The sequence below is a fragment of the Adiantum capillus-veneris genome, chromosome 5 (genome assembly GCF_014529385.1).
Source record: "Adiantum capillus-veneris isolate H3 chromosome 5, ASM1452938v2, whole genome shotgun sequence".
Taxonomy (NCBI): Eukaryota; Viridiplantae; Streptophyta; class Polypodiopsida; order Polypodiales; family Pteridaceae; genus Adiantum; species Adiantum capillus-veneris.
In genome coordinates, this window is record NC_140935.1 from 30,132,993 (window position 1) to 30,205,081 (window position 72,089).

A 72,089-nucleotide genomic window follows, 5' to 3' on the forward strand; every position below is an offset into this window, starting at 1 on the left:
TTTGTTTTCTTGTTCACAAGCGCAATCAGACCAGCCTGCTTGGCAAAGAGCAAGAGAGTTTATCTAAAAGACCACAAGCATAGACCTTTCAAACATCCCATTGTAAATTATTCGTGGGAACAAAATTAGCAATGCAAAGTGAACAACAGTGCAAAGTGACAGCACATGACGTTTGGAGACTAGATCCAGAAGCAATTTTCAAACACCTCCATTAAGGCTGGCGTGCTCAATCGAAAGCTGCCACTGTTCAGCTTATAAAGATTGTACACATGCAATGCCCTAGTTCATTATGGGATGGCACAAACCCTCATTAATCAGACGGTGGTTGCGACCTCAGTAACGTGCGGATTAAAAAGATTGTAACCATGCAAGGCCCTAGTTCATTATGGGATGGTACAAAAGCTCATTAATCAGACGGTGCAGACTACTCATCTCTTACACTCTCATGCTATGCTAAACTTCAGTACTTCAAAAACCTTGAGACACCAACGACTTGATGAACCCTCCCTTTGAGGTCATGAGAGGTATTTTGTGCTCATCAAAAGAACCCTGTGCTCTAATATGAGGGTTGTCCATACACACACTGCAACAAAATCAAATTTATGCAACTTAAAGCGTTCAATATCATCTTCACATCTCTCTATCTGAGCAACGCTATGCCCTAGGATTGTTGGAGACATTTGGTTTGAGCGAGTGCAGACCGATGTTTGCAAACCGCCCTTACAGAGTTTAATAACCTTTATTTTTAAAGTCAAGGTACCCCTGCGCAAAATGCATATCCATGTAGCACCTGGAGAAGATCACACTCAATATGTACTTATATTTTAGGTGCGATGGTGTTATGTAATTCAGGTACAGTCTTTAGGAACATTACGCTCCAATTATCCATCTGCAGCTGCTTCATTGGTTATACATAGTGATAAGAATCCCAACAGATATACAATGACCAAAGACAGCCAGTCTTGTAAGAAAGGCAAGCAGTTACTGCAAGGCTCCTATTTGCATCCTGAATCGTACGCAACGGATCCCAGTAATTCCGGACCATTTAAGTGAGGGTTATTATCAAAGCTGCACAATAAATGCGCCCATTAGCTAGTAGCACAAATGTTGATAAGGGAAGGGCTTCCATACTTTGGCCCCCTCCTTTGACTGGTCTCACCAATACACACTAACTACGCTACCTGCATACCTATCAGACAAGCAAGCCCAAAAGAGATACCTCTTTAAAGGAAGATGCTCAAATGCTCCTGCTGTTGGTATTGTTCCACAAAGATCATTGCTTGACAAATCACTGAGCACAAAGACATCCTGACATGTTACAAAACCTCAAAACAGTAATTTCAAATACTTGTGCTTCGAAGCACTTACACTACTTTCAGACTAGCTGTGCCAACAAGCGACCGAGGAATCCGCCCTGTCAATTTGTTGTTGTTTAAGCGCCTGAATACACGAGCACAGTAATTTATAATTTTAGGCAGTTCATTCCCAACCGCCTCAACTTGGCAGCGGGTAATGTGAAAGCAAGAAAACAGTCTTACAGCAGGTAGATTTGCATGCACACACACGTGAGTGCATGCATGAGGCACATGTGCGCTTGTTGGAATTTTCTTGTTAAAGAGGGACTTACAGAAAAACCAAGGACTTCAGCTTGCCCAATGAACTGGGTATTTCCCCAGTCAAGCTGTTATTATAGAGATCTAGACTGACCAGATTCTTTAAATTGCCTAGCTCTTCTGGCAGCTCCCCGCTGATTTTGTTTTTGTAGAGCTCCCTGGACAGACAGGGGGTGCAGTATTAAGGCATAAATATACTACAATCCTTGAGACTTCTTGAGCACTGGAGGAAGTAATGGTAAGAAAATATACAAATACTGCAGATGTTCAAGAATTCCAAGCTCTGGAACCAGGCGACCAGAGAGATTTGAATTGCCCAAATCACTGCAGAAAGAGAAAGACACTCTTTAAGATCTTGTTTCGACCAGCCACTTCAAAATTACTCCCTACAAGTTTTTAGTCGTCGTACCCTGAATCATCCTTGGATACACCTGGATACACCCCCGATATAACTCTCTCTAAGTTTTCCACTTAGACACCATGATGGACATAACACTTCCCCTTACGAGTTGTTTTCGTCCTTTAAAAACAAAATTGGACAGGCCCAACATTTAATTGGGAAAACTTGTAAGTGCTTGCTTGCTCCTAACTTGAACTCTCTTCTGAACAATCTTTCCTCTACATCCATCTTGAGACAGAACAAATTAACATCACTCCGTATATACTTAAGTTTGCTTACCTAAAAGACTACACACACTTTGCTGTTGATAGCTATGAAGCTTAGGAAATCGACCCATCTTCATGGTTTCCAAGTTCCAACTGTTTAGGAACTTAAGACAAAAGTTGTTTCCCATTCCACCAACTCTATCTTGTGCCAAAGATTCGCACTTCATTTCTATGCATAAAGGGAATGGCATCTTAACAATTGAAACACTTTATGTAAATAGTCCAAATGAAGCACGTTATGTAAATAGTCCAGATATTCTTCAACCCGATTTGCGACAAATGAGGATATCATCCACTTTTTCACAGCTTCATAAAGGTGGTTGGTGCTTTGGAAAGACGAAAAAACATTACCAAAAATTCACAACGTGTCCAACTACCGTCCTATGAATATCCTCAGCCTTAATTTAAGTCTCATGATATCCTGGCCCCTTCAACTGATCAAATAGATCCCTCTATTTTAAGCATAGAGAACTTGTTCTTCACCGTTACTCTATAAGCGACACAAAGTTGCATAGAGCACTCTTTTTCCTTGACTATTGGAACCAATAATGCCCATGACAATCTAGGGGCTAAGCTGACGAAGATAACCGAAGAGATCCGCCATTCTGGCATATAAAACTTATTCTTTATTGTTATTTTATTCAACCCACGGTCAATTGTAGGTTTTCATAAACCCCTTTTCTTAGTATTATTTTATTTCCCTTTCTACCTAACGGTGTTGCAATGTATTGAGCTTGTAAGGTGGTTTGGAATTGCGTCAGGTGCACATGACTCTTATGTGCCACGTGGACATGCTACTTCTACATCTCTAGAGCCAAGGTTTGTCTACAGAGCCCAAGGAATTAAGTTCCAACAACCTTGTGAGCCCATTCTTAGGACTTACATGTCCGGGCAAGTCCATCATATAGTCTTTCCAAGTTTTGGAACCCTCTTGTTTGCACATGTATTTGATGGTTGTAGTAACACTTAGGTGGGCAACCCTCACCACATCGGTGCATGCTCTAATGCGCTCAACACATCCAACTCGGTGAAAGCCCCATCTATGAAGAAGCCTCAAGTTCAAAAGGAATGTCCCAATGTGTTGGTAGTGCTGCTTCAATGCCATGCCTCATAGGGAGACCTCCCCCCATGAAACCTGTCAGTCTGTTGTCAAAAAAGGCAGCAGAAGATGCAATGAAAACAAGATCTAGCTCGACCCCAATAGTATTCTCTGACAATAAAGAACACCTCCAATGCCACATGCATGAACAAGGCAATTGTGGAAAAGAAATATCACTGAGGTAGAAAGAGACAGGACATCTGAGAATGAGAGAGAGAGAGAGAGAGAGAGAGAGAGAGAGAGGCTCTCCATGCTGATAACAAACTGCTCATACAATTGACCAAGGGTGGTCCGGCATAGAACTCACATGCCTCAATGGCTAGACACGAGGCACATACAACTGCTACTGCCATCTGCTCCTACACACAAGACCACAGGCACAGCCTCAACCCTAGCCTCACAAACCTGCGAAAGCAAGGCTCTCGTGGAACTTCTCCTAGCAAAACGACTGATCCAGAGGGAGAAGAAACTGGATCAAGGCTGCCCATGGTGTGGCTGCCCCCTAGAGATCATAGATCTCCTCCCATAAGCCTCCACCAAAATGAAGGTCCTCCGCATCTACATGATCATAGCGCCTGCATGAACATGTCCTAAGAAGAAAAAACGCGAGGGATATACCCTGCTGCCCATCAAATCTGTTGGTGGTGATGCCATGCTGCAAGTGAAGAAAAACGTTGGGGCTGCATGAGAAACACACTAAGGAAATCTGTAAAGCGCTACCACATGCTCCCCCCTGCCCATTGATCACCCCTAGGACTGCCCACTAGGGAAACCCCGCAGCACAAGGCATATGCACACTCCCCCCCCTATACCCCTGCCCACATCTACATAACCCCTGGACTCCAAGTCGGCTGCAGCCAGCCATCACGACAAAGAAAAATAGGATAATATGGCAAAAAGGGGCAACAAGGCAACAAAACCCTACTAGGGCCATGGGGAAAAAAGCGGGCAAGGCTGGGATAAATACTCTCAACCTACAAGAGGCTATTGGCCATGGAAAGAACCAAAACAAGCTAAACATGGCTAGATGAATCCCGACATGAGATAACTACCTCAGTCCGGCCGGGCACAGCCACCAAACAACCTTCACTCCCTATCACCTATCCCTGGGAGATATCGGGACCGACTAGACGAATCTAGAGAAATGCCATAACTCTAACACCCCCACTCAACTCCAGGAAAGGAAGACGGCCCAAGGGGCTAGAGTGAGCAATCATCTGTAACAATAAAATGAGGGTTTTGTGGACAAGGTATTGCTGCTGACCACTCCAAGAGAAAGCATCAAAACTCACGATAAAGGCATAAACTATTGGTACGTGGACCATTTCTTAAGTGTTCCACCCTCAAGGCAAGAGTCGAAAACCTACACCTCTAGTCACTACCACATGTCGGAATCTCCAAGCTGCCACACGAAGTCCAAAGAATGCGGACAACCAAGGCTAATTGTCCGATGACAAAGAACCAAAGAACTACACCAACAACCACATGTCATGAGTGAATTGCAAATAGTATCTAAAGGAACTCCATCGGAACTGAGAGTGAAAATTGCTACTAATCTTTATTTGTATGGAGCACATCCCGAGAGAATCAACCAACTCTCAAAGTGAATTGGAAACATACATCCAACAGAAAGAAACGCACATCAAGCTTGAGTTTGCGGCTAATACGGCAAGATCAAGAGAGCCTACACCCAAGCTCTGCAAGAGAAGAACAAGGTGCTATAGAAAGCCACCACATAGACTATCAATCTTGTTTACTATGTCTAGGAACCACTAGAACTAGAAGGAAGTATTCCCTAAAACCAACTCCCAAGCTGACTCCACGTCCCCCTCTAAAGTTTGATGGGAGAACATTCGGATCCCAAAGAACAGTATCAAATGCCTTTTCAATGTCGACCTGCATGACCAAGACATCCTGTCGAGTATATTTTGCATATTCCATTCCAATGATGACATTCGCAAGGTTATCAGTAATTTGACGTCGTGGAATGAAGTCGTATTGAGATTGATGCAAGCCTTCATACAGAAAGCACTTAAGACGGTTAACAAGCATTTTTGCCATTAATTTATATACCACAGGCATGAGTGTAATAGGCCACCAATGAGAGAATTCTTCACACAATGCATGCTTAGATATCAGCTTGAGCAAACCTTCTTTCCAAGAGGAGGGCAATTCTTGTTTTGCCCAAGTTGTATTTATCATGAACAACAGATGCAACTTCAAATAATCCTAGAAAGACAAGAAAAATTCCACAAAGAGACCATCCCAACCAAGAGCTCTCCATCGACCCAAATCAAGCAAGCTGGCATACAATTTGGACTCAATGAAAACAGCTTCCAAGTCTTGAGCCTGCCGCATCGAGAGAATGGGAGTAACATGCGGTAGAAACATGTGACGCGCTTGGCGAGCCTCTCTCGTGGGAGAAGGGGCCTCAAAAATCTTGCCATAATGAGAGTTTAGGGCTAGTGCTAGCTCTCGAAAAGTGGAGGTCCACTCCCTTGAGGATAATTTAACTCTCCATACAGCTTGAGACTACCTGGAGTGATGCAAATGCTGGAAGAATTGTTTAGAAGCACATTCTTTATCTGCAAAGGCCTATTGACAAGCTCGAGGCTGCCATTTGGCCAATTTCCTCTCATCATTGTGTCGTAACATAATGCGAGCAGAAAGCAACTCAGTCACTTGAGTGGCAGTAAGAGAAGAATGATTAGCCAAGTGCATATCTGCTACAAGCATCCTTTGCCTAATTAACATGTTCCCTAAATTGTGACAAATACTCCCTACCATAATCCTGGATAACACATTGAACACGCATAACAAAGCAGAACCAAGCTATGTCCATATCAACATACATCTGGGAGATCAAAGGTGGGATGATATCCACAATCATAGCGCGAAAAGGCTCATGCTTGAGATAAGCATTATTGATATGCAAAAGTCTCTTCTTGGGTAGGCGGTCATTGATATCAAAAGAGTCAAAACGAAGTTTCAAGCATACGAGAAAGTGATCCGAGAGACACATAGCATAATCCTCATCTCGCATACAAAGTCATCATACTGTTGCATGTGAAAAAGATACCAACGATCCAGTCGAGCGCGATACATTGTCACATGCACATCTAACCCTATGTGTACGTGGACAAGCTACTTCATGACGGGGGTTAAGTTCAGTTAGCTTAGGAAGTGTTCTGGCACTTTTGTGAGTCTGTTCGCAAACCGTGCATGTCCAGGCACTTAAGAGTAGACGCATATCCTCTGGTTGCACACAGCATTATCATCAGCAGTACCATCAGATTCCATAAGTAGGAAACTGGGTAGGGCAATTTGACCAAGCATGTATATAAGAAAAGCTGGCGCTAGCATTATCTGGCAGAAGAGGCAGCAGGGACCGACTGTCCAACAGAGCACCTTCTCAACAAGACCCGGCAAGACAGCTAGCGTTTCTTCATCAGATCAAGCCTAGCGTTTTGCTACAAGATTCAGCCCTTGCGTTTTGCAATTGCAGATCAGCCCTGGCGTTAGCAAATCCCAACATTCGGCTAGCGTTTTTGGATCAACACGACAGCCAACGTTTGCAGATTTAGCTCGCTATTCGCAGATTTCAGAATCTGCGTTTTCAGCGCATCGTCGTCGCGTCGTCAACACCGACATAGCGTCAAAATTCAGCAGAAGATTTGCAGATTTCAGCCCTTGGCGTTTTCAGATTTCGGCCCGTCTCGTCGACGTCCTCATCGTCGTCGACATCGTCGGAAAGTCCATTTCATTGTAGAGATTTGTGCAATCAATAGTAGACCGCTCTCGCCATAGAGAGTGGGGCCTTCGGAGGAGGGTTTGACAACATTCTGGTGTCGTACTCTTCTCTCTCTATCTCTCAGTCTCAGCACCTTCATTCACAGTGTTTGCCACTTTGTTTGTGATCATTTGCACTCTCTCACTAAAGGAACGGAAGGCTCTCCCTTCCGTAATTAAAAGGAACCCTTGAGCACAGTTCGAAGCACTCATCTTGAGCAAATTTCAACATTCACATCCGCTGCACCTTACATTGGTATTAGAGCTTTGGCAATGTTTTGTATCACTCAAGGAAAGAACCACATTATTTTTTTTGCTTGTTGCGGTCGCACATAACCCAAATCCACTTGGGCGTGTCGATTCCTAATCGTGTTTTGAAGAGTGACAGGAAACCCAAGAAAGAAGGGCTTGTCCAACCTCCCCTTGTTTCTCTTTTCACTCATTGAGAGCGGACCGTGCACTTAGCGGCCGACCAATCGACGTGAGGTGGGAAAAAGCAACCTTGGTGTGAGCGCAAGGCCGCGAAGGGGTCGGGTAAGAGAAGATCCTTCTCTAACAGAGATTGCAAGCAAAAGAAGAACCTCAAGAACCTCATGACTCAAGATCCTCAAGATCCTCAAGAACCTCAAGAATCAAGAACCACAAGAACCCAAGTTTCTCATGAACTTAAGAACCCAAGACTTCAATGTATGGTCATCACCCGAAGCGGAATGGATACTTCGTATGGAGGTGGTGAGCATGAAGGTGTCGAAGAAGAATTTTCCTCACCAGGAAGTTTTTCCGACGCCCCCCCCCCCCCCCCCCCCCCCCGTAACAAACTTGGACACTCCAAGTCAAGAATCAACCGCGACAGCACCAAATAACCACTTCAAAACAATTCACAGATCACAATAGATTTGCACTGGCCCGGCGGAGTTCCGTGCCTAGAGATATTGGCCCCAAAGACTGGCGCCCCTTTCGGTATTTCTTTTTGTATTAATCAATCATCAAAGTACAAGAGAGCGGTTAGGGTTTCACTCTCAGACTCTGCGTCCAGATGCTCTGAGAAGTGAGGCCCTCACCACTAATTTAAAGGTTACAAAGAATGCCCAAAAGCAGAGCCCCAAAAGCTTTTAAAATCAAAAGCATCAGTTCTCTCTCTCTCTCTTAGAGAGTCTTTTCTCTTTTTTTAATAAAAAAAAGCAAAAGCAAAATTCGCGTCGCTCATCGTTTTCCAAAAAAAAAAAAAAATTTTTTTTTTTAATAATCCGCCTCCGCGATTTCCGGAATTTAGGGTTTTTGGCAAAAATTAGGGTTTGCAGGAATTTTAGGGTTTCTGGCAGAAATTAGGGTTTTTGCTGTCCGCCACGTCATCACTTTGTGACACCCCCCCTTCCCCATCTACGCCAAGGATTGCACCAAATCCTATGGAGGCTTTGGTCAAGACGATGATGGACATGATGTTACAACAAGACGTGCAACGCGCTGCCTTGGAGCGCGAGCGCCAAGAAAGACAGACATCCTTGGATTGCCAACATGAACAAGCACGCTTGGCGGCCAAGGAACGAATAGCAGAATTGGATCGCAAGCGCGAAGAAAGAAAAGCAGAAAGAAAGGCTAGCTTGGAGCACGAGCGTGAGCGCGAGCAAGCACGCTTGGCAGCCGACGAGAAAAGGGTAGCCTTAGAGCGTGAGCGTGAGCGTGAGCAAGCGCGCTTGGCGATCGAAGAAAGAAAGGTAGCTATTGAGCTGGAGCGTGAGCAATCACGCGAAGCCCAACGAGTAGCAGCCGAAGACAGACGAGCGGCTTTGGAGTTAGAGCGCGAGGCACAGAGAGACCAACGCATGCAAGAGTTGGTCGTACAGTACTCACCTCAAAACCCGAGCCGACCAAAGATGTTGGTAGTTCATCAAGTAGCAAAGACTCGAACTCCGACAACCCCGTCACAGAGAAGATCACGTTCAATAAGTATGACGGTAAGATGGATGCTAGTGTTATTCATTCGTGGTTGCATCAATTTAATGCTTATTTTGCAACAACTAAGAAGACAAGAAATAGCAAGGTTTTAACGGCAGCCATGTACATTGCCAGTGATGCCATTAATTGGTACCACGCATGGCAAGAGGCATAGTTGGCCGCGCACCTAGAGGCAGCCGACGAAAACGCACCCCTTTCCTTCAATTGGGCCGACTTCCAAGACAAGCTCAAGACGCGGTTTATGCCACCCCATTACCTAGCACGATTGAAGGACGATTGACGCAATCTCAAGAAAAATGGTATGCCAGTTATGTCTTTCTCTAATCGTGTTTTGCAGCTCGGCACCCAATTACGCAAATCGGATGTTGAACGCAAGGAGGCATTCCTTTATGGATTGGACGAGTATATCAAGTATGATGTCGAGGTACTTGATCCAATCGATCTCAACAAGGCGGTAGCGATTGCTCTCGCACAGGAGATGAAGCACAATAAGGGAAAGCCGAAGGTGAACAAGACTTCTCAAAGTACCACTCAAACTTCTCAGAACCCTCAAAACGGTAAGAATGGTAACACTTCTAACCAATCTTCCTCTAGTCTCTCAAAAAAGAACACTCCAAATGAACCTAAGGGTAAAGCTAACACAATTGCTAAACCTAAGCTCACTCCATATGAAAAGGCAAAACAAGGAATTTTAGGAGGATACGTCACGTCGGAAAAACAAAGCATTTATTCTAAGGAAGGTCGATGTTATCATTGTCACATCAAGGGTCACATAAAAAGAACATGTCCTAAGCTTAACTCTAATGATTTTAAAGAACCCACATCCTTTGTCAATGCAATCAATGAGAACACGAGTGTGACCCAAGTTTCTCATAATCCTCCCATTGATGAGTCTCTCATTAAGTGTTACGGTCATGTGAAGGGTCAACATTTTGTCATATTGTTTGACCCAGGCAATATGCATGATGTGATTAGTGACTCCCTTGTCGAAAGAGCCTGCTTGGAGGTTAGCAAGACATCTCCTTTCGAGGTGTCGGGCTTCGCTCCCGGTATAGACTCTCTCATCATGCAAGAGTGCCTTGATGTTTTGTTCATTGTTTAACAAGCGTCCTTCCGCAGAAAATTTGTAGTCTCTCCTCTTTCAGGATGTAATATGCTTTTAGGCATTCGATGGTTTCCTGAGCATAATCCTCTCATTGATTGGGCGGAAAATACTCACTTTCAATGCTAAGTGGGAGCAAGTTGTTCATTCTTCATCTCTCATTTCTAATGTGCAAGCGAAGATTGAAAAGAATCAGGAGAAGGAGAGATGTCACATGCACATCTAACCCTATGTGTATGTGGACAAGCTATTTCATGACAGGTGTTCAGTTCAATTAGCTTAGGAAGTGTTTTGGCACTTTTGTGAGTCTGTTCGCAGACCATGCATGTCGAGGCACTTAGAGTAGATGCATTTCGGATAAATAGGATTTATCACTTATAATTGAAGCCAGAGGATATAGAGAGAAATAGATAGAGTGAGAAGATCGACACAATACTTGGGACCAAAAGATGGGCTGATCCCCCCCCCCCCCCCCCCCCCCCCTCATGTAATAGTATCTTTATTACTGAGGAGAAGTCTATACAAGCACTTGAACCGAACGTATTACCAAGTTTGTTCTAGAATAAGACTTAATGGTTCCTAGAAGCCTCAACTTCCTATTCCTAGGGCAAAACCCTATTCCAAGGAACTTCCGTTCCTTATTCCAAATCCTCAAGAATCAAGGTTCTTGCCTCTGGATCTCACCTTCCAGACTCAGGGCATGGCATCCCTGCAACTCTCTTTTCCAACTATGTTTCCAGAGTCCTCTTCCCGCAGAACAACTCTGCTTTCCTGAACACGAAGTCCTTACTTGGGAATCCCAACTTCCGGATCACAACTTGAGAGACTACCTCTCTCCAATCCGTGGATCTACTTCCCAAACTTGGGTACGAAACCCTTGGGCTGATTTGGCTCTGATTCCTCAAAGCGCTTTCTCCTGCAAAGGCTCATCCCTTCCTCTGCTCCTACTCCCTCACTAAGAGGAAGTACACTTGCAAACAAATACTTAGAGATCATAACACGAATATCGTTACCTTCAAAGTCTCGATGCTCGAAACGCAACTCGGTTCTCGAAAAGTAATTCCCCAGAAGAGATCTCTACGTAGAAAATCCTCTCTTCCAATCCTACACACAAAAGAGGTGTGTTCTCGGGTTCCTTCTCGTAAATCAGCCATGTCTACGACGTTTATGGGTTGAAAACAGAGGAAAACAGCAACTTGTCGCGATGGAAACACGCTCCGTAGGCACTTCTTCACACTGGGTCTTGGCGACATCTGGTACACTTGGAGTAGCCATGGGCATCACCGGCAACATCTTCTTTGCGGATGAAATCTGCAGCAGCATCTTCTTCTTGCAACAACTGATCTTCTCCTCTGAGTGAGAGCCTATGATGCTTTTATAGCTCCTAGCCAAGGCTCAAATAGCTGCTTGCGTTTTTTTTTTTCTTTTTTTGCACTGTTCTGCTTGAAAAAGAGAGAGAGAAAACACTCGTTGATCTGTTGCCTTATTTATCAGATGGCTGTTGGAATTAGGGTTACAGAGAAACACACACAGCTTAGAGAAGACAAAGGAAGCTCAAGGCACACAATAGAGAGTGTGCTACTCAGTGTGCAATGGAAACATAGATAGCCCTAGAGTGATGGGCGTATATACAATGCACGGGGGAAAAAACCTCCTAAAGAGGGAAAAATGCCCCGGCGGTCCTAATGTGTTCACACACATCGCTACCACATGTATATGGTAACAAATCCCCCCTGGAGTGATGCGGTGAACGAGAGCTGGCACATGAGTAAAGGGAAGTGCCATGCCCTCAGGACATGATCAGTCCACAAAGGGGAGTAAGCCCAAAGCTTTGCGGAAAGCTTTCAGCTTCTCACGAGACAATGCCTTTGTGAAAAGATCTGCAAGGTTGTCATGTGTTGGCACATAAGCCAAGCTGATCTCTCCTGCTGAGAGTCTCTCCTTGACATAGTGGTAATGTACCTCAATGTGCTTTGTGCGAGCATGAAAAACTGGGTTCCTCTCAACTGTCAATGCGTTCTGACTGTCAGTGTAGATAGTGTTGGCAGTCTCTTGTTCAACAACCAAATCAGCCATAAGGCGTCTGAGCCATACACACTCAATCGTAGCTGTGAAGACTGCCTTACTCAGCCTCACAACTCGAAGTGGCCACAGTAGGTTGCTTCTTGCTCAACCATGATATACATGAACTACCAAGCATAAAACAAAAACCACTTGTGGACACTCGCGTGTCAAAACAACCAGCCCAATCTGAGTCCGAAAAAGCATGTAAGTCTGGCGGCAATGATCCCCCCTTGGGATAAAACAAGCCAAGATGTAAAGTGCCACTAAGGTAGCGAAAAATCCTCTTGACAGCCTGCCAATGTTTAGACCCTGGGCTATGCATAAATCTGCTGACCTATGAGACTGCTGACCTGTGAGACTGCAAACTGAATATCTGGCCTCGTGTTGCATACATAAATGAGGGAGCCAACAGCAGTTTCGTAAAGAGTGACATCAGTAGGATCGCCAGCATCATGTAGACTCAACTGTAAACCTGTTTCCATGGGAGTGGCAATAGGTTTGCAATCCTCAAGTCCAAACTTACATAGCAATGTCTCTATGTAACTTTTCTGACACAAGGCAATACCGCCATCACATTGCTTAAACTGTATACCCAAGTAATGATGCAACAGTCCCAAATCTTTCATCTTGAAAGTAGCATTCCATCCGCCTTAAATTCAGCAATATGTCTCTCATTTGGTTCAGTGATCAGCAAATCATCGACAGAAAAGAACCACAATGAGAAGTACATGACCCTTACGCTTTACATACAATGTGCTTTCTGTTGGACTGTTACAAAAGCCTCGTTTAACCAAATGAGTGTGAGCTTTCTCATACCAAGCACGAGGAGATTGCATCAACACATACAAAGCCTTCTTACATTTGCACACTTTGTCCTCTTGTCCTTTTATGACAAAACCGCGAGGTTGCGTTACATAAACTTCCTCAAATATGTCACCATTCAAGAAAGCAGTAACAATGTCTGATTGATGTACATCCCAACCAAAATGAGCTGCCAATGCACATAGAAAACGCACAGTAGTCATATGACAAGTGGGAGAAAAAGTCTCTTCATAATCTATGCCTTTTTGTTGTGCATAACCCTTTGCAACAAGTCGAGCCTTATGGTGATCAATCTCACCATCCGGCTTGCGTTTCAACTTGTAAACCCACTTCGTACCAATGGCCTTTTTGCCAGGAGGCAAATCACATAAAGTCCATGTGTCATTTTCTATAAGTGCATCATATTCTGATTGCATGGCAGCCATCCAATATTCTGAATTCTGTGCTTCATCAAAAGACAAAGGCTCATCAACATCATGTAAGCTAGACACAGCCAAAGCATAACAATCTGATGCATAAGATGCATGGCGAGAGCCTGAACGAGTACGAATAGACAAAGGTGCATCCAATTTACTGTCACGCAAAGTGTGCACCAGCCATTTTGGCATACCTCTAGCCTACTCATTTTCAACCGTTTCCTCATCAAGTACATTGTGTACATCTGCATCAGTAATAGCTGATCTGTAACATTTTCAGAAACCCCCAAAGGCTGTACATTTGCCTCATTGGAACTTACATTCCTATTTCCACCACTGAAAAGAGGCAACAAAGTGTCATAAATGTCATGTGAGCTTACATTACTGTCTCTAGTACATGACAGCAAGGGTTGAACAGAATCTTCCACAAACACTACATCTCGTGAAACCAGAATACGTTTTGTTTGCAAATGATACAACCTGTAACCTTTGCTTTCAGCACTATAACCCACAAAAATCATTTGTCAGCCTTATCATCCAATTTTCTGCGCTGTGTTTGTGGCATCAAAGCATATGCCAAACAACCAAAAACACGCATGTGCTCAATAGAAGGCTTTCTATCATGCCATGCTTCATATGGAGTAATAGACTGCAAAGCTTTCGTAGGACACTTGTTAAGTACATACGTGGCATACATGATGGCCTCAAGCCAAAAAGAAAAGCTTGACTTTTGACCATACATCGTATCATTTCTGTCAGAGACCTATTTTTCCTCTCAGCAACACCATTTTGCTGAGGTGTATAAGGCACTGTACATTGGTGTTTTATCCCACGACTAGCCAGAAATGCATTAAATTCATGAGACATATACTCCCCCCCTCGATCGGAACGGAGGGTGCCCATAGTACATTTCGATACATTTTATGCCATAGCCAGAAATTGTTTGAAGCACATAAAAACTTCGAACTTCGCTTTAAGCGGAAATACCCATGCATGCCTGGAGTAATCATCAAAAAATAAAAGTCACGAAGTACAGGTAATTACCCAAGGACGGAGTTTGCATGGGCCCACAAACATCACTATGCACAAGCTGCAACCTGCATGTGGCCCGAACTGAACCATCCTTTGGAAACTTAGAACGCTGCATCTTACCCAAAATACAGCCTTCACAAACATGTTTGGCAGGTGCTTCAAGAGGCGGCAAAGAAGCAACCATATCAGATTTCTGCAAACGTAGCAAACTGGCAAAATTCAAATGACCAAAACGTATATGTCAAAGTTTTGCATCTGAAATAGCCCTTGAATCTGCAACAGCATTTGCAAAATTTTGTCCACACTTGTCATACAAAGTGAGCTTATACAACCCACGGCACAAAAGGCCAGATGCAACAATTTCATCACCAAAACTGATATCATGAACTGTACATCTGTGATCCACAAATTTGACTACACGACCAAGTATAGCAAGTGCGGATACAGACAAGAGATTCTTCTTGATCCCAGGTACATAAAGTGCATCAACAAGTGTGAAGGAATTGCCATTTGCAGCAGTAAGCACAATCTTTCCAACTCACTGAACCGGATAAGAGGCATTGTTGGCACAAGTGACTGAATTCCCATAAGGGACAGACTCGAGAGAGGTAAACAATTCACAATGTGAGGTAATGTGCTTTGTAGCACCACTGTCGAAATACCACACATGTGAATCTGCAGCAACTGACAAGCATGCATCATGGACAGCAGGATTGTAAGTGCACTCTGCGCTAAAAGCCCATTTTGCATCAACTTCAGCAACACAGTCTCCTTTCACAGAAGACTCAACAATGGCTGCATTTATAGTGGAACTAGCATTTGCAATGGAACCACCCTCTTTCTTCTTAGCCTCTTTGGCCTTCAACTTAGGACACGACTTTATCAAGTGATCATTAGCTTTACAATAATGGCAATGCATCTTCTTTTTGCCCTTATCACCAGAATTGCCAGACGAAGTGCTGCCAGCAGAAGCATTGGAAACAGAAGTTTTGCCACTCGCATCAGAACCATAAGAAGTGGCTGCATTGCTGTTACCACTCTTTCTTTGAGAAGCAAAAAAGCTTGTTCAACTGCACGTTGTCTAGTCCTATTTTTTCTGGAAAGTGACTCTTTCAACAGCAATGTGCATAATGCATCAAACTTGACAACTTTTGGATTTCCTTGGGTCATAAGTCTCCAACTACTAGCAAAAGTCTGGTAGGAATCTGGTAAGGCATCAAGAACAGTCTGCACAAGGGAACTGTCTAAATGACTTCACCTGCAGAAATAAGTTGCTCATTGATATCCTTGACACTAGCAAGGAAAGTGTCCATATCATCTTCCTCATGCATAATCTTTGACTCCAGCTCTTTACGCAGCAAAGCAATTTTAGCCTCATTGCGGCTTGCATAAAGACCTGCTAGAATATCCCAAGCTTGTTTTGCAGATTTTGCTGAACGGATGTGAAGAACAATGGTGCGCTTCACAGACAACGCAATCAATGCATCAGCATGCGCATCCTTAACATCCCAACAAGCTTGTTCTGCCGTAGGCAAAACAACTCTAACAGCAGCAATCCTTGCAGCAAGACCTGCAACATCCTCAACATCGCCTACATCCTTAGAACCAGGACGTACATCAATGCCCTGCACAATATTCCAGACGCCCTTTGACACAAGAACGTGTTGCATCATATAAGCCCACATAGGGTAATTGTCCACATCCTTGCAGCAAGACCTCCAACATCCTCAACATCGCCTACATCCTTAGAACCAGGACGTACATCAATGCCCTGCACAATATTCCAGACGCCCTTTGACACAAGAACGTGTTGCATCATATAAGCCCACATAGGGTAATTGTCCCCATCCAACCTGTCCTTAGTAGCAAACATCTTGAACACATCTGTGTTGTTGTTGTCAGCCATGGTAAATGTTGCACCTGATGTGAAAACTGCCCGAAAATAGGAGAAACGGAACGGGAACAACACGTGCTATATAGCACAAACCGTAGAAGACTATAAGGCACCTGTTATGCAAAAATTGGCACTAACAGAAATTCTGCACAAAATGACGAAATTGCCTATGCAGACCTGCCTGTAGTGGAAACGGAGGCTGAAATGAACCCGAATCAAAAATCTGAGCAGACTGAGCTCTACGAGTCAACCCGAAATATTTGTCGACCTGCGAACGCTCGCCAAACCTCACTGTAATCAGAGAAAGTGAGCAGGCGTGTGCTGGAGCAACTGGCGACTAAGCCCGGGAGGACGTAACCTGCTCTGATACTAATTGTTGGAATTAGGGTTGCAGAGAAACGCACACAACTTGGAGAAGACGAAGGAAGCTCGAGGCACACAATAGAGAGTGTGTTACTTAGAGTGCAATGGAAAGATAGATAGCCCTAGAGTGATGGGCGTATATACAATGCACGGGGGAAAAAACCTCCTAAAGAGGGAAAAAATGCCCCGGCGGTCCTGATGTGTTCACACACATCGCTACCACATGTATATGGTAACAATGGTTGCCTACTTATTAAGTGGGAGGCCGCTGTATTTTAAAAATAGTCTGAATTTGCCCAAAAACTCAATAAAACCTTATAAGTTAAAAACAATGCTTTCACAGCACTTCCCAGGCGTCCCTGGATGCAATCACATACACAGTTGCAATGCAGACGTAGACCTCCTCACGGGAAAGCATTTGCTTTCCCGAAAGGCAATCCCGCTATCTCAAAAAGCATTTGTTTTTCCTCAAAGTTTTCTCTGAACCAATCTTCATTCAAGTGCTTGCTTTTCCTTGTGCACAATTCTAACACAGTTCGGAACTTCCTTCTGACTATGGATATCCCCTTTTCGATGCACCCGTCACCCACCTTGTGACGCATCAGGAATATCCATCACCTAGTCCTTTCCTACCGAACTTACGGTACAATCTCCTTAACGATGCTCTATGTCACCCATCCTATGACGCATCAGAGATGTTTGTTCCCGAATGGTCGGATACTTCTTTTCGATGCTCCCTGTCACCCATTCGATGTGACGTATTAGAAGTACCCATTCTTGGTGGCCTTACAGATATTCCCTTTCACAGTGCTCACCTCATTACTCTGAATCACGCACTAGGAATATTCTATGCTCGGATGTCTCCAGTGAGAAAAACCCTCTCACTTAAAATTCCAATAATTCATTTAGAATTATTTTTCTTGGTGTTCCAAGCGAGAAAACCCTCACTTATAAATCCAATAATTCATTTATAATTATTTTTATGTCAGATAAAGCCAATTTAGCAACATATCCTCTGGTTGCACACACCATGATCATCAGCACTACCATCAGATTCCATAAGGAGCATTTTACAGTGCAGAAAACCTATTTTCCCTATTTTAGTCATTTTTAACTTATTATTAATAAGAGACTTTGTTGGGAAACCGGGTAGGGTATTTGACCAAGCATGTATATAAGAAAAGCTAGCGCTAGCATTATCTGGCAGAAGAGGCAGCAAGGACCGAGTGTCCAACAGAGCACCTCTAAGCAAGACTTCCCGGCAAGACAGCTAGCGTTTCTTCATCAGATCAAGCCTAGCGTTTTGCTACAAGATTCAGCCCTGGCGTTTTGTACTTACATTAGCCCTAGCGTTAGCAAATCCCAGCCATTCAGCCTAGCGTTTTTGGATCAGCAGGACAACCAATGTTTGCAAATTCAGCCCGCTATTCGCACATTTCAGCATCTGCCTTTTCAGCAGATCGTCATCCGTCGTCGACGTCGACATAGAGTGAGAATTCGGCAGATACAAGATTTGCCCTTAGCGTTTTCAGATTTCAGCCCGTCTCATCGCCATTCTCATCGTCGGCAAGTCCGTTGCATTGTAGAGATTTGTGCGATCAATGGTAAGCCGTTCTCGCCATAGAGAGTGGGGCCTTCGGAGGAGGGTTTGACAACATTTTGGTGTCATATTCTTCTCTCTATCTCTCAATCTCAACACCTTCATTCACAGTGTTTGCCACTTTGTTTGTGATCATTTGCACTCTCTCACTAAAGGAACGAAAGGCTCTTCCTTTCGTAATTAAAAGGAACCCTTGAGCACAGTTCAGAGCACTCATCTTGAGCAAAGTTCAACATTCACATCCACTGCACCTTACATACATAGATTGAGCATTATGTTGAAAAGTGAATCCTGGATCAGTCGCATGCAAAAACGGCCACAAATCAAGCCCATTACATGTTGACATAAATTGGTCCCATGATTGCCATTCCATATGAAGCATGTGAGAATGGCCACTATTATCCGCAAGGTTTGGTGCATTATTAAAATCCCCGTAGAGAAAGACATATTGGAACGCCAACAATAAGAGGAGATAGCACTCCACAACCGTGCCCTATCTACAGAAACTGTGTATGCATATAATCCTCCAAATTCGAAAACTTCCCCATTAACAATACATTGAATGACCATCCATCTCCCAGCATTGAAAACCAAGGTCGGAAAGAGTTCATGTCGAACAAGTATAAGCACTCCAAAATGGCCAGCTGATCCTGCATAAGCTATCCAGTAGCCCGCAAAGTAAGAAGTCTATCTTGCAAATTGATACTAGTTATGCTCTTGAAGAACCACAATGTCCGCTTTACATGTATGTACATAGTGCCAGGTAAGCCGCCATTGTCACGTGACACATCCAACCCTATGTGTCCGTGGACAAGCTACAGCATTACCAGGGTTCAGTTCAGTCAAGTCAGTCTAGAATAGGAAGTGATCTGGCACTTTTGTGAGTTTGTTCGCAGACAGTGCATGTCCAGACACTTAGAGTAGATGCAAATCCTCTGGTTGCACACAACATGATCATCAGATTTCCATCAAAACCCATCAGGAGCATTTTTACAGTGCATAGACTTATTTTCCCTATTTTTGACATTTTTCGCTTATTATTTTTAAGTGACTTTTGTTAAAAAGTAGGTAGGGCAATGTTAGGTGCAGCGGAATGATTGTTTGCGCTTTGCTCAAGATGAGTGCTCTGAACTGTGCTCAAGGTCCCTTTTGTTCTTATGGAAGGGAGAGCCTTTCGTTCTTAATGAGAGAATGCTATGATCACAAACAAAGTGAATGGACATTGTGCGTGCAAGTGTATGAGACTGAGAGATAGAGAGAGAAGAGAGATACGACACCAAAGACGTTGTAAAACCCTCCTCCAAAGGCCCCACTCTTGTCGGCGAGAGTAGTCTACTTATGATTGCACAAAGTGGTACAATGACGATGCAATGAACTGATGCAATCTGGGACTATGCCGGTGACGACGATGGTGATGACGATGACGACTTTAGGGAAGAAATCTGTGGTCTTCTATCTGCTGAATTTCGAGGCTGTTTCGGTGGCTGAAAATGACTGTTTTGGCCGCGTTTTCGAGGGCTGAAAATGGAGATCTTCTGCAATGCTTCTAGGGCTGAATCTGCTACTGTGGGGAATGCTGAAAACGCTGCAGCAAAGGCTTCAATTCCGGCTGAAAATGGAAACGCTGAGGGCTGCCTGTAGCGTTAGTAAAACGCTGAAGATCTGGTACTGCTGGCGATGATGCAAAGATGAAAACGCTAGGAATCTGGTACTGCTTGACAGTGTTCGAGAAAATTCATTTTACTAAACATACAAAATTCCCTTTCTTGAATTTTCCAAGAGGAAATTTTAGAAAATTAGGGTTATTTTTCGGTTTTTCCATTAATTTTCTCTATTTTGGGACGGAGTTTCTCCTTTTCACCTTGCCTTCAACCGGCATTTTTGAAATTGAAAACGGCACGATATTAAGCTGAGACACATTTTTCCCGAACATTGCTGCTTGAGGACGATCTGGAAACGCTAGGCTGTAGGATACTGTGGCGACCAAGCAATGCTGATAAACGCCAAGCAATGGGAGTGTCTAGCGATGGTGAAGACCCAAACTGAAAACGCTATGCTCATGGAGAGGAAAACGCCAGGCTTGGGGGGTACTGCGGGTTCTTGCCGAGAAGGTGTCTGTTGAGCATGTGCTCATGCTGCCTCTTCTGCCAGAAAGTGCTAACTTGGGTTTGCTTATATATTAACTTAGCAAAATTGCCCTACCTACTTTTGTTGGAAAGTCACTTAAAAATAATAAGTGAAAAATGTCAAAAATAGGAAAAATAGGCTAAATGCACTGGAAAATTCCCCTAACTGATTCTAATGGATTCTGATGGGAATTCTGATGATCATGCTATGTGCAACCACAAGATATGCATCTATGCTAAGTGACTGTGCATGCACGTCTACGAATAGACTCACAAAAGTGCCAGATCACTGCTAATCTAGACTTGAATGGACTGACTGAACCCTGAACATGCTGAAGCTTGTCCACGGACAGATAGGGTTGGATGTGTCACGTGACATCCTCTCCTTTTCAAAGTGAGGTACTCGTACCGAACTGTATGGCATCAAGGGAGATCGCCAACAGCATCCGGAATCCTCGAAGGGACTCTTCGCCGGCCCACTCTAATGTGTGGGTCGTGCGGTACTTGAACTTCATAAAGGTCTGCAAAGTCATCTTCTTTGGGCAACGCCGAAAGCAAGACAAAATCTTCTGTGGCTCCTTCAATGCTTCAACTTTGTCTAGAGTCATGCTGCCTTCTTCTTCAAGAATCTCCTTGGCTGAAAATTCCTAAAACCATTTTCAACACAAAACCATGAACATATCCATTCCATGTAAAGTGCGTGGAAAACATCTCGTCTTCGCTAAAGACTGTGCATGCAATGTAGATGAACATAGAGACGGAGTGACAAACCGTTCATCAAACACATGCAAACAATGAAATCGAATCTTTTCTGTTTGATCGAAATCAATCAACTGTAGCAAACCACAATGGAAATGCCCATGCTTGGTGCTCATAGTATCATGTGCTCGTTCGAAAACTGTGTCATGCCAAGGAAGAGACGTGGAATGTGACACATACAGACTTTTCAACTTTTCATGAAAAATCCGCATACATTCGTGCTCATCCATGAGAGAAACGTGCTCAACATACAATATGTCATGCCTAGAAAAAGGGATCACATAACGATGCTGACTAAAATACAGGAAACGATCACGAATGAAACATTCGAACAATGCGTGCGTATCAATCACGCGAACACATAATACTTCCTGTGAGCGTTCTTTGGACCTAAGCTCGAGAGCCAAGGTCGATCCTTCGTGATTGATCAAATCTGCAACGAGGTTAGCTTCGCTAGAGATAGAGAAAGCAGCCACTAACACATCATTCTGGTGAACAATCACAGCTTCTTCATGCAACTCATCATGCTTGTGAGAAATCACATCTTGATCATGCAAATCATCATGCTTGTCAGCATGCTCATCATTATCATTCAAATCATCATGCTGATCACAATCATGCAAATCCTATGTGTCATGCTTTGAAGAAAAAGAGACAGAGTCTCCGTCGCATGAATCTGTTCAATCTTGTCATGCATATTAGCAATGAGAGATGGAGAATGAACAATGTCCTCTCCATCAATGACAATAGGAGAATCACTGTCGGCATTGAGAGTTATAGTGTTAGCCGCAAATTAGATGAGAGCGTCATTATCACGAAACCAACGAATGTCCAAAATCATATCACATCTTGAGAGAGGAGAAACAATAAATCTTCTAGTGAAGGTAGTTTGTTGAATTGCAAACAACACATCAAGGCACTCCTCCGTGATGAGAGCGTCCATACCGGGACGGAAGCCAGAGACCTCGATAAGAGATCTCGGACTAACTTTGAGGTGGGCTCTCTCAACAAGAGAGGAACTGATCACATCATGCATACTACCTGGGTCAAACAATATGACAAAACGCTGCCCCGACGTACAACCATAACGTTTAATGAGAGAATCATCAACGAGAGGGTCCTGAGAAACTTGGGGCATACTCATGTTATCATTAATTGCATTGACAAAGAAAGTGGGTGCTCTAAATTCTTTAGATTCATTCGATTCAAGTTTAGGACATGTTCTTTTTATGTGACTCTTAATGTGACAATGAAAACAACGACCTTCCTTAGAATAAGTGCTTTGCTCTACCGACGTGATGTATCCTCCTACAATTCCTTGTGCTACCTTTTCATATGGAGTAAGCTTAGGTTTAGCAATTGTGTTAGCCTTACCCTTAGATTCATTGGAAGAATTCTTTTCTGAGAGATTGTTGGAAGATTGGTAAGAAGAGTTACCATTCTTACCGTTCTGAGAGTTCTGAGAAGTCTGCGAGGTACTTGTGGAAGCCTTGTTCTCCTTAGGCTTTCCCTTGTTGTGCTTCATCTCCTGTGCGAGAGCAATCGCTACCGCCTTGTTAAGATCGATTGGATCGAGTACCTCGTCATCGTACTTGATATACTCGTCCAATCCAAAGAGAAAAGCCTCTTTGCGCTCATCATTCGATTTTCGTAATTGAGTGGCTAGCTGCAAAACACGATTAGAAAAAGACAACCGGCATACCATTTTGCTTGAGAGCGCACCAGTCGTCCTTCAATCGTGCAAGGTACTGAGGTGGCATAAACCGCGCCTTGAGCTTGTCTTGGAAATCAGCCCAACTGAAGGAAAAGGGCGTGAATCCATCGGCTTCCTCTAGGTGCGCAGCTAGCTGTGCCTCTTGCCATGCGTGGTACCAATTGATGGCATCACCGGCAAGGTACATAACTGCCGTCAAAACTTTATTTCCTGTCTTCTTAATTGTCGCAAAATAAGCATTAAATTGATGCAACCAAGAATGAATAACCGTAGCATCCATCTTACCGTCATACTTACTGAAAGTCAACTTCTCTGTGACTGGATGGTTGGAATCCGCATCGTGGCTTGCACCACTTGAGAAACTCCCACGATCTTTGGGTGGTTCGGTCTTTGAGGCAAGTACTTGTCGAATCAATTCTTGAGTGCGTAGCTCTCGTTGAGCCTCACGCTCAATCTCCAAGGCCGCGCTTCCGCTACCTCTTCCGCCTTTCTTTGTTGTTTTCTTTCTTTGCGTGCATCGCGTTCGGGTTCTAAAGCAAGCCGATTTGCTTCTTACTCGCGGTCCTTAGCAAGGCGATTTGCTTCTTGCTCGCGATCTCTAGCAAGGCAATTTGCTTCTTATTTGTCCATCATGGGCATAATATACTTGACCATTGCCTCCATAGGGTTTGGTACACTTGGTGGCGTAGATGGCAAAGGAGGAGGGTCGAAAAAGTCTCCTAGTGGGGAAAATTCTTCGTCGCCTCTCTCATGCTCATCACCTGTATGCGAAGTATCCATTCCGCTTCGCGTGACGACCATGCACTATGATCTTTGGTTCTTAAGTTCACGAGGAACTTGGGTTCTTGGGATCTTGGGGATGTTGAGGTTCTTGAGGTTTTCTTTTGCTTGCAAATCGCGTTTGAGAAGGATCTTCTCTTCACCCGAGTTCTACTCTTTTCCGCAGGCGCACCCCTTGGCGGCCTTGCGCTCACACCAAGGTTGCTTTTTCCCACCTCACGTCGATTGGCCGGCCGCTAAGTGCACGGTCCGCTCTCAATGAGTGAAAAGAGACACAAGGGGAGATTGGACAAGCCCTTCTTTCTTGGGATTCTTGTCACTCTTCAAAAAAACACGATTAGGAATCGACACGCCCAAGCAAACTTGGGTTCGTGCGACCTCAACAAGCAAAAAAAAATTCTTGTGGTTCTTTCCTTGAGATGAGTGCTCCGAACTGTGCTCAAGGTCCCTTTTGTTCTTATGCAAGGGAGAGCCTTCCGTTCTTAATGAGACAATGCTATGATCACAAACAAAGTGAATGGACACTGTGCGTGCAAGTGTATGAGACTGAGAGATAGAGAGAGAAGAGAGATACGACACCAGAGACGACGTAAAACCCTCCTCCGAAGGCCCCACTCTCGTCAGCGAGAGTGGTCTACTTATGATTTCACAAAGTGGTACAATGACGATGCAATGGATTGATGCAATCTGGGACTATGGCGGTGACGACGACGGTGATGGCGACGACTACTTTAGGGCTGAAATCTGTGGTCTTCTATCTGCTGAATTTCGAGGCTGTTTTGGTGGCTGAAAATGACTGTCTTGGCTGCGTTTTCGAGGGCTGAAAATGGAGATCTTCTGCAATGCTTCTAGGGCTGAATCTGCTACTGTGGGGAATGTTGAAAACGCTGCAGCAAAGGATTCAATTCCGGCTGAAAATGGAAACGTTGACGGCTGCTTGTAGCGTTAGTAAAAACGTTGAAGATCTGGTACTACTGGCGATGATGCAAAGCTGAAAACGCTAGGGATCTCGTACTGCTTGAGGACGATCTGGAAACGCTAGGCTGTAGGATACTGTGGCGACCAAGCAATGCTGGAAAACGCCAAGCAATAGGAGTGTCTGGCGATGGTGAAGACCCAAACTGAAAACGCTAGGCTCATGGAGAGGAAAACGCCAGGCTTGGGGGGTACTGCGGGTTCTTGCCAAGAAGGTGCCTGTTGAGCATGTGCTCCTGCTGCCTCTTCTACCAAAGAGTGCTAACTGGGGTTTGCTTCTATATGAACTTAGCAAAATTGCCCTCCCTACTTTTGTTGGAAAGTCACTTTAAAATAATAAGTGAAAAATATCAAAAATAGGAAAAATAGGCTAACTGCACTAGAAAATTCCCCTAACTGATTCTAATGGATTCTGATGGGAATTCTGATGATCATGCTGTGTGCAACCACAGGATATGCATCTATGCTAAGTAATTGGGCATGCACGGTCTACAAATAGACTCACAAAAGTGCCAGATCATTGCTAATCTAGACTTGACTCGACTGACTGAACCCTGATCATGCTGAAGCTTGTCCACGAACACATAGGGTTGGATGTGTCACGTGACAGGCAATTTTGCTAAGTTTGTATATAAGCAAACCTAGCCCTAGCACTTTCAACAGAAGAGGCAGCAGGAACCCAATATTCAACCGGCACCTTCCCCGCAAGACCTCCCCCAACACACAGCCTGGCGTTTTTGGTGCTTCCCAAATCAGCCAATGTTTTTCAGAATTCAGCCATCAGCCATTAGCGTCTACGAACCACCCGAACCCGCAGCAGATCCTCGCATCGAGACCTCAGATCTGCCAACTTTTCAAGCCTGATCTGCTGGCGTTTTTACATCAGCAGCCACAGCGTTTTCAGCCTTGCTGTCCAGTGTTTGCAGTAGAGCAAATCAACGTTTTTGCAACAAACGAAATCAGCGTTCTTGTAGCAGATCAAATCAGCGTTTTCAGCCTTGCTATCCAGCGTTTTTAGCAGGTGAAACCAGCGTTTTCAGCACGTCATCGTCGCATCGTCGTCATCGACATCGTCACCGACATAGAGTCACAATTCAGCAGATAAAGATTTGCAGATTTCAGCCATTAGCATTTTCAGATTTCAGCCCGTCTCGTCGTCGTCCTCATCGTCTTAGACAACGTCAGCAAGTCCAAGCATTGTAGAGATTTGTGCAATCATAAGTGGACCGCTCTCGCCACAGAGGATGGGGCCTTCGGAGGAGGGTTTGACAACTTTCGGTGTCGTATTCTTTTCTCTCTATCTCTCAGTCTCAGCACCTTCATTCACAGTGTTCATCCACTTTGTTTGTGTCCATTGCACTCTCTCACTAAAGGAACGGAAGGCTCTCCCTTCCGTAAGTAAAAGGAAGCCTTGAGCACAGTTCGGAGCACTCATCTTGAGCAAAGTTCAACATTCATTCCGCTGCAACTTACATTGGTATCAAAGCTTTGTCAGTGTTCTGTATCACTCAAGGATAGAACCACAAGAACCATAGAATTTTTTTTGCTTGTTGCGGTCGCACATAACCCAAGTCCTCTTGAGCGTGTCGATTCCTAATCGTGTTTTTGAAGAGTGACAGGAAACCCAAGAAAGAAGGGCTTGTCCAACCTCCCCTTGTGCCTCTTTTCACTATTGAGAGCGGAACGTACACTTAGCGGCCGGCCAATTGACGTGAGGCGGGAAAAAGCAACCTTGGTGTGAGCGCAAGGCCGCCAAGGGCTGTAACCGCAGAAAAGAGCAGAACTCGGGTGAAGAGAAGATCCTTCTCTAACACAGATTGCAAGCGAAAGAAGAACCTCAAGAACTCAAGACCCCCAAGAACCAAGAACCCAAGATCCACAAGAACCCAAGTTCCTCGATGTTAGGTGCAACGGAATGAATGCTCCGAACTGTGCTCAAGGTTCCTTTTGTTCTTATGGAAGGTAGAGCCTTCCGTTCTTAGTGAGAGAATGCTATGATCACAAACAAAGTGAATGGACACTGTGCGTGCAAGTGTATGAGACTGAGAGAAAGAGAGAAGAGAGATACGACACCAGAGTTGTTGTAAAACCCTCTTCCGAAGGCCCCACTCTCGTCGCGAGAGTGGTCTACTTATGATTGCACAAAGTGGTACAATGACTTCCGTTCTTAGTGAGAGAATGCTATGATCACAAACGAAGTGAATGGACACTGTGCGTGCAAGTGTATGAGACTGAGAGAAAGAGAGAAGAGAGATACGACACCAGAGTTGTTGTAAAACCCTCTTCCGAAGGCCCCACTCTTGTCGCGAGAGTGGTCTACTTATGATTGCACAAAGTGGCACAACGACGATGCATGGAAACTAATGCAACTTGGGACTATGCCGGTGACGACGACGGGGATGACGACGACAACTCTAGGGCTGAAATCTGCGGTCTTCTATCTGCTGTCCATAGAAACGCTATGGCTGAAAATCTGGGACTGTTTTGGGTGGCTGAAAACTGTTGTTTTGGCTGCGTTTTTGAGGCCTGAAAATGACGATACTCTGCAAGTCTCTAGGGCTGAATCTGTTGCTGTATTAAATGCTGAAAACGCTGAACCATCTGCTGCAAAAAGGGCTGAAAATGGAAAACGCTGATCTGCCTCGTAGCGTTAATGAAAAACGCTGGGTTTCTGGGGACTGCTGGCGATGATAGCAAGGCTGAAAACGCCAGGGGCTAGGGGGATTGTTGGTGATACCAAAATGCTAGGCTTGATGTTGGCGATGACGGCAAAGCTGAAAACGCCAAGTGCTTATGGGTGCTGCGGGGTTCTTGCTGAGAAGATATACCTTCCTAAGTTCAGAATAGTCTGAACTCACGAATTATAGGAGGGAATAAAGCACTTATAAAACTATAAAAGCAAGGGACACAAGAAAAGAAAAGAAAAAAACAAAAACAAACAAACAAACTAACTAAATCACTTTGTTTGCTACGAAACAAAACTAGATAAAACAAAACATTATTAACTTAAAAATGTTTTAGAAAAGGCATGTGTAAAATAAGTTGACGCAACGTATTTCGCTTAAAACAAGTACTCAACTTTAAGCAAAAAAAAAAAGGATAAGACATCTTAAAAACTTAATGCTAGAAATCAAACTTCACACAACTTCTTCTAAAGAAACACATTCTTAAGTCCTCAGGTAAGCTAAATACGAAATCGAAAATGGATACTACTACAAACCTACGAAGAGCAAAGAACCAAACTTGACAATATGTGATCTCAACTTCGTTGCTTGTCCAAACAAGAAGAGTAAGATTATCACCTTTATCATGCATCGCTTGGACAACAGCTATGACATCCCTACTTCACGTCGTCAGTGCCCAAGAGTAGGTGATGCCTGTTGAGCGGGGAGCTCCTTCTGCCTCTTCTACCATTGAGTGCTAACTTGGGTTTGCTTATATACAAACTTAGCAAAATTGTCCTTCCTACTTATGTTGGGAAGTCACTTAAATTAATAAGTGAAAAATATCAAAAATAGGAAAAATAGGCTAAAATCACTGGAAAATTCCCCTATCTGATTCTAATGGATTCTGATGGGAATGAGGTGTGCAACCAGAGGATATGCATCTATACCAAGTGACTGGGCATACACGGTCTACAAATAGACTCACACAAGTACCAGATCACTTCTAAATCTAGACTTGACTGGATTGACTAAACCCTGATCATGTTGTAGCTTGTCCACGGACACATAGGGTTGGATGTGTCACGTGACATCCCCTCCTTTTCAAAGTGAGGTACTGGTACCGAATTGTATGGCTTCGAGGGAGATCGCCAATAGCATCCGGAATCATATGAGGGACTCTTCGCCGGCCCACTCTGATGTGTGGGTTGTGCGGTTCTTGAACTTCATAAAGGTCTGCAGCGCTTGCTTCTTTGGGCCGCGCCGAAAGCGACAGTCTTGTGTGGCTCCTTCGATTCGTCATCTTCGTCTAGAGTCGTGCTTCTTCCATCTTCAAGAATCTTCATGGCTGAAAATTCCTGAAACCATTTCCAACACAAAACCATGAACATACCTATTCCATGTAAAGTGAGTGGAAAAAATCTCGTCTTCCTCAAAGACTGTGCATGCAATATAGATGAACAAAGAGACGGAGTGCCAAACCGTTCATCACACACATGCAAACAATGAGATCAAATCTCTCTTATGATCTAGAGCAATCAACTTTAGCAAAACACAATGGAAATGCCCACGCTCGGTGCTCATACTTTCATGTGCTCTTTCTACAACTGTGTCGTGCCAAGGAACAGACATGGAATGTGACTTCATTACATACATACTTTCAGCTTTTCATGAAAAATCCGCATACATTCGTGCTCATCCATGAGAGAAACGTGCTCAACATACAATATGTCATGCCTAGGAAAAGGGATCACATAAAGACGCTGACTAAAATACAGGAAACGATCACGAATAAAACATTCGAACAATGCGTGCGTATCAATCATGCGAACACATAATACTTCCTGTGAGGGTTCTTTGAACCTAGGCTCAAGAGCCAAGATCGATCCTTCGTGATTGATCGAATCTACAACGAGGTTAGCTTCACTAGAAAAAGCATCAACTAACACATCATCCTTGTGAACAATCACACCTTCTACATGCAACTCATCATGCTTGTGGGAAATCACATCTTGATCATGCAAATCATCATGCTTGTCTTTATCATCCAAATCATCATGCTTATCATCATGCAAATCATTGTCCGTCAAATCATCATGCAAATCCTATGTCACGCTTGGGAGTAGAAGAGACTGAGAGTCTCCTTTCCCCAAATCTTTTGCATCTGTGCCTTAACTTGAGAAAAAAGTCACCAGAACTCTTTGTTGTGTCGGTTGCTCTGTTCTTGGAATGCTTTGGCTTTCTTTCTTTCTGCTCTTCTTTCTGTGTGTCTATGTTCCATTTCTGCCATTCTTTCTGCATGTATGCGATCTATTTCTGTTTTTCTTTCTGCATTTCTTGCTTTGCGTTCTAACTTTCTTTCCATAAACATCTGGTCTAAAGACTCTATAGGAGTTAGTGTAATCCTTGACGTAGATGGGGAAGGGGGAGGGTCGGAAAAACCTCCTGATGGGGAAAATTCTTCTTCACCTCTCTCATGCTCATCACCTCCAAGCGAAGTATCCATTCCGCTTCGAGTGATGATCGTTCTGAAGTCGTGGGTTCTTGTGGGTTCTTGTGGTCTTGGGTTCTTAACTTCACGAGGAACTTAGGTTCTTGAGGGTCTTGGGTTCTTAAGTTCACGAGGAACTTTGGTTCTTGGGGGTCTTGAGGATCTTGAGGTTCTTGAGGTTTTCTTTTGCTTGCAAATCGTGTTTGAGAAGGATCTTCTCTTCACCTGAGTTCTACTCCTTTCCGCGAACGCACCCCTTGGCGGCCTTGCGCTCACACTAAGGTTGCTTTTTCCCACCTCACGTCGATTGGTCGGCCGCTAAGTGCACGGTCCGCTCTCAATGAGTGAAAAGAGACACAAGGGGAGGCTGGACAAGCCCTTCTTTCTTGAAATTCCTATCACTCTTCAAAAACACGATTAGGAATCGACACGCCCAAGTGAACTTGGGTTCGTGCGACCGCAACAAGCAAAAAAAATTCTTGTGATTCTTGTGGTTCTTTCCTTGAGTGATACTCAGACTTCGTAGAACCCTCCATATGGCAAGAACGTTAACTCTTCTAACCAATCTTCCAATAGTCTCTCAGAAAAGAACTCTCAAAATGAACCTAAGGTAAAGCTAACACAATTGCTAAACCTAAGCTCACTCCAGATGAAAAGGTAGCACAAGGAATTTTACGAGGATACATCACGTTGGAAGAGCAAAGCACTTATTCTAAGGAAGGTCGTTGTTTTCATTGTCACATTAAGGGTCACATAAAAAGAACATGTCTTAAGCTTGACGCTAATAAATCTAAAGAATCCACAAGAACCCAAGACTTCAGTGGATGGTCATCACTCGAAGCGGAATGGATACTTCGCTTGGAGGTGATGAGCATGAGAAAGGCAAAGAAGAATTTTCCCCACCAGGAGGTTTTTCCGACCCTTCCCCATCTACGCCAAAAATTGCACTAGATCCTATGGCAGCTGTCGACAAGATGATGACGGACAGTAAGCTAGAAAGCGACGCAGAAATGGCGGCCATAGAACGTAAATACGAAGAACGAATGGCAACCATAGCACGTGAACGCGAAGAAAGATTGGCAGCCGTCGAGCGTAAGTACGAGCAAGCACGCTTGGAAGACAAAGCAAGAGAAGCAGACTTTGATCGCGAGAACAAAGCAAGAAAAGAGAAGAGCAACCAACACATGAAAGAGTTCTTGCGACTCTTTTCAATTGTGCAGACGCAGTTTGAACAGAATCAGGAGAAGGAGACTCTCTCAGTCTCTTCTTCTCCAAAGCACGACATACATGAAGATTTGCATGATGATAAGCATGATGAATTGAATGATAATGATACGCATGATGATTTGGATGACAATGACAAGCATGATGATATGCATGATGATCAAGATGTGTTTTTTCACGAGTATGATGATTTGTATGATCAAGACGTGATTGTTCACAAGGATGATGGTTTAGTTGATGCTTTTTCTAGCGAAGCTAACCTCGTTGCAGATTCGATCGATCACGAAGAATCGATCTTGGCTCTCTAGTCGAGGTCCACAGAACCCCCCCAGGAAGATTCGATCAACCATGAAGAACCGATCTTGGCTCTCGAGCCTAGGTCCAAAGAACCCTCACAAGAAGTATTATGTGTTCGCATGATTAGTCAGCACGCATTATACGAGTGTCTCATTCGTGATCGTTTCCTGTTTTTAGTCAGCATCTTTATGTGATCCCTTTTCCTAGGCATGACATATTGTACGCTGAGCACGTTTCACTCATGGATAAGCACGGATGTATGCGGATTTCTAATGAAAAGCTAAAAAGTCTGCATTCAAGGAAGTCACAATCCATGTCTCTTCCTTGGCATGACACAGTTTTTGAAAGACCACAAGACAGATTGAGCATCAAGCATGGGCATGTCCATTGTGATTTGCCACAGTTGATTGATTTAGATCAAAAAGAGAGGATTCGATCTCATTGTTTGCGTGTGTGTGGTGAACGGTTTGGCACTCCGTCTATTTGTTCATCTACATTGCATGCACAATCTTTGAGGAAGACAAGATTTTTTCCATTCACTTTATATGGAATAGGTATGTTCATGTTTTTGTGTTGGATGTGGTTTCAGGAATTTTCAGCTTCGGAGATTCTTGATGAAGGTGGACGCATGACTATAGACGAAGTGGAAGCATTGAAGATACCTGTGTCGCTTTCGGCGCAGCCCAAAGAAGCAAGCGTTGCAGACCTTTATGAAGTTCAAGTATCGCATGATCCACACATCAGAGTGGACCGGCGAAGAGTTCTTTCCAAGATTCCAGACCCTGTTGGCGATCTCCCTCGACGCCATACGGTTTGATACCAGTACCTCACTTTGAAAAGGAGGGGATGTCACGTGACACATCCAACCCTATGTGTCCGTGGACAAGCTACAGCATGACCAGGGTTCAATTCAGCCAAGTCAGTCTAGAATAGGAAGTGATCTGGCACTTTTGTGAGTCTGTTCGCAGACCGTGCATGTCCAGACACTTAGGGTAGATGCATATCCTCTGGTTGCACACAACATGATCATCAGATTTCCATCAAAACCGATCAGGAGCATTTTTACAGTGCATAGACCTATTTTTCCTATTTTTGACATTTTTCACTTATTATTTTTAAGTGACTTTTGTTGGAAAGTAGATAGGGCAATTTTGCTAAGTTTGTACATAAGCAAACCTAGCGCTAGCACTTTCTGGCAGAAGAGGTAGCAAGAACCCACTGTTCAACAAGCACCTTCTCAGCAAGACCTCCCCCAACAGACAGCCTGGCGTTTTTGGTGCTTCCCAGATCAGCCAACGTTTTTCAAAATACAGCCATCAGCCATTAGCATCTATGAACCGCCCGAACCCGCAGCAGATCCTCGCATCGAGACCTCAGATCTGCCAGCGTTTTCAAGCCTGATCTGCTGGCGTTTTTACATCAGCAGCGACAGCGTTTTCAGCCTTGCTGTCCAGTGTTTGCAGTAGAGCAAATCAACGTTTTTGCAGCAGGTGAAATCAGCGTTTTTGTAGCAGATCAAATCAGCATTTTCAGCCTTGCTATCCAACGTTTTTAGCAGGTGAAACCAGAGTTTTCAGCACGTCGTCATCTTGGCTGATCTGGGAAGCACCAAAAACGCCCGAACCCGCAACAGATCCTCGCATCGAGACCTCAGATCTGCCAGCGTTTTCAAGCCTGATCTGCTGGCGTTTTTACATCAGCAGCCACAGCGTTTTCAGCCTTGCTGTCCAGTGTTTGCTGTAGAGCAAATCAATGTTTTTGCAGCAGGTGAAATCAGCGTTTTTGTAGCAGATCAAATCAGCATTTTCAGCCTTGCTATCCAGCATTTTTAGCAGGTGAAACCAGCGTTTTCAGCACGTCGTCATCGCATCGTCATCATCGACATCGTCACCGACATAGAGTCAAAATTCAGCAGATAAAGTTTTGCAGATTTCAGCCCGTCGTCGTCATCCTCATCGTCTTCGACATTGTCGGCAAGTCCAAGCATTGTAGGGATTTGTGCAATCATAAGTATACCTAGATGAATCCAGGATATACCCAGATTCACCCTTGAAGGAAAGTGCAAGGTATAGACTCATGGTAGTCACCCACGAGACAATATAACCATCAGCTCCATCATGCATAGTATTGACTAAATACCACGACATCCCCACTAACGTCGTCAGTGCCCAATAGTGGGTGTAGAACTAGGTACAAACATATGCTCCCAAACACAACACACCACACACACACACACATGAGCATACATCAACACAAAGTTCAGCGTGCTGAGTTTCTGTCATGACTCCGGAGATCAAGGGCAGACTCAGCCATAATGAAGCCTAGCACTAAGAGAAGCGTTAAATTGGAAAAATTAGCACAAAAGAAAAGGTAGTTGATAGGGCATACGCACCACAAAAGATAGAAAGAATTAGCACAATATCAACAGGTTGTAACTCGAACGAAAACTTCACAATGTGAGGTCTGCATGTCCGCTATACGACTAAAAAATATACCTAGATGAATCCAGGATATACCCAGATTCACCCTTGAAGGAAAGTGCAAGGTATAGACTCATGGTAGTCACCCACGAGACAATATAACCATCAGCTCCATCATGCATAGTATTGACTAAATACCACGACATCCCCACTAACATCGTCAGTGCCCAATAGTGGGTGTAGAACTAGGTACAAACATATGCTCCCAAACACAACACACACCACACACACACACACATGAGCATACATCAACACAAAGTTCAGCGTGCTGAGTTTCTGTCATGACTCCGGAGATCAAGGGCAGACTCAGCCATAATGAAGCCTAGCACTAAGAGAAGCGTTAAATTGGAAAAATTAGCACAAAAGAAAAGGTAGTTGATAGGGCATACGCACCACAAAAGATAGAAAGAATTAGCACAATATCAACAGGTCGTAACTCGGACGAAAACTTCACAATGTGAGGTCTGCAATCATAAGTAGACCGATCTCGCCATAGAGAGTGGGGCCTTCGGAGGAGGGCTTGACAACTTTCGGTGTCGTATTCTTCTCTCTCTATCTCTCAATCTCAGCACCTTCATTCACAATGTTCATCCACTTTGTTTGTGTCCATTGCACTCTCTCACTAAAGGAACAGAAAGCTCTCCCTTCCGTAAGTAAAAGGAACCCTTGAGCACGGTTCGGAGCACTCATCTTGAGCAAAGTTTAACGTTCATTCCGCTGCACCTTACAGCCACTTGTCGTTATAGGAGATGCAATTCAAAGAACTATGCATTCTATATGGTATATACAGTGAGCGAGGAAACGGGGAAAAGAAGAAGAAAACTCAAGTACTAGTGTCCATCGACACATCCTCCCCAGTTGTAGGGACCTGAGGAGGTGGGTCAAGGCCGGACCCGCATGATTGAAAATAAAGGCACCTTGCGATGAAGAGGCTTCTCCTGTAACAACTTCCTGATAAGAGCGAACCACCTTGTCCCAAGCTTCAGCCAAAGAAGTGTTGTCATTACAAGGGAGTTTTTTATGAGCAACATTCTTCAAAGGGGGCACATAATTATGAGAAGATGTCGGAATACGGGCTGTAACAGCTTTAGCGAGTTTCTTAGGCACTATCCAAGTTTGTGGGGTCGAAACCTGTTCTTTTCCTTTGTCTTTAATATTTGAAGAAGCAGAAAGTGCAGACAATTATAATTGTTTCCCTCTACCTTAATTCGCCCTAGCTGTGCCCCCTAGCTGTCGGGGACGAGGTGGAAGCACCTTTGGTTTGAACCTCAGTAGAAGATTTCGGAGGTGAGCGAGGTTGAGGAGTAGGGACGACTGAAGGAGGTGGTTGCAGATTTGGTTCCAAACATTCAAACTGCATATGACCAAATTTACCATAACGGAAGCAAGAATTTGCAAACTTGCCACAATTAAGCTTAAATGGACGCTTTCCAACCACTACATCCCAGAATCCATCGAATACCCGCTAGTGTGGGGAAATTTGTGTCCCACATACGGTTTGTGTTTGCATCCAGCTTAGGAGGGCAAATGACTTTGCCCAGCTAAGCAGCCAACAAAGGAAGAAAGTGACGCCAAGTGCGAGGAAAGTCGACCACGTCAACCTAGACAGGACACTTGTGATGAATGAGACTCTGATAGTCCTTGGTGAGAGCCTAGGGCAGTACATGAGTCATCTATGTATTGAAAAAAAGAGGAGACATTTCAAGCAAAGCATTCCGAGTATCCATGTCGGCCAGCAAGACTTCATAGAACCCTCGCGCGCCAAAGTAAACCCCTCGGATTGCTTGCCATTTGAGTAGGAAATCAACCAATTGGCCTACATCATGAGCCGTAGGCATTCTACCCAGAAAAAAAAGAATCACCGCGTTAAGTGCATATTGAGCAACAGGATCCATAAGCTCCTGTATAGGAATGCACACTTCAATGACAAAAGCGGACCCTTCCCAGGCTTGAGGTGCATCCTCAAAGTCCTCATGCAAACATTCTTTGATAAGGCTTAAAGCATCTATATCTGAAGATTCCATGGCTTTCCGACGCTTGTATATACATTGATTAGTCGAATCCATGTGAAGCTCACACACACACACACACACACACACACACACACACATTTTTTTGGGGGGTTTTGATATTTGACTCCTATTGACTATTGACACAGACAGACACACACAGGCTGGCTGTACAGAAACCTGCTGCTTGAAAACTTTAATCAAATTGAAGAGCTAACGATTCTACAGAACCAACAAATACACACTCAAACTCACACCTCTCTCTCACACACAAAACGACAGGACTGCGTGCAAGGGAAATCAAACTTTCAACCACCGGCGCGCTGTGAAGGGCTTGCACCAATGTGACATAAAAACGCGTTTCGACCCTTTGAAACCCCGAAACGGCAAAACAACCGAAACGAATCGACTTTTTTTTTTGAGCCCCCTTTTGACCAGTTGACCTTAAACCACCCATCTGGGGATTTTTAGAGCCAGGCCGCTTCACAAACTCGATACCTTGTTTACTTGTGACTCAAGTCTCATATCCAGATTTTGGTATTTCACATGTTTTGACAGGTAAATTTATATGTATATTCAATGTATAATTATAGGTACATACATGTAAAACGAAACATGTGTTTCGCTTTCTTTGAGCCCCGAAACGAAACGTTTCAGAAACCTCACAACCCCAAAACGCACGAAACCCCAAAACGCACGAAACCCCGAAACGTTTCATGTCACATTGGGCCCCTGCACAGGGTAGATGTTGTGAAGAACAAAGTCGCGCGACAGACGAGTGGCAGAAGAACTTACCACACCCAAATCCCCCACCACACACACACACAGCGCTGATACTAAAGACCGGCCTTCACACACACGCACCAATTCAGAGCGCAATCTGAATAGAGCTCTGCTGGTCCACTGCGCAACCACAACCTTCTACGTTGAGAGCTGACTGTAGCAAACGGAAGGACAGGGTGCTTAGAGCAGGCAGTTCACGCAGTCGCGCAAGGCTCGGAGAGGCAGAGGGGGCACAGAGTGTGCAGCGGCTGAAAGCTCACAAAGCGCATGACAGTCTCTCTCACACACACACCAAGCGTTATGCCCAAAACAAACACCGTTTCACAAGGTCACATAGACCCTGCATATGCACACACACACTCTCCCCTATACCTACCCACACCTAAATAACCCCCAAACTCCAGGTCAGCCAGGCAGCCAGCCATTACGACAAAGAAAAATACGACAATATGGTGAAAAGGGGCAACAAGGTAACAACGGCCCACTAGGGCCACCACGGAACGCCCGTTCCATGTTTTCATGCAAGGATCTCCTTACAGAGTGAGAAAGAGAAAGACTAGCATGTTGGTGCAAGTTTTTCAACCATAGAATACGTCCTTGTGCTAGATACAAGGATCTCCTTTCAGAGACAGGTCGAGAGACTATTTGCTACATACAATGTCTGCTCCCTGACATCTGCTGGTCTTGAGTCTTCAAGCTGGTATAGATCGCTGGCTGAATTGGCGTCCTCCTTGTGATCTCCAGCTGATGGCAATGGGTCTACAAACTGATGTGTTGATGATCACCAAAACCGCGCTTTCTTATATACCACACCCTTGTGGAAAATCTAAGTACCCTCTACGCTGTTTTGGCTCCCAAAACTAATATCTTAAAAAATCGCTAGGGGCTTTCTACTAACTCTGCCAAAAACAGCAGCCAGCAATTCTGGTCACGCTCTTGAGCTTTTGGTCAGATAAGTATTTCTTTTGATCTTGACAAGGGCCCGAGTGTTGATATCCAACACCACCATGGTGCTGCCATGTCAGCATGCCACATCAACTGTCACATTATACCTAATGAAGGGCACCTGGCACTTCTTAAAGAAAATAGAGGACAGTATATGTCTCATTCAATACACAGTACCCAAATTGTGTGGCTGACCTTCCATCAGTAAAAACAATGGCATTAAATCGGGTGCATATTTTCTTGTATGTGAGCTTCTACGTTAAAAGCCTTGACTTTCAGTGTACATTATAGTCTCCCTTGTTTATTTGAGAAATGGTTTGGAGAACAGTTTTTCATGCTTGTTTCAACTTCCCAAAACCCTGCCAGTATTGAAACATAAGACACAAATACAAGAAGCCTTCAGACCTTGTCAGTGCTCGAAAAAAAACTAGTATTGGTGTAAGCCCACCTATAAATCTTGAAACTAGCTCTAAATTAGTCAAGTTACCTGGAAATTTTTCTACATGCAGCTTAGTATTAAAACCACAAAAAAAAAAATGGAGCGCAACAAAAAAACCATACAACTACAAGAAGCATCAAACAAGAGTACGAGTTCTCACACTCTGGTCACATGGTTATCCTTGTCGCATGTGACATGGAACCAAGTGCAGGGGTTGACGAGGGTCGGATCCCAGCTCTGCAAAACATTGTCTGGGTCCGAGAGGCTCCTCCTAAATGCGTGAAGAGCATCACCTGAAAGGCACACCATACATACACACAAGCGCACGCAGCTCAAAACGACCAGTGCACATGCGGGCACAAACAAACACGCGAGCAAACGAGCTTAGACAACACCCAGTAGCGAGCAAGCATCGGCAAGGTAGATCAGCAAGACCTACCTTCTGAATTGCAGGCTACAAACGGAAGCAAGGCAACCGCGAGCAGCAGAAGAATACGGGACGCCATAGCCTGGAAGCGATCCTACCTGCTCTTTTCCCGTTTCAAAATAGACTACCTACTACCTCACTGACATGAAGTTAGTGGAGTGTTCAAACGTCTGCCACTCTTTTTGCCTCAAGCCCTGTTCACACGTGCGAAAGGGAAGGACGTCTAAATTTGACACCCTCATTTTTAGAGGGGATCTTGTCAAAGTAGACGATGCGGAAGCATAGATACCAAGGATAGTAAGCACGAATATAACATGACATATGCAAATTGACATTTAGCATCTAGCACTAAAGGAAACAAGACCGTGGCTAGTTTGACATCAATTAATATAGATTATAAGGATGATTTTTGAGAGAGGTAGTTGAGTTTTGAAGCATCAGTGAACTACAACAAGAAATGAAGTGCTTTATAGCTCTACAGTGTTGTACCGATGCTCTTTGATTGTTCAATCTACGAGCTGATATTTGAGTCAAGATACAAAAAAGCAATGTAAAACGTTAAGCATTACGTCTTGCAATAAAACATCACAGATTGAAATCGAAAAGTATTTAGTGCACGTCATGCAAAAGTGCCATACAAATATCATAGAATCTAATATCTAACTAACCCAAATGATTTTCTCATATTAAATTGTTCACTTAATGTGGGAGAATCAACGAGAACAAGAGTTAGAATATAGACATGTGCTTATGGATCTATCTCGACACGAGGCCAAAGTCAATGGGTCCAAATGAGAGATGGTCTATCAAAGAGCAATGCTAGCTAATGGAGCTAGGGCCGTGCTTGAGGTGGGAACCTGGCCCAAGCTTGAGGTGCTTGTCATGCTTTCTGACTAAGGTGCTTGAGGACTAAGGTGCTTCATGACTAAGGTGTTTGAGGAGCTTGAGGTGTTCCAAAAAGTCAAACACATCCCCAAGGACTATCCCTATTCCTAGTTATGACCCAGGCCTGTGAGATTGGCTAGGCTTGAGAGAGTCAATGAGCTTCAAGCAAGGCCAAAAAGAGGGGGTCGACCATGCAACTTGGGGGCTAGCTTGGGGGGGTATACTCTTCCACACACATACACACACACCCTCATTGTGTGAAGTGCCAAGTGCAAGAACTCCATCTCCTTCTCCAAGCTTGTTAAGAAGTTGAGAGCCTACACCAACACTTTTTGTTAGGAAATGAGGCGTAGCTAAGTAGATAATTGAGTAGTTTACTTAATGGAGAGAGATAATTTTCACACATGAGAGATTATAAAGTAGAGAGAGAGAGAGTACACATGATATACGTGGTTCACCCAATGTGTGCTATGTCCACGGGAAAGCAGCCACTCGATGGCTTTAGTACTTCAAAACAAGAAGTAGATTACAAAGGGATTATACCCTTTTTGAGCTCCCGCCTTGGTTCACTCTCACCACCTCACATCAACTCCACAATGTTGTTGGGGTATAAAGCCCAATGTGGTCGCCCAGGTAAGTGGGCAGGCCGCCAGGCATGTACACATATTCTTTTGTGAAAACCTAATAAGAGCTCACTATGCTCTACACATTACAGTAGAGCGAGTTCACTATATCATCGTGCTCTTCTTCTCGCAGTCTCTCTCGCGTCGCACTTCCGCTCGTACTCCTTCAACTGGTATCAGAGCTTAGATCGAGGCTCGGGGCAGCATTTGCAGGTAGCCAGAGTCACCTGCTCAGGTTGGAGTGAGATTCGATCGGCCACCGTTCGGCTTCGACAAAGTTCTGCGCAGGCCATTTTCGACTACGTGGTCTCGGCGGGTGCAGATCCGACTCTGCAACTTTGGGGTTTTCAGCCTACGACTGCAGGTGCTGAGGATATCAGCACTCCCAAAGTGTTGATTTGTGGCTGTCTACACATCGAAGGACGGCTCACAGTTCTTGGAGGCGTGTCACATACGACAAGGGCGCATCTACACACAGACTGTAGGCTACATCCACTAGTTCATCAGGTAGCGTGTGTTTGCTGCTTGATATTCCAGATTTCATCCTAACATTGCAGGTACTTCCACATGGGATGTATTGTCAGAGATGATGTATGTCTGTTGAGGGCTTGCTGGCTGTGAGTCATGCAGCAAACAACCGCCGCAGCGATTACAGCATACAGTGGGAAATTTGTGGATGTATGACTTTGTGGGAAGTCTATGTATTGTCAGACATTGAGAGAACCCTTTGTTGAGGGTTGAGTGAGGTTTTATTGAGCTGGGGGATTCTCGAATGTTGAGATCCTTTCGGTGATACAAGTCTTGGAACGATCCCTCGAGCACCCTTATAGGCAGCTAGGATGTATTGACTATGAGTTAAACAGTTGGGATTGCATCTTTGCTTTACTGCCGTTGAGGCATTGTCGCAGTCTATGCTTACAGGATAGTGACAGGACAGTGAGAGACAGTACAGGTGCAGGACAGGTTTACCCACAGCTTATAGTGTTAGAGAGATAGTGGTTTTTTGAGCTGTTTTTGGTCTGTTTTTGAGTACACCAGAGCCATTTTACAAAGGAGACTCTGCCGAAATTTCTGCAGAATCTGAAGCTTTCTTGGTTCATTTGACAGGTTGATATTGGTTCAGAGGTCATTTTACAGGGGAAACTCTGCCGAATTTTTCCCAGGAAAGTAAACTACTGTGAAGCGTAGTAGCTATGGCTGGATCACAGGACACTGCTCTTTACAATATCAAGAAACTGGATGGAACCAATTTCCCATTGTGGAAGAAGCAGATTTGGCACGTGTTGGTACAAAAGAAGCAGATAAAACCTATAAAGCTCAAGGGGATAAAACCAGAAGATATAGACGAAGATGAATGGAGCGAAATGGATGAATTGGCACTTTCTACCATTATGTTGACTTTGGCAGAAAGCTTTTACTTCAATGTAGCAGACGAGATGTCGGATTATCAAGCATGGTTAAAGCTGAGTGATCTTTATGAGAAGCAGAGTGCAGCTTCACAGGTATACTGGCTTAAGAAGCTTGTTGACTTGAAGATGAAAGAAGGGACACCTATGTCCAATCATCTTAATGAATTCAACACAAAGTTGTCAGCTCAAGGTGTCAAGTTTGATGAACCTGTTAGAGCTATGTTCCTGTTGATCACATTGCCGGAAAGTTGAGACACTTTTCGCACAACTTTGAGTAATTCTGCACCTCCAGATGGTTTGAACATAGCAGGTGTAGAAGGAAGTCTGCTTACTGAAGAAACCAATAGAAAGACAATGGACAAAGGCAAAGGAACAGCCTTAGTTGTCAGGGGAAGGACCAAAGAAAAGTACAAAGGTGGAAAGAGGAATCAGTCTCGTAGCAAGTCCCGCAGTGCTAAAGGCAAGAGTGACATAGAATGCTACCATTGTGGCAAGAAGGGTCACATGAAAAGAGATTGCAAAGAATGGAAAGCAGAAAAAGGCAAAGAGAAAGCTGAAGACCATGGTGAGAAGAACAAGTCCTCGGTGAAGATTCAAGAAATAAATGTGACAAACACTGTTGCAGAGGATGACAGTCTAGTATCAGGAGACATCTACTTCTTGAAGAATACAATGGACTCAGCTCTTCTTACAGCATTTGATGGAAATGCAATGAGTGACTGGATTATAGACTCAGGGGCATCACTTCATGTGTCTCCAAACAAGGAGTGGTTTACCTCTTATGTGACCACTAAAGATCATGTTCGGCTAGGCAATGGGCAGACATGTGAGATCTTAGGTGTTGGAGATGTTCAATTGAAGTTTCAGAATGGCTCTTCTTTCACGCTAAAGAATGTGAGACATGTTCCCGCAATTACAAAGAGCTTGATCAGCACAGGTTTACTTGATGATGCTGGCTACGTCACCACTTTTGGACAAAACATGTGGAAGATATCCAAGGGTTCTATGACAGTAGCACATGGAGTAAAGTCTGGAGGACTTTACATGATTTATGTATCAAATGTCTCTAAAAATGTAATCAATGTAACCGAGCAGCCGAACGTTTCTTTGTGGCATAGCCGGTTAGGACATATGTCCAAGAAGGGAATGTAAATCTTGTCTCGTTCTGGTTATTTGCCTGGCTTGTCATTTAATGATTTTGAATTCTGTGAACATTGTCTGTATGGTAAGCAAACACAACAGCCACATAAGCATAGAAGCAGTAGAAGAGATACACAGTTGGCACTTGTTCATAGTGATTTGTGTGGACCTATGCCTAACCTATCTCTAGGGGGAGCGGGAGCTTCTTACTTCATGACATTTATAGATGATTACTCGAGGAAAGTATGGGTTTACTTTCTCAAGCACAAGGATGAAGCGTTTAGTGTTTTCAAAACGTTTGTGACACTTGTGGAGAATCAGAGTGGCAAGAAGCTTAAACGCTTACGCACTGACAATGGTGGAGAGTATGTCTCAAAGGCCTTTCAGGACTTTTGTGAGTCAAAAGGTATAAAACGTGAACTTACTGCTCCTTACAATCCTCCTCAAAATGGTGTTGCTGAGAGGATGAATAGGACCATACAAGAGAAGGTCAGAAGTATGTTGTCTAATGCACAGCTGCCAAATGGGTTTTGGGTTGAAGCTGTATCAACAGCTGTTCATCTTATAAATAGATCTCCTAGCAAGGTTTTGCAGAAGGATTCAGTGCCAGAGATGGTATGGTCAGGCAAAATGCCCTCATACAGGCATCTTAGAGTCTTTGGCTGTGAGGCATATACTCACGTTCCAAAGGAATTTAGGAACAAACTTGAGCCAAAGAGTAGAAAGTGCATCTTTCTAGGCTATGGTAATTTTGGTGAGATGGGGTACAGACTTTGGGATCCCGAATCCAGAAAGGTTATCCGCAGCAATGATGTTCACTTTAATGAATCCAAATATCATTCTAAACCAGAGAGGGTTGAGGAGATTAGAAGAGTTGTCTTCCAAGAAGATGGACCTGCACGTGCAAGACAAAATGTCAGGGCTCAAGAGGAGCAAGAACAGGATAGAGTGGAACCACAAGTTGTGGCTGAGCCTGAGCCACCTATTGTGCGTAGATCTGGACGTATCACGCGACCTCCTGATAGGTTTGTTCCATCTATGAACTATGTCATGTTGACTGATTGCAATGAGCCTTCATGTTACAAGGAAGCAGTGCAAATGAAGGACTTCGAGAATTGGCAATTGGCCATGCAGTCAGAGATGACAGCTCTGCATAAAAACCAGACATGGAAGCTAGTTAAATTACCACAGGGCAAAAAGGCTCTACCTTGTAAATGGGTTTACAGGTATAAGATCACCACTCATGATAGTCAGCCAAAGTACAAAGCAAGGCTTGTTGCCAAGGGCTTTAAGCAAGAACAAGGCATTGACTTTGATGAAGTCTTCTCTCCGGTGGTCAAGATGACTACATTGAGATGCTTTCTTGCATTGGTTGCCATATTAGATTTGGTGTTGCACCAAATGGATGTCAAGACAGCGTTCTTGCATGGTGATTTAGATGTGGAAATTTACATGCAGCAGCCAGAAGGGTTTGTTGAGAAAGGCAAGGAAGATTGGGTATGCCAGTTGTTAAAAAGTCTTTATGGCTTAAAACAATCACCGAGGGCATGGTACCATAAATTCCACAAGTTTATGCTTTCTCAAGGCTACAAACGTAGTGAGTTCGATCACTGTCTATATACAAAGAAGTCTAAGGATGGTAGTTGGCTGATCCTTATTTTGTATGTGGATGACATGTTGATTGCTGGCAAGCACTTGGAAGAAATTTCAGCTTTGAAGTCAAAGATGGCAAAATCGTTTGACATGAAAGACATGGGTGAGGCAAGTCATATACTTGGTATGCGCATTGAAAGAGACGGATCAAAGAAGTTGATATGGTTGTCTCAAACAGAGTATATTGACAAGGTTTTGCAACGTCTCAATATGGAGAAGGGAAAGGCATTGAGTGTTCCATTGCCACCATATGTGAAACTTAGCAAACAAGATTGTCCCGTGTCTGAGGAAGAACAGGCTGAAATGGATAAGATTCCATATGCTTCTACAGTGGGTAGTTTGATGTATGCAATGATTGCTACTCGCCCAGACATTGCATTTGCAGTGGGAGTAGTAAGTCGATACATGTCAAACCCAGGCAAGAAACATTGGGAGGCAGTGAAAGGAATATTGAGATACCTGAAAGCTACACAGAGTATGCGTATATGCTATGGGAGTTAGGAGCTAAGTGTAAAGGGTTTTACAGACTCAGATTATGCATGTGACTTAGACAACTGAAGGTCTACATCAGGGTATGTCTTTACATTGGCTGGTGGAGCAGTATCATGGCGTTCTAGATTACAAGATTGTGTTACTCAGTCTACTATAGAGCCTGAATATGTTGCAGCATCAGAGGCATGCAAAGAATCAATTTGGCTTAATCGACTAGTAACAAATTTGGGAATCAAAGAAGAGATGCCTGTGTTATATTGTGATAGTCAAAGTGCTATACAATTGGCTCGCAATCCAGTTTATCACTCAAAGACAAAGCATGTGGATGTGAAGTATCATTTCATCAGGGAAATGCTCGAGGATAAGCAACTTCAGCTTGTCAAAGTTCACACCACAGAAAATCTTGCTGATCTACTTACAAAAGGACTTCCCTCAGAGAGATTTGCGCATTTTCGCAAGCAGTTAGGTGTAAAGCCCAATGTGGTCGCCCAGGTAAGTGGGCGGGCCGCCAAGTATGTACACATATTCTTTTGTGAAAACCTAATAAGAACTCACTATGCTCTACACATTACAGTAGAGCGAGTTCACCATATCATCGTGCTCTTCTTCTCGCACTCTCTCTCGCGTCGCACTTCCGCTCGTACTCCTTCAAATGCTTCACAATCCATTTTTGTGTGTAGAAGAGGCCTCCTTTTATAGGCCAAAAGGGTTGTCCTCTCTCATGAGAGGCAGTCGTGTGTAGCCGCCCTTGTGTAGACAAGTCCAAATCAGACCCTCCAATCCACCCATATGTGGCCGCCCTTGAGAAGACAAGTCCGTCTTTGAAATCGACCACCGGCCACCGGTCACCGACCATTTTCCAATCACTTTCCAGCCGTCGTCCGACCATAATATTTCGATGAAAAGGAATATTACTGTCGTGAAAATTTTGGTTTTCGGTGAGTGATTTTTCTTCACGCATGATGGCTTCTCCTCATAACGGGGACCTTACAAATGTGCATTTTTTACACAAAAATTTACAAGGGGTAAATCAGGCTCCATACTTAACAATCTCCCACTTGGAGACTGATCTCCAAACCAAACATGTGACTGCTTTCCATTCTGCCTTCTTATTCTTGAATGCCGATTGAAGATGAGCAAAAGCTTAACTTCTCCTTGTAAACATGTCTGCAGGATTTTCACTTGTATGCACCTTTCCTAGCTTTAGATGTCCTTCTTCCAAAAGAGTGCATATGAAGTGATATCTCACCTCAATGTGCTTTGTCCTTGAATGAAAGGCTGAGTTCTTCGCAAGGTGGATAGCACTTTGGCTATCATTGTACAAGACACAATTGTCTTGTTTGAATCCAAGCTCTTCTAAGAATCTGTGAAGCCACAAAATTCTTTGCTTGCCTCTGTCATTGCTACATATTCTGTTTCCGTGGTAGAAAGTGAGACCACTTTTTGCAGCTTTGAATCCCAGCTTACTGTTGCGCCTCCAACTGTGAAGACATAGCCATTAGTGCTCCTTCGAGTATCTTTGTCACCTGCCATATCTGCATCAGCATACCCTTACAAGAAAATATCAGTGCCTCCAAAATACAAAGTATTTGTTGTTGTCCCTTTTAGATACCTAAGTATCCATTCTACAGCTTGCCAATGCTCTTTACCTGGGTTTTCTATGAACCTACTCACAACTCCCACTGCATGTGCAATATCTGGCCTTGTCCAAACCATAGCATACATTAGAGAACCTATTGCTGCAGCCATATGGAACTTTAGACATATAGGCTATCTCCTCTTGTGTCTTTGGACACATATCCTTGGTTAGTTTAAAGTGACCAGCCAAAGGTGTAGAAACCATTTTTGCACTTTGCATTGCAAACCTTTCTAGTACCTTCTTTAGATAGCTTTATTGTCTTCTTCGTCCTGTCCCTTGATATCTTCATACCAAGTATCCTCTTTGCAGCACCTAAATCTTTCATTGAAAAAGATTTAGACAACTCCTCTTTTAGGTCTTTGATGTCCTACACGTTAGCACTTACAATCAACATGTCATCAACATACAAAATTAGGATGATGAACTTCCCATCTCCCAAATTCTTTGTGTAGATGCAGTGATTTGAGTTGCATCTTGTGAATCCATGATCCAACATCCATTGATCGAACTTCAAGTACCACTGTCTTGATGCTTGTTTTAAACCATACAAGCTCTTCTTTAATCTGCAAACCATTTTCTCCTTACCTTTTACTTCATACCCCTTTGGTTGAATCATGTAGATTTCGTCCTTAAGTCACCATGAAGGAATGCCGTATTGACATCCATTTGCTCAAGATTTAAATCATGAGCAGCCACAAGGCTTAAGACAAGCCTAATTGAGTTCCTTTTTACAACATGAGAAAATATTTCATTGAAGTCAATACCTTTTTTTTAGAAAACCCTTTTACCACAAGCCTAAACTTATATCTTTTCTTCCCACCTTCTTCTTCCTTCAACTGATACACCCATTTGTTCTGCAGTGCCCGCTTACCTTTAGGCAACTCAACCAACTCCCATGTTTGGTAGCGATGTAATGAGTCAATCTCCACTTGCATGCTCTTCATTCATTCTTCTTTGGATTCGTGATGCATAGCTTCTTTGTATGATTTTGGCTCTCCAGAATCTGGATCAAGAGATGGTTGAAGGAAGGAATAAACCGTTATGGAGGTCTACTTGCTCTTGTAGATCATCATGGAATAGGTTAAGGCTCCTCATTTGGTTGACGTTGTTGTAAATTGTCATCATTTGCACTCCTTGAGTCGCCACCGTCCTCAAGCTCCGTGTACTCATCACCTATTTCTTTTGTTTGTTTTCTTTTCAAGTAATCTTTGTACATATTTTGTTCGTTAAAAATTACATCTCTACTCCTAAAGATTTTACCATCTTCAAGATTCCATAGGCGATACCCAAAGTCACCTTCTCCATAGCCAATTAAAAAACACGTTTTGGACTTTGCATCTAGCTTTGACCTTAGGCTTCTATCTATGTGCATGAAAGCCTCGCACAGAAACACTTTGAGAATTGAATAGTTCACCGGTTTACTTGTCCACGCCTCCTTTAGAACTCCCCCATCCAATGCCGTTGAGGGTGACTGGTTGATTAAATACACTGACGTACTTACTGCTTCCACCCAAAGCTCAAGCGGTAGGCCTGCATGTAGCCGCATGCTTTGTGCTCGCTCCATGATTTTCATGTTCATCCTTTTCCAAAACCCATTTTGTTGAGGTGTCCTTGGGGTTGTCTTTTGCCTCCAAATGCCACTGCTAGCACAAAAGCTTTCAAAAGCTTGGCTGCAATATTCGCCTCCATTGTTTTTTATATTTTCTTTCATTTCCTGATTTTTGAAATTTTACCCTCTTTTGTTTACCATAAACACAATCTTCACAGAACTTTAAGTCCACTTCTTTCAAACCTGGTAAAAGCTTCTTTGTTTGAAGGATTTGCATTCCTTTGGCACTCATATGCCCAAGCCGATAGTGCCACACCGCACTGTCAACTTCTGTAGTTGTTGCACAAGCTGAAGATTGTGAGCTAATAGTACACAGTAAAGTGTACCAACCTTTTTCTCCTTCGGCAGCCACCAAAGATCCCTTTGAGATCTTCCACCGTTTGTTTCCAAATGCAATGTTGGGACCTTCATCGTCCAAATGTCCTGTAGAGATTAAATTCTTGCAAAGAGAAGAAACATGCCTAACATATTTAAGCTTCCATTCATTTCCGTTAACAGTTTTGACACAAACTGTACCTTTATCGACAATTTCACAAGCTTCATCATCTCCCAAGTATACATACCCAAAATTACCTTTGGTGTAATCTTGGAAATGTTGCTTATGTGGTGTCGAATGGAATGAAGCCCCGGAATCTACTATCCAAGAATTAGACATATTGTCTAATGAAGCCCCGGAATCTACTATCCAGGAATTAGACATATTGTCTAATGAGAGAATTAGAGCATCTTGCTTTACTTTACCTGCCACATTGGCCTCCGATTGTGCGCCTCTGTCACACGTGTCAAAGCAAGGGACTTATCGTACACTGTGTGCGAGCCACAAATGACTGCAGCACACAACCAGACTAATCTAGCAAGCTCAAGAGAGCAAGGGTGTGTCACTCACCGCCCTACGCTCGCCTTCGTGGAGGATTCCTCGTCGCAAAGAAGAGGGAGCTATTGTCGTGCTATGCTCAACCGCCTTGCCGCCGCCGTGCTGTCGCAATGCTCGATCGCACACACACACTCTCTCTCTCTCTCATGCATACACAAGGAGATGAAGAAGAAGATGGAGATGGAGCAAGAGCACTCTTCAATTGCACAAATGAGAGAATGAGTGATTTTTAGGTTTAAGTGACTTTTATATGAGCTCGCCCATTCACACTTGGACACCCATGCTTAGCTAACTAACCCTTGAATGTTCCAGTTAGAGTGCACCTCTCATCGACGATCACTCTTACCCTTTTCCTATTGGACCGACAAGCCCGGCCCATGACTACTAGAAGTGGACGTCGGTGGTTAACATGGCCCCCTTCTTTATGTAGATTCTGCCCTCGGAATATAACAGTGCAGCATCGGCATCCACGATAGGAGTACCTGTGTTAAAAGAAAAAGAACATTGTGAAAGCTCAAAGGCAGCATGTGCAGGCGTGCAATAAGTGAGATGCATACATGATATTCTTGGAAATGCAAAAAATTCATGAATTGTAACATTGTCAACTAGAACAAGCGTAGTACCTGAATGAAATGCAATTGAGTTAAGGTCTATTAGGTTGACTTTAAGAGAAGTACACAAGAGCTATAGCTAAAGTAAGTACTAGATTGACCAACGTTAAAAAATGTCGACCGAAGAGTAGTTAACCCTAGGAATGCTCGTCGAGGTCTAAAGACTAGTGATCTTATCACTTATACCACTTAAGTGTGATCAACATAAAATACAAGGAAGTTTGTGCTATTTGCTTTCTCTTTTCTGTCTCTCTTCCCCCCCCCCCCCCCCCCCTTTTTGTTGTTGTCATAGTTGCTACAAGTCGCTGGGGGACTCGAGGTCTCAAATACCAGCAACTGGGAGACTCGAGGTCACAAATACTAGCTTGAGCATAAACTAGTCGGGAGACTAGAGGTCTCAAATACCAGTAGCTTAACACATGGACTTCCACAACACAAATCACACTTAGGTGGAATAAGCTAGAGAGAACTATATCCTCATAGCCTAAAACATTACTAAAGTTACTACAATTAATAGACTATTTAGGAATTAAAGTCAGTAATTAAGTGGCCTAGTTTAGCCAAAGGTCCTGATACCTACTTAAATCCAACTAATAGACCAAACTCAAAGAGAAGAACGAGGTACTAGAAGTTTGAAAAAATTATAGCATCTAAATTGGCAATGTCACAACTTCGTAAATTTTATGCATTATTAGAAATTCAAATGACAAGATGCAAACATGTAACTGTGGAAAGCATAGATAAAAGGAAGTAGTACACCTGATGTAATGGAGAATATCCGTTGTAACATATATACATCCATTGTCGTTGTCCTTCGAAGGCATCCTTATGTAGTCACAAACTTCACAATAGTCACCACCAAACATCCACCTTCTAGAGGCACATCAGTGGAAAAAAAGAACTTTGCTAATCACTAAACTCTAAAACAAAAACACTCCTATCGTACTAATCCTACCTACCCTCCATCACTAGAGTGATGAGGATTGCGCACACTCGTTTGCTAATTGCTCTTGCTCTTTACTTTTTTTAAAATTTATTTATTTAGTTTTCTTTTAAACGAGGGTGGCTAGTTACTATATATCTATATATATACAATCCCTAAAATCAGAAAGCTTAAGGGTCAGGGAAAGAAGGGTAAGAGAGAAATTCAATAGGCTGACGTGAATGAAGACTCCCCCCTTCCTTGGGTAGATCATACTTTAAAAGGATGTCATCACCTTTTAGAAACAGTTATTCCAATTGGTAATAGGTGAGGATTTTATCCAATAGTTCTCTATTACCTTGGGTGCCTCATCGAGTTGCAAACGTGGTAAGGTACTCTCCCATGAACGAACTTGAAGTAGTATCAGGTAATAATTGAACAATGGGAGGTGTCGAATCTTTTGTAGCTTCATGGAGACTTCCTATGGTAGGTGGAGGTTGTGGAGAAGCTTTTACCTCTATGGATGCATTACATGAGGAGCTAGAAGCTTCACAGAACTCCCTCTTTCTTGAGCTAAGCCAAATAGATTGGTTGTGCCCTGGAACCCAAACTAGCTTTGGAATAGGTGTGTAGCATTCTGTGATCTTTTCCTTTCCGCGATCGTCAATTTGTTTTGGAGTCACAAGGTTTGACTCACATGGTTTCGTAGTGGATAGGGAAGTACACGATTTACGTTTAGGTACCCAAATTCGATCATTTCCATTATAGTAGCCTTGGGATTCTAATAGTTGTTTGGGAATCCAACATGATTTGGTTTTCACCTTCTTAACCTGAGTGGATGCCTTCCTTTGAGGTTTCCTTTGTGAATTAACTTGAACCATAGGGGGGTCCGATAATGATACCTTGGGGACCCATTGATATGTACCCTTGGTTAGATCAGCATTTCATGTAGCATTGTCTGTCGTAGCCATGGAAGTTGAAGCTTTAGAGGGTTGTGAAGACCATACCTCCCACATGCATTGCAATTCCCATTCAATTTTACTCTAAAAGTAGGGCATTCACTGGTACTATGTGGAGCATAGCATACTGAGCACCATTGTTGCTCCCTTCTTGGATACATATGATTGTTTTGCGGAGCACAATTGTCTCTAAGACTCTCTTGGATGGCCTTGGTGAGATCTGCTAAAGTCATCTCATATATCTTTGGCTCCTTAGCAATAGGCTTTAGGGTCATTGGTTGATGCCCCGATGCTTGCGAGCTATTAGATTTAGGCTCAACAGACACTTTTTCTCCTTGAATCATTAAATTATCCTCCAATTGGATCGCATTGGTGGTGACTACTTCCCAAGTGGTGATACCTCTAATGACTAGGCCATTGTAGATATCCTCATGTCGTAATCCCCTAATGAATCTATCAAGCAATTGATTATTATTGAAGCGCTCATTTGGATTACAACAAGAATTCAAATGCTTCAAGCAACTAATAAAGTCTCTCATCGACTCTCCTTCCTCTCGTTGGGCTTTCTGCAGCTGAGAGGCTACACCCCAAAGCACTCCATCTCGTATGTATTCTTTGAAGAACAGTCTCCTAAGAGTAGGGTAAATCGTTTTTTCTTCCACCCTTAGGGTTCTATACCAATCCCCAGCCTTCCCACTTAAGGTTAGGCTTAAAGCATTACTCTTATGCATGTCATTGTGTTCTCCTAGAGAATCGCATATTTGTTCAAACACTTCAATATGCTTTCTCACATCCTCGTCTCCATTAAATTTTTGTGTGAGCTTGGCTATTTGTACTACCTTACTTCTAGGCTCTCTATCAGGCGTGTTACGCATATTCTCAGCAATAGACCGATCGATGGTTTGAGCAAATGCTGTCAAATCTCCTAAATAAGCAGGCAACATGGGTGAAGGCGCTCCAGAGACTACATGTGGAGTAGGTATTGGCATTGGGCTTGCGCATAGGAAGCCCTTGGGTTCCACATTTGGTACGGGGTTGTGCCATGTGGCGGCCCAAAGTTCATATGTATGGCCCTAGGCATAACAGACATCGGATGTGACATGCTAATGGTAGCCGCTATGGTCCCATTGAAATAAGAGCTTGGGTGTTGTGGTTGTGGAGCATAGGTTGTTGAGACAATGGGAGGGGTAGGGGCTACATGAGTACGAGGACCCATAGGTGTATATGATTGGTACACACTTGTAGGTACTGTTGCATGCATTGAGCTACCATGCAATGGTGCTTTACTAACAAATGAGGTCCATGGCGTGTTTCTTGGCATGCCCATCATTGGGGTAGGCATGGTAGCTGTGGTGTCATCAAGGGAAAGATGAGCTAGACTTGGAAAGGTAAAGCTATCACTTGTGGGCTCATATTGTACCAAAACTCCAGGCGACACAATATATGAAGGGTCCATTGGACTCACTGAAGGAGTTTCCATCTGTGATAGTGCCGGTTGTCTGGCCTTGCCCATATCCAAGAATCTCATAAGGACCATTGAAGGAATGTTAATCCCTCGGTTTTGCCTCTCCGATGGATGATGCTATGGATGACATTGCAGACCATTTGTTGCCGCTCCTCTAGACTTGTGGCGCTAGAAGTAGATTGTACAACTTCTAACCAACCTATATGGTATGTGTAACCCGTGTACATGTTAGTCAAGGTTTCAGTTTGTAGGTCATATTCCCAAGTTTTGTTGAGAAATAACCCTTCTAGGCTCGACATACTAGAGGTTTCCCTTGAGGTGGAAGCATTGTTGTTCCCCACAGTTTGACTCACATTGCCTACTTACTCTGGAGCACTCGATTGCTCGATTGCTATGCCTGTTGTCCCAGGGTTCTTTCACTCCATGGCTCGCCTTTGTTCTAGAAAACTCTCCATTTCCCTCTCCCTAGCCGCTTGCATATAGCGCTCAACTTCTTGCACCTCCGCAAGACTCCTACCATTTGGTAGTAGAACTTCGGGGGATGATTTCTTTGCTAGGTATTCCATGAAAGTAGGGGGCAAGATATTGACGTGGACACTCTTGGGGAGTATACGCTCCCCCTGAGATACCAAAGGTGAATCTACCTCTCCCTCACCTTCGTTAACTTCACTAGCCGCAGGTTCAGAGCGAGTAGCTCTACTAAAGGTTTCTATAAAGTGACTAAACACACTAGATCCAGGCTGTTGGACCTAGACAGGTACGTTTTCGTTTACTTGCTCTGGGTTTGGTATAAGATGCCCTTCCATAATATCGTAGTTAGATGAAGAGTCAATAGCTGCTATGTTTGGGTCTTGAGTTGTACTACCTTGGGTCCCCGTCGAGGGCCCATAACCTAAAGTAGGTGGGTATTGAGAACCCTCGTAAGTCGATATGCTTGCTAGTTGCTTGGCCTCTAGCACACAACCAGAGCATAGATGCATGTGCCTTTGGCACCTTACAAGCATCGACGAATACCCTCGAAGGTTAACCGCTTGATTTTTTGGATGTTTTGCACCCCGTTTTCACTCGTCTTTTGTTGTTTTTAAATGTCTTTTTACGACCGATTTTTAGATTAGAGCGTGTAATAGCTCAAAAAGAGCGTATCGCTCAGGGGATCGTGGTGTGCTTTACATCACAACATTCGGTCTTGGGCTTGGACTTGGGAGATGTTCTCGATCTCGGTCCGCCCTTTTAATTATTTTTATTTTATTTTATTATTATTTTGGATAAGATCACCACGGCCACGCTGCGTGCGCAAGCACACACACATAACCTACCTACTTGCAACTAATAGAGGTAATGTTACACACTAACACAATACTACAACAACTAATTAACTAACAGATCTACTTACTGTACCTTACATATCTAACATTATAGATCTAATACCTTAAAGCTAACACCTTATGAACAGAAAACAGTACCTTACAACAAAAAATCTAACACCATTAACAAAAAACAGTACACTGCAGCAAAAACAAAGTTCACAAATCCTTCTCAACAAGCCACACACCTTCTTTCTCTACCTTTCCTACATTTCATATTGCACCACAAAGCAACATAGAGTGCTATTCGAGCTTAGTGCAAGGCATTTCCTCGGCAACGGCACCAAAAATGTGCGCATCTGTTGCACGTGTCAAAGCAAGGGACTTATCGTACATTGTGTACGAGCCACAAATGACTGCAAGCACACAACCAGACTAATCTAGCAAGCTCAAGAGAGCAAGGGTGTGTCACTCACCACCCTATGCTCACCTTCTTGGAGGATTCCTCGCCGCGAAGAAGAGGGAGCTACCGTCGTGCCACGCTCAACGGCCCTTGCCGCCGTCGTGCCGTCGTGATGCTCGATCACTCTCTCTCTCTCTCTCTCTCTCTCTCTCTCTCACACACACACACACACACACACACACACACACACACACACACACACACAAGGAGATGAAGAAGAAGATGGAGATGGAGCGTTGGCTTGTTGTCTTGAGACTCCGACTCCTTCTTCTTCTTTGACTAGCAATCCTTCTTGACGTGGACCTTCTTGCCACAGTTTCAACATTCAACTGACTTTGTGTGTGACTTGATCCGCCTTGAGCGATCACGACCCTTTTGGTTTTTGAACCTCTCCTTAGGCCTTCCTCTTGTTTCCACTGACAGTGCAACACTTGATGATTCTCCTGTGCTTCTCCTTCGCATTTCCTTGCTTAGGAGAACATCCACAACATCATCAAACTTAAGAGTATGTGTGCCAGAGATAGAGTTACTTACAGCCATCACAAGGCTGTCCCAACTATCTGGTAGAGACGATAGTATAAGGAGAGCTTGCACTTCATCATCGAGATTGATTTCACCGGTCGAGGTTGACTTATATTGGTGTTAAAGTCATTAGGTGTTCTGAAACTGAACCATTCTCTGCCATCTTTAGATTGAACAAGAGCTTGATGAGAAATACCTTATTGGATGCTGATGGTTTTTCGTAGAGGCCTGTCAAGTGACTTCATCAAGTCCTCTGTGGTCTTCATCTCCGAAACATTGAAGGCCACCATTGACACCAAGCTTAACTGCATTGTTCCCAGTGCCTTTCAGTCAAGGATAATCCATGCTTCATCTGCCATCATTGCGGGCTTCTTTGCAAGACCGCCTACTGGCAAATAGAGGTCCTTCTCGTAGAGATAGTCTTCAATCTGCATCTTCCAATGTTGGTATTTTTTTCCGTTGAACTTCTCGATCTTGAGCTTCCCTTCCTCTGCCATTACTCCCACTCAATTCAAGGAATCCTTTCCTTGAGATACTTTAGCTACGAGCAAACCTTGCTCCGATGCCAGTTGTTAGAAAATAGGGCATAGCTAAGTAGATAATTGAGTAGTTTACTTAATGGAGAGAGATAATTTTCACACATGAGAGATTATAGAGTAGAGAGAGAGTACACACGATATACGTGGTTCACCCAATGTGGTCTACGTCCATGGGAAAGCAGCCACTCAATGGCTTTAGTACTTCAACACAAGAAGTAGATTACAAGGGATTCTACCCTATTTGAGCTCCCGCCTTCTTCACTCTCACCACCTCACATCAACTTCACAATGCAACACAATGCTTCACAACCCATTTTTGTGTGTAGAAGAGGCCTCCTTTTATAGGCCAAAAGGGTTGCCCTCTCTCATGAGAGGCAGCCGTGTGTAGCCGCCCTTGTGTAGACAAGTCCAAATCGGACCCTCCAATCCGCCCATGTGTGGCTGCCCTTGAGAAGACAAGTCCGTCTTTGAAATCGTCCATCGGCCATTGAATTCGGTCACTGGCCATCGATCATTGACTTTCAACCACCGGCCAACCGGCCAAACGACCGACCGTTTTCCGACCACTTTCTGGCCGCCATCTAGCCATAATATTTTGGCGAAAAGAAATATTTCGGTTGTGAAAATTTTGGTTTCCGACAAGTGATTTTTCTTCATGCACGATGGCTTCTCTTCATAACGGGGGCCTTACCAATGTGCATTTTTAACACCGAAAATTACAAGGGGTAAATCAGGCTCCGTACTTAACACTTTTGGCTATGGAATGAAAATCCAACCAAGGGCCATGCTTCAATGCTTAAGCTTGCCATCTTCTCCATCTTCATAACTATGATATTATGCTATGCTAAGCAAGAAGAGTGATGATAAGTGAGGAGCTGTCATAAAATCTAATATCTAACCAACCCAAATGATTTTCTCATATTAAACTGATCATTTAACGTGGGAGAATAAACGGGAACAAGGGTTAGAATATAGACATGTGCTTATGGATCTATCTCAACACGGGGCCAAGGTTAAAGGGGTCCAGATGAGGGATGGTCTGTCAAAGAACAAGGCTAGCTAATGGAGCTTAAAGACCTTAGGGTTAGCTTCATTAAAGTCCTCCAAAGGTTAGTGTTAAAAGTCCTTTGACCTTAGCAAGCTAGGATTGTGCTTGAGGTGGGAACTCAGCCCAAGCTTGAGGTGCTTATCGTGCTTGCTGACTAAGGTGCTTGAGGTGCTTAATGACTAAGGTGATAAGGTGTTCCATGACTAAGGTGCTTGAGTGGCTTGAGGAGTTCCAAAAGTCAAACTAGATCCCTACTCAAGGGGGGGGGCTCATTGTAGGGGCATGAGAGAGAACACACACACCCTCACACAAGGCAAGCTTGGTCTGAAGAAGTAACAAGGACACTTGTCAAGTTCCTCTCCATGTTGCCCTCATGGTGTGCCTAAAGCCTTTGGTTGGCCTCTCAAGGGGTCCAATGATAATATAGCTAATATAATTAATTGTTTATGTATTTATCAAGTTCTCTCTCTCAAAGGGGAAAGGGAGACACTTGTCCCAAGGCTAGCATGGTTGCTTGATGTGCACTCTGCATGTGATTGGCTAGGCTTGTAGGGGTCCAATCATCTTCCAGCATGAGCTACGAGGGGGGTTCAACCAAGGAAGCTAAGGGCTAGCTTGGGGGGTATACTCTCCCACACACACACATACACACACTCTCATTGTGTGAAGCGCAAAGTGCAAGAGCTCCATCTCCTTCTCCAAGCTTCTTGAGAAGTTAAGAGCCTACGCCAACACTCTTGGTTATGGAATGCAAATCCAACCAAGAGCCATGCTCCAATGCTTAAGCTTGCCATCTTCTTCTATGCAAGAAGAGTAATGATAAGTGAGGAACTAACTCTTTCTCGTACGATTCTTCTTCTTCCTCTTCCCTACCCTCATTCTCCGCTAGCTCTCTCCACCTTCTAAGGTGTTTGAGGCCCTGGGACTGAGGCCAGGGATGGTAAATGCTTTTACAAAATTATGTTATGCTCGTGATGCATGAAGCTTTCCATCTTCATTGCATAACCTAGGTCACAAGGAACACAAACATTGTATTGTACCAATTCTCTCTTGATGAGAGAATTTATAATACAAAAGCCTTTTGGAGGGGGGGTCGGCTCCACATAAATATGGTCCTCAACTGTTGTCAAGTTTTCTAACTCTCACTCTTGTAAACGTATTGTTCATACCAAGTTAATTAAATTTATGGTTATGTTGCTACCACTAATTAAGTTCACCCTCTATGTTCTCAAAGTAGTTTCATGAAAAAGCTCACTCTAATTCTCTTAATTCCGCTATTCTCAAAGTTCATAGGCCATTTCCATTACATTGGTATCAAAGCTATTGGTTTCTCTTCTCTTACTTAAGAAGAGATGTCCTTAAGTTGTAGATGAAAGATTGGACATGTTCATTGCAATAGGGTAAGTGGGACAGGGATCTATTATCTTGGTTGAAAAGGACTTAGTTCGAGGTACGCTGTTGGGAACTATAGTTTTAATAATGGAGTCTCTCGGGGCTTTCCTTTGGCTTAACCATTATTGAGCTACTAGCAAGCTTAACAGGAACCATTATCAACCGAGGAATGTTAGACCATCTCCACTAGTCTTTGCAATCAACAGTGTCTAAACCACGGGTATGGCTGCTTGAGAACTTATTTCCAAAGGTAAAGAAGAGTAGCGACTAAGGTTTTTGAGGGTACCAAAGCACAAAATAATACATAAGTTTGATTAGCATGGCTAACAATAACCAAAAGAGTAAAATGAATATTGACAACTTTGATTTTGCACATGAAGGTGCTAATGATGATGCCCCCATGTTTGTCGAGCAACAAGCTATGGGCAACCCTGCTTTGCAAGCCAAAGTTACTCAACAACTTCGTGCTTATGGGATTTCCCTTCCTGTCCAAGAGGAGAGAGGGCTTATGAGGCATACTCCAAAAAATACTCTCTCACATAAGAGAGGAGGAATCCAAAGAACGAGAAAGAAATGAATCCTTACGTTCCTCTATAGATGTGGCTCTATGAAGACGACGGTCTAGATGATCGCCAACTCCTCCCAAGAGGAAACGGTCAACCTACAATCCTTCTCCTCATCACTCCAAAAGGGAAGAGAGGAAACAAAGGAAAAAAAGGGCAAGAAAGAGGTCACCCTCTTCTCCTTCTTCTTTACCTTCCTCCTCTTCCGACGAAAGCAGTGGATATTCTCCTAGAGAATACAAGAGGAGAGGCCATCGCAAATCCTAGAGCAGTGGATATTCTCCTAGAGAATACAAGAGGAGAGGCCATCGCAAATCCTACCTTGCATGGAGAAGGTCTCAAAAGATCAAGAAATTCAAAGAGGGAGGATAGAGTATCTCTTTTCTTACCTATGATGGCACCTTTGGTGCTACCGACAAAGTATTGGCCTTCATCCAACAATTTGATGCGGCCTTTGAAGATGAGGGCTTCGCAGATTCCTCCAAGTTACGTCATGTAGCTATGCACTTCTAGAAATCTGCTTTGCAATGGTGGGCTAGCCTTTGTGGCAACAACGAAGCCCCAAAGACATGGAAAATTCTACGAGTTTCCATCATGAAGCAATTCCTTGCAAGCGATGTAAAGGACAAAGTGCTTACTGAATGGAGGAATTTGAAGCTGCTCTCCAACGAGTCTATCCACAAATATGTGGACAAGTTTTGGGATTTACATCTCAAGGCTACTGTTTTTCAAAAGATAGACTTCACCGAGCCAAAGCAACAATTCTATGTGGGATTACCTGAAGAGGTGGCTGAGTACGTCAACTCCCAACGGCCTGGTTCTATCACCGAAGTTATCCATCACACTTTGGTTCCTCGCACATCAATTTCCAACAAGGGGCTAAAAGGAATTTCAAGCACATGGAATGTAAAGACAAAAATGATGCAAAGGGGAAAAACAATGCCCAAAACTCTTCCAAAGGCAATTCCAATAACAACAACAGCCGGTCCAAGGAGAAGGGAGTTTACAAAGGTAAAAATAAACTCTCTCTTGAAGAGCTAGAAGCTTTTTATAAGGACCACAAATACTTCAAGTCTGGGGAGCAATGACATGGCTACCGTTCTTGCTCCAAAAGAAATGCCCGCAATGAGACTCCTAGAGCTTCCATGATCGAAGCTCCAAAAGAGGATGCTCATTGCAAAGGATCGCCTCTCTCCTATTCTTGGGGAAAGTTAAGAGAGCATGATGCCTTCATCTTGTTTGACCCTGGCTCCACTCACAATTTCATATCCACCGAATTGGCCACCAAGTTAGGCATTCAAGCTCATGAGATGGGAGATGTAGTTGTAGCCGATGGAGCCTTCAAGGGGGCAAGAAGCTGTAGTTACTCCCTTGATTGGGAAATTGAGGCTTCATGTCCAAGGCTATGTTGACAAAGAATACTTCTTCATCTCTTCTCTCAATCATGAAGATGTCATCTTAGGGGCACCATGGTTTGACTGTATGGCTGTTAATGCAAAGTTCCCTGAAAGAAAGTTGTACTTCAAGTATTGGAAAAAGAAAATGTACATAGATGCTAATGAGTCTGGTTGTACCATACCCCTTGTAAATTCTTCAACTTTTGACAAATCAATGAAAAGCTCGGTTTTTGCGTACATGATTTTTGTCAAGCAATCTATAAAAAATCCTAATGTTTTATCAAATGAAGATGGTAGGAATCAAGAACAATTAGACTTTTCTAATTTCCTAAATGGATTCCAAGTTGTTTTTATCGATGATATCCCTTTGAACTTACCTCCAAAACGAGGGGATGATGACCATTGAATTGGGCTCTTACCAGGAAGCTCACCGCCTAACAAGCCTCCTTATCAAGTTTCCCAAGCTCAACAAGAGGAGATCATGAGGCAAGTACAAGAATTGGTAGACAAAGGGATGGTGAGGCCTAGCTCCTCTCCCTTTTGTTCTCCATTTCTTTTAGTGCAAAAGAAAGATGGTACATACCGCATGTGTGTGGACTATCAAGCGCTAAACCATACCACAATCAAAGACAGATTTCCTGTAACGCAGGTACAAGATCTATTTGATAAGCTACAAGGTTTGACCTACTTCAGTAGGATTGACCTTAATAGTGGCTACCATCAAATAAGGATAGTGAATTAAGATATTGTAAAGCCCGCGTTCGGTACAACGTTTTGGTCTTTAGAAATATCTAGACAGTCATGCCTTTTGGCTTGACTAATGCACCAGCCACGTTCAATCGTTTAGTGGAGAAAATCTTTAGACCCTACCGCAAATTCATTGGAGTGTTCTTTGATGATATCATCATTTACTCCAAGTCCTTGGAGGAGCACAAGCAACATCTCCAGGTAATTTTTCAAGCCTTGAGGAGAACAAGCTTTTTATCAATGAAAAGAAGACCAAATTTTTCCTTCAAGTTGATTCAATACTTAGGTCATATTATCTCTCAAGATGGTATCTGTATGGATTTATCAAAGTTGGAGGTAATAAAAGCATGGCCTAATCTAAGAAATCTACATGAACTACGAAGATTTATTGGTATGTGTGCATACTATAGACACTTCATAGCAAAATTCTCTCAAATAGTAGGACCATTACATGACTACTAAAGAGAAAAATGATTTTGACAAGCTCAAAGAGAAGCTTACCTCCCAACCAGTCCTTATGCTTCCAGATCTCTCAAATCCATCTGAGCTCCAATGTGATGCTTGTGGTGATTGCCGTGGAGTAGTCTTGCTTCAAGAAGGGCATGTCATAGCATATGAGAGCCGAAGGCTCAATACGGATGAACGGATCTTGGGCATATATGAGAAAGAGCTTTTAGTTGTTCTACATACCCTAGACACATGGAAGCACTATCTATTGGGGACTCCTTTTATTTTGCGAATGGACCACCAAAGTCTCAAATACTTCATGACGCAAACCAAGCTTTCCAACAAACAAATGAGGTGGGCAAATTTTCTTTCGCAATTTTATTTTCATATTGCTCGCATTGCAGGTAAGCACAATCAAGTGGCTGATGCATTTTCACGACGACCAAGAATCAATGCGGTGTCTATAGCAAGTCACAATGATCTATCTTCTATGATAGATGAGTATGCTATTAACCCTGACTTTAAAGATATAATGCAACCCTTGCCTTAGGGAGGAAAGAACAACCATTCACCTTGCAAGATGGTTATCTTCTCCATGGCAATAGGCTATGTGTTACTCACTCCCTTCGTGAGAAAGTTATGTATGAATCCCATGCTCCTCCATATGCAGGGCATCAAAGGATCCAACTTACTCTTTGAGGAGTAGAAACATGCTTCTATTGGCCTACCATGAAAGTGGACATACAAGAGTATGTATCCAAGTGTGTGGTATGTTAAAAGACCAAGTATGATAGAGAGAAGCAACCTGGATTACTCCAGCCATTGCCAATCCCTAATTCACCATGGGAGAGTGTATCCATGGAAATACGGGAATATGGACAATAGTCAACAAGTTTAGCAAGCAATCACACTTTATTCCTGTCAAAAAGACCATTAAGGCACACCAAATGGCAACTCTCTTCATACCTCAGATTTTGAAACACCATGGATTGCCAACATCCATCGTGTCAGATAGAGATCGTAGAATGATCAGTAATTTTTGAAAAGGTCTCTTTGAAAATCTAGGTAATGTCATACAATTTAATATTTAACCAACTTGATGATTTTCTCATATTAAACTGATCATTTAATGTGGGAGAAAAAATAGGAACAAGGGTTAGAATATAGTCATGTGCTTATGGATCTATCTCAACAGGGGGCTAAGGTTAAAGGGGTCCAAATGAGAGATGGTATGTCAAAGAGCACGGATAGCTAATGGAGCTTAAAGACCTTAGGGTTAGCTTCATGAAAGACCTCTAAAGGTTAGTGCTAAAAGTCCTTTGACCTTAAGAAGCTAGGGTTGTTCTTGAGGTGGGAACCCAGCCCAAGCTTGAGCTGCTTGTCATGCTTGCTGACTAAGGTGCTTGAGGTGCTTGTCATGCTTCCTGACTAACGTGCTCGAGGTGCTTGTCATGCTTGATGATTAAGGTGCTTAAGGTGCTTGAGGTGCTTAATGACTAAGGTGTTAAGGTGCTCCATGACGAAGGTGCTTGAGTGGCTTGAGGAGTTCCAAAAGTCAAACTAGATCCCTACTCAAGGGGGGGGGGGGGGGGGGGGGGGGGGGGGGGAGAGACCTCGTTGCAGGGGCATTAGAGAGAATACACACACCCTCACACAAGGCAATCTTGTCTCAAGAAGTAACAAGGACGCTTGTCAAGTTCCTCTCCATGTTGCCCTCATGGTGTGCATAAGCCTATTGGTTGGCCTCTCAAAGGGTCCAATGATAATACAACTAATTTAATTAATTGTTTATACATTTATCAAGTTCTCTCTCTCAAAGGGGAAAGGGGGACACTTGTCCCAAGGCTACCATGGCTGCTTGATATGCACTCTGCATGTGATTGGCTAGGCTTGTAGGGGTCCAATCATCTTCCAGCATGAGCTACGAGGGGGGTTCAACCAAGGAAGCTAGAGGCTAGCTTGGGGGGTATACTCTCCCACACACACTCACACACTCTCATTGTGTGAAGTGCAAAGTGCAAGAGCTCCATCTCCTTCTCCAAGCTTGTTGAGAAGTTGAGAGCCTACACCAACACTCTTGGCTATGGAATGCAAATCTAACCAAGAGCCATGCTCCAATGCTTAAGCTTGCTATCTTCTTCATCATCATTATTATGCTATGCAAGAAGAGTAGTGATAAGTGAGGAACTATTTCTTTCTCGTATGATACTTCTTCTTCTCTTCCCTACCCTCATTCCCCGCTAGCTCTCTTCACCTTCTAAGGTGTTTAAGGCCTTGGCACAGAGGCCAGGGATGGTTAATGCTTTTACAAAATTATGTTATGCTCGTGATGCATGAAGATTTACATCTTCATTGCATCACCTAGGTCACAAGGAACACAAACATTGTATTGTACCAATTCTCTCTTGATGGGAGAATCTATATAAAGCCTATTGGAGGGGGGACCGGCTCTACATAAATCTGGTCCTCAACTGTTGTCAAGTTTTCTAACTCTCTCTCTTGCAAACGTATTGTTCATGCCAAGTTAATTAAATATATGGTTATGTTGCTATCGCTAATTAAGTTCACCCTCCATGTTCTCAAAGTAGTCTCATGAAAATGCTCACTCTAATTCTCTTAATTTCGCTATTCTCAAAGTTCATAGGCCATTTCCATCAGATGAACTGTTTCTTTTTCATATGAATGTTTCTTCTTCCTCTTCCCTATTCTCATTCCCCGCTAGCTCTCTCCACCTTTGAAGGTGTTTGAGGCCTTGGATTGAGGCTGGGGATGGCTAATGCTTTTACAAAGGTTATGTTAAGCTCATGATGCATGATTTTTTTCATCTTCATTGCATCACCTAGGTCTCAAGGAAACCAAAGATTGTAATGTATCAAGTCTCTCTCTATGGGAGAATCTATAATACAAAAGTCTATTGGAGGGGGGACCGGCTCCACATAAATCCGGTCCTCAACTGTTGTCAAGTTCTCTAACTCTCTCTCTTGCAAAAGTATTTTTCATGCCAAGTTAATTAAGTATAATGGTTATGTTGCTACAGCTAATCAAGTTCACCCTCTAGTTTTGAAAGTAGTTTCTTAAAAATGTCGACTATAGTCTCTTAATTCCGCTATTTTCAATGTTCATAGGCCATTTCCATTACATTGGCATCAGGGCTATTGGTTTCTCTTTTCTTGCTTAAGAAGAGAGGTCCTTAAGTTGTCCATGAAAGGTTGAACCTATTCATTGCAATAGGGTAATTGGGGTAGGGATCTATTTTCTTGGTTTCAAAAGACTTAGTTCAAGGTACACCGTTGGGAACTATAGTCTTAATAATAGAGTCTCTCAGGGATTGCCTTTGGCTTAACCACTGTTGAGCTACTAGCAAGCTCAATAGGAACCATAATCAATCGAGCAATGTTAGACCCTCTCCACTAGTCTTTGCAATCAACAGTCTCTAAACCACGGGTGTGGCTGCTTAAGAGCTAATTTTCAAAGGTAAAGAAGAGTAGTGACTAAGGTTTTTGAGGGTACCAAAGCACAAAGTAATGTACATGTAAGTTTAATTAGCATGGCTGACGATAATCAAGAGAGTAGAATGAATATTGAAAACTTTGATTTTGCACATGAAGGTGCTAATGATGATGCCCCCATGTCTATTAGTTATCTTGTTACTAGGTTGCAACAAGCTATGGGCAACCTTGCTTTGCAAACCGAAGTTACTCAACAACTTCGTGCTTATGGGATTTCCCTTTCTCTCTAAGAGGAGAGAGAGCTTAGGAGGCCTCTTGATGAGATTCCCAGAAGAAGAATCTCTCCCATAAGAGAGGAGGAATCCAAACAACGAGAAAGAAGGGAATCGCTAAGTTCCTCTGAAGATGTGGCCCCACGAAGACGACAGTCTAGATGATCGCCAACTCCTCCCAAGAGGAAATGGTCAACCCACAGTCCTTCTCCTCGTCACTTTGAAAGGGAAGAGTGGAAACAAAGGAAGAAAAACGCAAGAAAGAGGTCACCCACTTTTCCTTCTTCTTCATTTTCCTCCTCTTTTGACGAAAGCAACAACTATTCTCCTAGAGAATCCAAGAGGAGAGGACATCGCAAATCCTACCCTGCTTGGAGAAGGTCCCAAAAGCTTAAGAAGTCAAAGAGGGAGGAAAGAGTATTTCTTTTCTTACCTATGATGGCATCTTTGGTGCTATTGACAAAGTATTGGCCTTCCTCCAACAATTTGACGTGTCCTTTGGAGACGAGGGCTTCACAGAGTCCTCCAAGCTACATCATGTAGCTATGCACTTTGAGAAATCTGCTCGTCAATGGTGGGCTAGCCTTCATGGATATGGCAAAGCCCTAAAGACATGGAAAATCCTACGAGTTCCCATCATGAAGCAATTCCTTGTAAGCGATGCAAAGGAAAAGTGCTTACTGAATGGAAAATTTTGAAGCTATAATGAGTCTATCCACAAATATGTGGACAATTTTTGGGATTTACATCTCAAGGCTACTGTCTTTCAAAAGATAGACCTTGCCCAACAAAAGCAACAATTTTGTGCGGATTACGTGAAGGAACGGCCAAGTATGTCAACTCCCAACGGCTTGGTTCTATCATCAAAGTAATCCATCACACTATGGTTGCTTGGCGCTTCAATTTCCAACAAGGGGCTAAAAGGAATGCCAAGCCCATGGAAAACAAAGAAAGGAATGATGCAAAAGGGGCAAAACAATGCCCAAAACTCTTCCCAAGGCAATTCCAACAACAACAACAACAATCGGTCCAAGGAGAAGGGAGTTTACAAAGGTAAAAATAAACTCTCTTCTGAAGAGCTAGAAGCTTTTTGTAAGGACCACAAATGTTTTAAGTGAGGGGAGCAAGGACATGGCTATCGCCAAAAGAAATGCCTGTAATGAGACTCCTTGAGCTTCCACGATCGAAGCTCCAAAAGAGGATGCTCATTGCAAAGGATCACCTCTCTCCTATGCTTGGGGAAATGTAAGGGAGCATGATGCCTTTATCCTATTTGACCCTGGATCTACTCACAACTTCATATCGATGGAGTTGGCCACTAAGTTGGGCATTCAAGCTTTTGAGATGGGAGATACTGTAACTACTGATGGAGCTTTTAAGGGACAACAAGCCTCTGCTACTCCCATGATTGGGAAGTTGAGGCTTCATGTCCAAAGCTACGTTGACAACCAAGACTTTTTCATCTCTCCTCTCCAACATGAGGATGTTATCCTAGGGGCACCATGGTTCAACCGCATGGCTGCCAACATGAAGTTCCCTGAAAGGAGAATCTACTTCACCTATAGGGAAAAGAGCATATATATAGATGCTAATGAGTCTGGTCCAACATGAGGATGTTATCCTAGGGGCACCATGGTTCAACCGCATGGCTGCCAACATGAAGTTCCCTGAAAGGAGAATCTACTTCACCTATAGGGAAAAGAGCATATATATAGATGCTAATGAGTCTGGTCATACTATACCACTTGTAAATTCACATGCTTTTGATAAGTCAATGAAAATCTCAGTTTCCTCGTACACGATTTTCGTCAAAGAGTCTCTAAATGATGCTAATGCTTTAACAAAACAAAGTGGTAGGAATCAAGAAGAATTAGATTTGTCTAATTTTTTAAATGGACTCAAATATGTTTTTATCGATGATATCCCTATGGAATTACCTCCAAAACGAGGGGATGATGACCATCGAATTGAGCCCCTACCAGGAAGCTCACTGCCTAACAAGGCTCCTTATTGAGTTTCCCAAGCCCAACAAGAGGAGATCATGAGGCAAGTACAAGAACTGGTAGACAAATGGATGGTGAGGCTTAGCTCCTCTTCCTTTTGTTCTCTAGTCCTTTTAGTGCAAAAGAAAGATGGTGCATACCACATGTGTGTGGACTATTGAGTGCTAAACCATATCACTATCAAAAACAGATTTCCCGTACCACGGTTAGAAGATCTGTTTGATAAGCTACAAGGTTTGATATACTTCAGTAGGATTGAATTTAAAAGTGGCTATCATCAAACGTCGTTCTAAAGACCTCGTTCCATACAACGTTTGGTCTTTATGAATATCTTGTCATGCCTTTTGGTTTGACAAATTCTCCAACCACGTTCAATCGTTTAATGGAGAATATCTTTAGACCCTACCGCAAATTCACTGGAGTGTTCTTTGATAATATCGTCATTCACTCCAAGTCCTTAGAGGAGCACAAGCAACATCTCCAAGTGATTTTTCAAGCTTTGAGGGAGAACAAGCTTTTTATCAATGAAAAGAAGAGCGAATTTTTCCTTCAAAAGATTCAAAGGTTTTAAAACTTCACCGAGGAGCAATCAATAGATCCTCCGTGGGGACACCACTGATGGAAAGGGGAAACACACCCAGCACACTCCAAGCTTGCCTCTCTATAGCCCATTAGGTCATATTATCTCTCAGGATGGTATCCGTATGGATCTATCTAAGTTAGAGGTAATAAAGGTATGGCCTAATCCAAGGAATCTACATGAGCTACAAAGCTTTATTGGTATGTGTGCATCCTATAGACACTTCATAGCAAAATTCTCTCAAATAGCAGGACCATTACAGGACTTAACAAAGAAGAATGTTAAGTACTCATAGACTGCTAAAGAGCAAAATACTTTTGACAAGCTCAAAGAAAAGCTTACCTCCCAACCATTGCTTATGCTTTCAAATCTCTCAAAGCCATTTGAGGTCCAATGTGATGCTTGTTGTGATTGCCTTGGAGCAGTCTTGCTTCAAGAAGGGCATGCCATAGAAAATGAGAGCCGAAGGCTCAATACGGATGAACGGGTCTTGGGCATATATGAGCTTTTAGCTGTTGTACATGTCCTAGACACATGGAAGCACTATTATTGGGGACTCTATTTATTTTGCGAACGGACCACCAAAGTCTCAAGTACTTTGTTGGACGGATACGCCGCGATGGACGTCAGCACAACGAGAACTCACCTAACATGTAATGTCAACTAAGGACGAAGCTCGACCCGCAGGCGCGTGGAAGCAAGCATAAGGTGTCAACCTACACTCGACCGACTCCTAACTAATTCCTACAGAGGTCTCTACCAATTGTCTAAGTCACAGCCTTCAAGAGTGCAAAAGAGGAAACTTCCTACAACGCTTTCTAGAGCCGAACACCCATCAAACAATCTTGAAACACCATAGAACTTGAAGGAGACCCTACTAATACCAATAGGCTGCTCTCCCTAAGGTCTATGAACCAAAATCACGACCCAAAACACCCGGTACAGAAACACGTAGGATGTCTGGCCGAAATCTGCAGGTCTTCGTTTCCGAAATCTAAAGTGCCTTATGTGTAGTTCTACTCAATGTGAATGCGTGGATATGCTGCAATGCAAAATCGGACAATGTATGCTCACCCAAACAACCGATAAAGCTCGTAGAAGGAGCTCACAAAGCCGGACCGTACGCGCGCAATGTTGGTATCGGCACGTAGCTCTAGTCGGGGGCAACATGCTGCACTTCTCCGCACTCGATTTCGACCACCGTAGCACTCGTAGCGTCAAGACGAAGCTCACACTCTCTCTCTCTCTCATACACAATACGCTCACTCACAGACTTCAAACTTGTTTTTTAAAATGACAAAAGGTTTTTTTCATTAAGGTCAAAAAGTGGTATATATACCTTACAACTTCTCAAACCCTAAAGTTCCAAAATCAACCATCTACTCAATCTAACTATCAAAACTGGGATACAATCCGGAAACTTCTATAAGTCCCAATATTTACAAGGTGAAAGATCGGGTTTTCCTCAATGAATGAATAATTACAAAGATAATAGTCTGCCGAGTAGTTAGATGCCGTGGGGTGTGTCCAACTTCTAACATCCCCCCCCTCCTTGTTCATGTCGTCCCCGACATGGCCTTGATCAGCTGCTTCATCTATAGTTTTCCGCATCTTTAGCAGTGATTCGTACCTTGCATGTAGGTTCAACATTGTCGGGCCAAAGATATCTGTATTCATGGTGAAGAACCCCGTATAGAATGCTTCTTCAAAAGCCTGGAGGTGATAGGATGGTAGAAACATGATTCTTTGGTATAGGGCATGTATCACCTCCTTGGAAGGCTGACCTGACAGATCGTAAGCGCATCTGTATGTATCTTGGAAGAAAAATATGATATCGGTCACCTGGCCCGGCTTGAAGGTCTCGAACACTGCTAGGATGGTTCTGTAGATTCTTCTCATAATAATGCATGTAAGGTCAGGTGAGCCAGTGAACAATTTTATGACGCCCATTAGGGTTTTCACCATGTATTGGACACTTATTCTCTCACATGCCTTCACGCCCGGCAGCTTTGGGTAATTCAGCCAAGTGGGTTGGCTTCTTTGCAAAATTTCTTGTGCCTTCCACGTCCTAACCCTTGGTAGAGGACAGAAGATGAGGTTGTCTCTGATATGTTTAGGTGCCTCTACCAAGTGGATTAGGTATTGTGGGTACTTGGTAAGCCAAGCCTTCCTCCACTTTGGCTGAGAATCCACTATGAGCTTAACTCCTTCTAGCCTCGATGTGTCTGCATTGTAGAGAAGTACCGTTGGCTCTTCTTTGATTCGCCTGTTTATTGTTGCTGCTTCATACTTCAGCAGTGGATATGGGAGAGAGGGTTGAAGCCACTCGCACCTGAGATTGCTGGCGTCGATCTTCTGAATTGTCATAGATTTGAAGACCCTCTGCTCCCATTGAGAGGCGGAAGTGAAAAAATAGACCCGGTGGCCTCTACACCAAGACTATGCACAATGGCCTCATCATGGGGAATACACAATAGGGGCACCACCTAGCAAGATATGCGGCTAGGACGCATACATATACACAATGAAGCATGCATGGAAAACAATTTCAAGATCCACGCCCAAATGTGGAATGGGGTGGTCGGAGAATAAGGTGAGAGGAGTGGTGAGTGAGTGAGAATGGGCTCGTTACGCGTGCATGTAGTAAGGAAGATAACGAGGTCAGGGATACATGCAAGTATGCTCACTTCTCATACAAAAGGTGGCGAATCCGCACACCTTAAGATGGAAGTAACAAGATGATAGGAATATGAGAGGGAGAGAGTGTGTGTGTGTGTGGTGGCGAATCCGCACACCTTAACATAAGCCGAAAAAAAAATGGCAAGGAACAAGAATATACCATACTCACAATGAGATGTATCCAAAGCGACACAAAGTATGGCACCAAGATGGAGTGTGTTGATTGCTTGCAAAAGATGAATACAATAGGTAGCGTATGGCAAGAAAATGAGAAGGGAACAAGATCGTAGGAGGCATAATGGAGAGATGGGAGTTGATGGTGAGGAATATCATGAGTGTGTCCACCCTTCTTCTTCTTGAAATTGTGCCTTCAACCCTTAATTACAAGTGGTGCGGAGGTGTGGTGCTCATCTTTTGTGCATGGTGATGGTGATGATGATGGTGTTGTGATTATGTGATTAGGGTTCATGCTACAAGCATGTATCACAAAAGTGTGTATGGATAGGTGTGTGTGTGTGTGTGTGTGTGTGTGTTCTCTCCCCAAGTGAGCTCTCATGGCCTCCTTATATAGGGAAGGAGGGAAAGATTTAGCAATATTTCTATTTGAGGTGAGTGTCCCACTTTGGTGACTAGGAAAATGGGGTGCATGTGACTATGGCTCCCATCTTGTCTCCTCATTATTTAAAATACCAGAGTCAATAGAGAGAGAAGAAGAGAGAATGTGGGTAGGATGTAGAGGATAGGAAATATTTACAATAGTTTAGCTTTGGATAGACATAAGCTTATTAGGGAGAGAAGAGAAAGGTAAGAAAATTATAAGAGAGGTTGTCGAAGGTGGATATTTGTTGATGAGGATGGATCCTCCAAAAATGGTGATAGAATTACTCTAGACTAGCCAAGACCTCATTAAAAGAGCCTTGTCTCTTGTAATCATGCTTGAAGACTTGTAGAACCATAGCCATTCTAGAAGGAAGAAAAGTGGGGATGGCCTGTGTCACCATTTCATGAGAAAAATGGGGTCCACTACAAAAATCATATCTCCGTGTTCATAACTCCAAAAATTCTGAAAAAATTTGAGCTAAAAGTTGAGATCACGAGCTACATCTTTTATGTTGAACGCTCCTTCAGATTCGGGGTTCTTCTTTACTTAAAAAAATTCAGCCAAATAATGTATTATTTGTGGCTGCAAAAGTCTTTTGGTGGTCCCCTTTGAGTGGACTTCTCTCTTGCCTTCAAGTGTAAGCTCCTTCATGTGTATGAAAACATGACCTAGAGTGTTGAAAAGATTGGCAATCATCTAGATGGAGGTATTATTGAAATTTGAAAGTGGGGTCGAGGTTTGAAAATGAAAACTAGTGAATAAAATATTTGGTAGAGTGGAATAATATACATACATGAAAAAAATATATTAGAAAATACTAGAATATATATATTTAATATTTTTGGTCAAAAGAGAGATCAACAAAGAAAGCTTACTTATTTATGCTACATCGTGATTGATTAGCATAAGTCTTATTTATTTAATAAAGGCTAAAACGTTTGTGAAAAAGGAAGAAAAAAAATCAAAAGTAACTTATATGATAGGAAATATTTTGGTAAAAGGGAAAAAATATATGGGGGGTTCCCATGCATGGAAAAGCTTGCCTCACCATTCCAAGGCTTCCTTTGTGCTTTCTCTTAGCTCTGCCTTACACAATTTTTCCTCCTCTTCTTGTGTTAGATCCCGCGGCTCTTGAGAGGATCCTGCTATGCTTTCCTCTTGCATGGGTGTGTCCACAGGATCTACCACATTTTCGAGGTCGATGCCCTTATTGGCGGCGGCTGGCCCTGAGCTTTTTGCCTCTGCTTGTTGCTAGCCTTTCAACTCCTCAATTT

At 43.4% G+C, this 72,089-nt stretch overlaps 1 protein-coding gene across 1 annotated transcript; it reads right to left on the reverse strand.

Moving 5' to 3' along the window:
- Positions 1 to 795: 795 nt before the first annotated feature.
- Positions 796 to 38,697, reverse strand: LOC147457075 (leucine-rich repeat protein 1-like). The gene is made up of 7 exons (XM_086512095.1): positions 38,541 to 38,697; positions 38,262 to 38,394; positions 1,866 to 1,937; positions 1,628 to 1,771; positions 1,369 to 1,440; positions 1,220 to 1,291; positions 796 to 1,068 (listed from the first exon to the last, which is right to left on the reverse strand). Exons 1-7 carry the CDS (start codon positions 38,605 to 38,607, stop codon positions 996 to 998), a joined length of 633 nt encoding a protein of 210 aa, XP_086368221.1. The 5' UTR covers positions 38,608 to 38,697; the 3' UTR covers positions 796 to 995.
- Between the last annotated feature and the right edge of the window lie 33,392 nt (positions 38,698 to 72,089).

Coding starts and splice junctions, on each gene's coding strand:
- LOC147457075 (XM_086512095.1), bottom strand. CDS start 38,607: ATGGCGTCCCGTATTCTTCTGCTGCTCGCGGTTGCCTTGCTTCCGTTT. Junction 38,395..38,540: donor TGTAGCCTGCAATTCAGAAG/GTAGGTCTTGCT, acceptor TGTGCCTTTCAG/GTGATGCTCTTCACGCATTT. Junction 1,772..1,865: donor CTTGAACATCTGCAGTATTT/GTATATTTTCTT, acceptor CTGTCTGTCCAG/GGAGCTCTACAAAAACAAAA.